The sequence below is a fragment of the Zingiber officinale genome, chromosome 11B (genome assembly GCF_018446385.1).
Source record: "Zingiber officinale cultivar Zhangliang chromosome 11B, Zo_v1.1, whole genome shotgun sequence".
NCBI lineage: Eukaryota > Viridiplantae > Streptophyta > Magnoliopsida > Zingiberales > Zingiberaceae > Zingiber > Zingiber officinale.
Window position 1 is genome coordinate 11,422,828 of NC_056007.1, and position 72,089 is coordinate 11,494,916.

At 41.1% G+C, this 72,089-nt stretch overlaps 4 protein-coding genes across 9 annotated transcripts; 2 read left to right on the forward strand and 2 right to left on the reverse strand.

Moving 5' to 3' along the window:
• Positions 1-4,083: 4,083 nt before the first annotated feature.
• On the forward strand, positions 4,084-7,707 carry LOC122034177 (putative pentatricopeptide repeat-containing protein At5g43820). 6 transcript variants are annotated; one of them, XR_006126639.1, is made up of 4 exons: positions 4,084-6,126; positions 6,365-6,415; positions 6,585-6,748; positions 7,497-7,615. XR_006126639.1 is itself a non-coding variant. In XM_042593299.1 (2 exons), exon 1 carries the CDS (start codon positions 4,432-4,434, stop codon positions 6,094-6,096), a length of 1,665 nt encoding a protein of 554 aa, XP_042449233.1. In that variant the 5' UTR covers positions 4,084-4,431; the 3' UTR covers positions 6,097-6,126; positions 7,569-7,707. The 6 variants fall into 6 exon arrangements, 3 of the variants coding, with proteins under 3 accessions (XP_042449233.1, XP_042449232.1, XP_042449234.1); XR_006126637.1 differs by having other exon boundaries at positions 7,459-7,574; XR_006126638.1 differs by lacking the exon at positions 6,365-6,415 and having other exon boundaries at positions 7,459-7,574.
• LOC122034178 (probable WRKY transcription factor 26) lies at positions 7,686-9,536 on the reverse strand. Its single transcript, XM_042593301.1, has 5 exons — positions 9,209-9,536; positions 8,989-9,123; positions 8,496-8,914; positions 8,259-8,420; positions 7,686-8,173 (listed from the first exon to the last, which is right to left on the reverse strand). Exons 1-5 carry the CDS (start codon positions 9,500-9,502, stop codon positions 7,864-7,866), a joined length of 1,320 nt encoding a protein of 439 aa, XP_042449235.1. The 5' UTR covers positions 9,503-9,536; the 3' UTR covers positions 7,686-7,863.
• Positions 9,537-21,597: 12,061 nt separating this feature from the next.
• Positions 21,598-22,936, reverse strand: LOC122033773. The gene is made up of 2 exons (XM_042592935.1): positions 21,986-22,936; positions 21,598-21,786 (listed from the first exon to the last, which is right to left on the reverse strand). Exons 1-2 carry the CDS (start codon positions 22,934-22,936, stop codon positions 21,598-21,600), a joined length of 1,140 nt encoding a protein of 379 aa, XP_042448869.1.
• Positions 22,937-35,199: 12,263 nt separating this feature from the next.
• LOC122034695 (sex determination protein tasselseed-2-like) lies at positions 35,200-36,346 on the forward strand. The gene is made up of 2 exons (XM_042594027.1): positions 35,200-35,299; positions 35,364-36,346. The coding sequence occupies exons 1-2, from the start codon at positions 35,211-35,213 to the stop codon at positions 36,190-36,192; spliced, it is 918 nt and encodes a 305-aa protein (XP_042449961.1). The 5' UTR covers positions 35,200-35,210; the 3' UTR covers positions 36,193-36,346.
• The last annotated feature ends 35,743 nt before the right edge of the window (positions 36,347-72,089 follow it).

The window sequence follows — 72,089 nt, forward strand, 5'->3', positions numbered from 1 at the left end:
ACCATATTCCATAGACACACGACTCCAAGGAAATTTTCTAGAAAAGAAAACTTAGAAAAGATAATTTATTTACTATACCTTTTTCTTATGAGAAAGGGCGGGAAAGTAGTAGGCTGCATGACTTGTCTGTTTGGACCTTCATATTAGCCATAGAAGTACGACTGCAGATCTGTTGAGCACGAAAGTAGACCATGCAACTTCATATTGAGGCGAGAGGAAGAGATACTGACCGATTCAAAGAAAACCAAGCCGATCCGAGATTGAAAAAGAAAAGTGCCAAATTCGGATTGCTTAGGATAATAGAAATAGTGGAAGATCTTGGGCCTAAGGGGGATGTTATGCACTCGGAACAGGACTACTACGCCACACAACAAACGGAAAGAGTTGGGGACCAGTTGGGCGAGCGGGATGCGGAAGTACTCGCAAACTTCAATAAAGAACGGATGGATAGGAAAGCGCAGGCCGACAACAAATTGGTCTCGGAAAAAACACACTGTGCCGGCCTGCAGTGTATGAGGCCGGTCTGACGGTCCGGCCAAAATGATTTCATGGTCGGACGGGATGTCAAAAGCATTGATCAAGCTCGCTGCGTCATCCTCGTCAAACCTGGTCTCCATGGTGGTGTACCAGAGACCAGGGGTGGGATCAACCGACTGAGGAGAGCTTGCCATGATCGAGAAAGAAAAAAAATGGTGTCTGAGGAAAAGGTCACCGGGGAAATTGAGGAACAGGGTCGCCGCGGAACACCGAAAAATGCGAGAGAACAAAAAGGAAAGAAGGAAGCTTACGAGAAAAGGGAAGTTGAAGATCACCGGAGCACTCAACACAGGATCTCCGGAGCACTTGACGCAGAATCGTCGGAGCACACGAGCAAGCAGCAGCAACAATAAGATAGAGGTCGGCGTATCCGACTTATAAAGGGCGAGCTCGGCTAAGCGGAGCCGTCTAATCTAGGTCGCGGAGACCAACGCGCGCATCCGACCATTGATTTTGAACGACCGCCTGTCACGTCACCGCAGACCCTTCGATTGCAGGGCAAAGGCAGCGGCAATACGTGGCATCCACCCATTGGGCGCATTTAATGAATGCCATAACCCGCGTGCTTGGCCTTAATGGCAAGGATTTGTACGAATTTTGAGGCGATTTGGATGATGTCAGCTTTGACCATCTGCGGACCAGGATGCGAAACAACAAAAGTAGCAAGTGCCAGCGTGTGTGTCGCCGCTCGGCTTATAGGAGCACGATCCGGGATGTTCGCCACTTTTGAATGAGCCGATCGAAGCATCTTTCAGCGCCCTAGCCGATCGACCGACTAGGCACTAGGCTACTTGTCCAGTTAGTCGGACTTTCAGTCTCCTTCGACTAGACTTGAGGGGGAGGCAGGTGATCCGACGGTAAGATAGGGCCCCCGCCCGACAGAGGGTCTTAGGCCACGTGTGACGTCAAAGTCAACAGTCAAGGTAAAAGTCAACGGTCATCACCTCAGCTCGGCTCGGCTCGGGTCCGAGCTCCCACGCCCGGTGGGTGACTAGCACGGCTTAACAGCAGGGGACGAGGGTTGAGCGGTTTTCGTCTCTGCCGAGCGGGAACCATGGTCATCGAGGTTCTCCCGTTCGCCCGGGCAGCGCTGGGGCCACCGTATGATTGGCTGAGCAGATGTCTCGCTCGACCGACCACGACGTTAGCCGAGTGGTTCTTCCGTCCAGCTTGGTACAAGACAAAAGGAGCAGGTAACTCTATCTTCCTCGAGACAAGCGTCGCTGACAGGCAGCATGGTCAACGGCTGGATCAGACAGAGAATCGTACGACGGAAGTTTCCACTGTCACGTCAAGGATATGCTCGTACTATTGAGGTATGACGTCAGACACGCTTTTCTGACACACTCATTCCAAGTATGCTTTGAGGGTTGTGCATGCCTTGGCGAGCGTGCGCGCACCCCTGAGAAGCCCTATATAAGGGTCTCCAGACTCCAACGGAGGTATGCATTATTCATCACTGTAGCTACAGTTCTTGTCACTCTCTTTCGATTTCTTGCCGCCAGGAGCTGACTTGAGCGTCGGAGGGCCGTCGCCGGGAACCCCTTCCCGGCTCGGTTTTGTGCTTGTAGGTTCTCGCCGGAGGTCTACGTCACTCAAAGGGCCACACGGAGTCAACGAGAGCGCCACATCCCCAGCGACCATCGACTTAGCACTCGGACAAGATCAATATTGACAGCCAAAGTGAGATAGTACATGTGGAGTTGTTAAAATATATCAACAAAGCGGGGGGATTTTGAAGATCATTGGCTATAATTGGATGTACAAAAATGATGAGAAATACGATTTGGGTAAGAACTAAGTACTTACTTTATTTTTGTTATTTTTATTGCTTGTTTGTTATTTCTTGATTTTGCTTATTGTTATTATTTGATTTGTTTTTATTTGGTTTGATGGTGACATCTTTTTGGATATGGTGCACCTAAATTACAAAAAATGGTTAAAAGAAACCTTTCTTTAACTACAAGTTCTTTCGATTGTGAGAGAAATTGGAGTACTTTTGAGGGGGTGAGTACTTAATTAGTAATTGCTTACTAAATTATTGTTTATTGACTTAATAATTAATATATTTATTTAATATAGATCCATACAAATAAAAGAAATAGATTAGATACTGAAAGGTTGAACAATTTAGTTTATGTTCAATTCAATGGCAAGATCATATATAAAAAGAGAAGACAAGCAAAAGGAGTAGATGTCTTACTTGCTAGTGAAACAACTATGACATAAGGATGGATTGTTGATGGTGGAGATGAAGACGTTGAGACAAATATTGAAGATGTCAAAGAACCTCACAAAAAAGTATTTGTATCAGATGAAGAAGAGGAAGATGTCATGGATTTTGAGTTTGAATCTAATACAAAGAAAGTGTTGGAGAAATATGGAGATGAACTAGAAGAAGAATTATGGATATAGGAGATTATATGAGTTATTTTGTGACTTGTGAGAAAATTTTTACTATTTTGTATGCCTTGTCAGTTTTAGACTTTCAGTTTGTAGTTTGTACTTTGATCTTTTAATATTCACATTTTAACAACTATAGATTCGTAGCTGTTATAACTCATATTCGGTTTAGGATTTAGGCGGAAATTATAAGTGAGAGGTAATAATGAAAATAATATAGTAAAGGGTTGTTAGATAATTCGAATAAAATGTGATATCACTCACCCCAAGTAATCAATATTATCATTCCTATCGTAAAATACAAGCAAGTATATTACATAGATATTTTGCCCTAGCATTGTGATTCTTTATATGGAAAGGTTTAATATCCATATTTGTATCTACTAATAGAATTAACTTTAAGATCTAATATAAATATTTATGTAAATATTAATTATGTCAACTTAAGAGAATGGAGGGGTGTTGGATAATTGTAGATAGAAAAAAAATATAATGAGATGTAACCTTCGTGAATCCAAAAACTTAAGGATATCATATCCTCTGTTCTCAAAATCACCTGTCCCCATGTCTCACTCGTCATCCTAGTCTATCGTCGACGACCTCTTGCTATTGCCCTGATCAACACTATAACTCTTGGAGAAGGTGAATCCAGAGGGTCGCCATCGGTAGGATCGGTGTTAGAATCTGGCCGAATATGAGCAGACTTTCTTCAGCCGTCATCTGAATCCCTGCTCAGATCCAACTAGATTCCGGCGCCGATCATACCGATGGTGATCCCCTTGGGTTCACCTTCCCCAAGGGTTATAGTGCTGATCGGGATGATGATCGAAGGCTATCGATGGTGAACTGAGATGACGAGTGGGACACGGGGACAAGGAATTTTAGGGACATAGGATCTATCTAAAAATTAAGGGGCCTTTTTTATTTTTATCCAATGGACAATATTGTAATAAATAGTAAAATTATAAGTATTTTAATATTAAAAAAAGCGGATTTTCCCTGTCCGCTAGCCTGTCGCTCACACTCCACGATCATATCTTCTACCGATCGTCGAACCCTAGAAGAGCTCGCGCTGCTCCCCCGCCAGTCCTACCGCTGCTGAGCATCTCTTCGACGGGCACCTCCTGCCGCCGATAGGTTCCTCCTCATCTTCTTATTCTAGTTTTCCTCTTCTTCTTTTTCTTCTAGTTTCTTTTTATACTGGTTCCTTCTTCTTCTTCTTCTGGTTTCTTCCTTCTTTTTCCAAATACTGATCTGGTTGAATTGCAGTATTTGTGTGGTCAAATTGTTTAATTCCAATAGACGTCCGCATCAATTGTTGTCGTTTTTTTCCTTTCTTTTTTGTTTTTCTATAATATTGAATGCTGTCTCTCCGATTCAATAGTGTAATCAAACGTAGGAATTGAATACAACGTTCGACTCTAGATTCCATTCCATTTTCATTCCTATTCCTATTGAAATTCCATTGGATCATCCATATGACTTTTCCTGATGGTGTTTCCACGAATTCTACGGGCTACTCGCCCTCTTCATAGTAATGGCTACATTCTCCCCCATATCGCTTTCATTACTCGTCGTTTCCTCTTTGTTGATCCTTCCGATGGAACTTGCTCTTCTTCTATGTGCAACTCTACAATCTCCGAGCAATTCGTCCTTAAAGAGCTCTCCGACCTCCTCCCTATTGATCTTGACCCTCCAAAACCCCGCCTTTTTACTGAGAGGCCAATGCAAGAGTGCGCATTGACTAGCCTTCGGGATCAAATTCTCTCTCCTGCTGAGAGGCTTAGGGGAGTCTTTCTTCAGAAGTTACCAGGTAGGTCTGCCCTTGAGTCTGCACTCTCAGCCATCAGCGTCGACCTGACCCACGACATCTACTCTGATGTGCTAAACAAGGGAAACCTAGGCGGAGCAGCTATGGTCTCCTTCTTCAGCTGGGCAATTCAACAGCCAAAGGTGGTACCGTGTACCAAAACTTACAATGTGATGTTGAGGGCCCTTGGCCGGAGGAAGTTCTTTGACTTTGTTGATGAAATTTTGCTACGAATGAAGGATGATGATGTTAAAGTCAATGCTGAAACCTTGGAGATTTTAATGGACAGCTATGTTAGGGCTCGCCGAGTTTTGAAAGCCGTTGAACTTTTCAAAAATTTGGCGGAGATTGGAGCTGAGCGGAATGTTGAATCTCTCAATATATTGTTAAAATGCTTGTTTCGAAGATCTCATTTCAAGGTTGCAAATTCTTTGTTCCACACAACTAAAGGAGAAATCTCTTTTGACTGTACAACATATAATGAGATGATTGGTGGATGGGCAAAGTTTGGTAGGGTTGATAAGGTAGAGAGCTATTGGATGATGATGACAGCAGATGGTTTCAGCCCTAATAGTGTGACATATAAACACATCATTGAGGCATTTGGACGGGCAGGACGGATTGATGAAGCTGTAGATATCTTCAAGAAGATGAAGGAGAAGGATTGTCCCCAAGATACCATTTCTTACAACGCAATGATCTCTAACTTCATAGCACTTGGAGAATTAGACAAAGGCATTGAGTACTATAGAGGCATGATAGAGAAGGAATGCTCACCAAATATTGATACCTACAGTATATTGATTTGTGCACTCCTCAAAGTGAGGAGAGTTGCGGATGCCCTTGAAATTTTTGATGAGATGGTGTGTTGTGGAATTTTGCCTAGCACAGGGATGATCACTTCCATCATTGAGCCTTTATGTAGCTTTGGACCTCCCCATGCTGCTATGGTTATTTATAACAAGTGTAGGAAAGCAGGATGTAAATTGTCTCTGAGAACTTACAAACTTCTTCTTATGAGGCTTTCAAGGTTTGGCAAAGTTGGGATGGTGCTAAAAATCTGGAAGGAGATGCAAGATAATGGTTATGATTCTGATAAAGAAGTTTATGAGTACATTGTTAATGGACTGTGCAACGTTGGGCAGGTCGATAATGCTGTTCTTGTTGTAGAGGAATCTCTGCGGAGAGGGTTTTGTCTTCCAAGGACCATCTATAGCAAACTAAACGGCAAGTTGTTGCAGATGAATAAAGTCGAGAGAGCATACCGCCTCTTTCTGAAAGTGAAAGTGGCACGTAAAAATGCTAATTCACGAAGCTATTGGCGTGCTAATGGTTGGCATTTTTGACTGTGAATGCTGGCCCAGCTGTTTTACTATGTAAGTTAGTTTTCACACTTGATAACAACCTTGATGAGAGAACAGTAGCTTCTGTAGGTAATCTTTAAACATGTTCATTGTTGTTCATTTATCCCCAAACCCTATTGCTTTGGTAATATGATAAGTTTTTGGTGGGAATGACCTGACCTGACCTTATAAAATCTCCTGCATTCTTTCAATTGATCTGCTAACTAATTGCAATATAAATAAAGTCGTCTTCCCTGTCTTTGGTGTGCAGGGGAGCCATATTTTATGTGAGAAGTCTGATGTTAGTGAAATGCTTTATTGGGTATGATGGCTATCTTTAATTCCCTTTTCCCTTTTCCCTTTTCCCTTTTCCCTTTTCCCGTCTCACTTGCAAGCATTTGCTAATTGGTGTTTCTTTCAATAGTTTATAATGCCTTGAAATGGAGTCTATATTCATAGGTTGATGTAAATTTTTTTTTTGCCGGGTGTAGCCAAGTTGGTACTCGGGTGGCAAAGTTGCTTCATTTGACAATGATCGATTTCTGCTGGGTTCATTCCCTTGAGGATTAAATGTCCTTTCACCTAGGAGGTCACTTAGTACTATGATTTATCTCCATTCATCTTGCTATAGGGCTGGCGATGAGGGACGCTTGAGGTGAGCGAAATCACAGTTTGCTTCATTAGTTGATGTAATTTTACTCGATGCTTGGTTAAGAAGTGATTAACACAACTATAGTTATCACCTGAGTAAAAATCAAAAGGGTGTTTCATTTTATTGGAGTCCTCAAAGGAGTATTCTTTTTTTTTATTAAAAGGGCATCCCATGTAGCGTCAATATATTTTATTTTTCAAATCTGCCCTTGTTTTTGGCGATGTTGTAGCAGCTATGGGTTCATAGCTGCTACAATATGAACACTTTAACTCTAATTAACATACATAAAACTGTTATAGTTCCTAAATGTTACAATATGAGCCCTTCATTTATGATTAACACAAGTCAATATTATGTTATAGTAGCACTTTGACTCTATCAACACTAATAACATTGGTCAAAATTATATTTAGCAACTATGAGATCATAATTGTTATAATTGTATAGTTATAGTAGCTACGAATTCATAGCTGCTATAATTGTGTCACATAGCTACTATAATTATGCAGTAGTTATCAATCGGTGGCTACTATAATAGCGCTAAAAATAAGGACTGTTTCAGAAAATAAAATAGATAAAGGTGGAATGGGGTGTTCTTTTGATAATAAATGAAAAAGAAGGGTTCCTTTGACAATTTCAATAAAAACAAGGATGCCCTTTTTACCCTTATTAGTTTCTCAATTGAAGATAATTAAGGTCTGAAGGTGATGCAGGCCACCTAAACCACTGCTGTCTTCCAATCTATTTATAGCTACGCAAGCTGAGTCAATACAACCATCCAAAGAAGCAAGCCCTTAAATGACCTCCCTCATGGTGTTGACAGCATGCAGAAGCTTCTCATGGAGTCAACAAAGCGGACAAGTTGACTGACCAAATCGTAGACAAGTGGAGCAGAATCCTACATCCTTCAATCTTTGACTTCTGCAAGATTCTGATCATATGCATTTAGATTTCATACAGAGCTGGTATTCTCTGTTGTTAATGACTCACAAGTGATCTTTGTTTAGTTCTTGCTAATAACATACTGCTATTGCTTACAGAACAAATGCAAACACCAGTCAGCTAATCTCGACACAACAATGGAGATGTCAAGAGCTTATTATGACTACTTGGATTCTCTAATGCTGTAACATTTGTAGCGTCGGGACTCCGTAGTCGACTGAATTCTGCAACATTCGATCATAGGGATTGCTAATTGAACGGAGATTAGAGCGAGCAGCCATCACTGGGTAAGGTTGCAGCAAGTTGGATTTAGCTTCATGAGGTTGAGGTCTGCTAATTGCTTGCCCGGTGCTGCTTCCTCTGCCCGTAGGCACTTCGTGGTTGTGCTTTCCTTCGTAGGTTGTGATCACCGATCTCGGGTCGCTGGATGCCCTCTCCACATGCTTCCTAACCGGGCAACCCGTCGTCGTGCATTTGTAGTAGCTCCTGTCGATAGATATATTAGAATCTAATTGACTAACCACCTATCTACATGATGGACCACAACAAAGACTTTGAAGTTCTTTCTCACCTTGGGTTTGGATTTCCTTTCACCACCTTCTGCCCATATTTTCTCCACCTATATCCGTCGACAAGGATATCAACATCACTCGGAGTTTGCACAACAACTCTGGGCTCCCTGATTGTCTTACTTCCGGTGGTCGATAATTCTTCACCATCACCTTCCTTCTTGCTGCACAAATTTAGTTCTTTACATGTCAAACTTCTTTGATTTAGTTCTTTCTAACAAAGCCATGACTAAGCTCACCTGCGCTTTGCTTCCAATTCATCTTCATCGAATTCCTCTGCGTCGGTGTTGCTCCTGTGCGCGGTATCGGCGTCGTCATCCCCAAATGAGACCGATGAATTGTCCGGCGTGAGAGCTGAATCAGTAGGCAGTGTGCCTGCTTCAGAGGGCAGAGCAGCATGAGTTGTCGCCTGAGAGGAAGCTGAGTTCCTCCTAGCGGACTGAGGCTTTGGGTGGTTGTGGCTGCCCTTGTACACAATCTCAGTGATCTGCCCGTCCACGGCCCTCTCCACCTTCTTCTTCATGGGGCAACTAGGATGAGTGCACTTGTAGTAGCTCCGCGGGTTCTCGCTCCCTCTCACTTGCTTCTGCCCGTACTTCCTCCAGTTGAATCCATCATCATCCGATCTCTTCTCTCTCGGAGCCTGAGAATTCCCTTGCTGCGATCGGTTCAAAAGGATCAGATCGAGAAAAGAAAAATTGAAGTTATAGATCAAGAGAACATGAAGAATACCTCTGTGGAGTTTGGCAGTTGTAGTTGACTTTGGAAGGAGAAGTCGGAGAAGGCTGTGTTCTCCTCTTTAGCTCCGGGGAAGCCCCAGCTGAGATGTTGTGCAGGTAAAGATCCAGTGGTGGGAGAAGGCAAGATCTATCGATCGATACAGATTCCGTGAATTAGTTTCGATAACTCAAATAGATTCGATCGAGCAATTGAGCTTGGTCGGTTGACTTACTGAGGAAGAGGAGAGGAGGACAGGGGAGTCCAGGAGCTCTGTGAGGCTGAGGCTGGCGGGGAAGGAGAAGAAGGAAGGGGAGAGGGGAGGAGGAGAGAGGGGGAGGGAGGGAGGTGGCGCAGACTTGAACTTGGCCACACCACCTGCTGGCTCCTGGCTCAACCCAAGCCGCAGAGGCTCCTGATCATCACTTCCGGTGAGCAGCTCGGTGAAGGAGGTGGCGAAGGGCGAGGAGAAGGCCAAGGCCGGCGGCCGCGACGACGCACCGGAGCTGCTGCGGATGGATGAAGCCATGGAGATGGGGAAGAGGAGAGTGCGTTGTGGTTCTTATGGAGGTGGAGGACGTAGTTAATTGTAAGTGTTGATGTGCGATACGGATGGTTGCTTCGCGGAAGGGGATGAAGGCGTTGACTTGGATAGCCGTCAAAGATGGTGGGTTGACTAGTAAACCGGCCTGTGCTTACAAGTTGCGTTATGTAAAAAATTAAAAAGGGTGCTCTTTTATGCAACAGTAAAGAAACATTTTTTTTTAATTTATCATTAAAGTAGCATTCTCATTAAGGGTGTACACGAATTAAATCTGACTGAATATACACAAAAATTTAAAGCTTGAATTCGACTTGAAATAGATATATTTGAGTTTGAGTTCGATTCAAAATTTGAAAAATTTTAAATTTTTGTTTGAGCTCGGTTCGAATTAGGGATCGAGTTTGAGTTCGTCTCGAAAGATTTCAATGTATTCACGAACTATTCGATTTATTGTTCGAAAATAGTTACTCGAGAAGTTCGAAATGTATTTATTTAATATATATTTAATTTATATTAATAAAATATTAAGTCTCGTAAGCGGCTCATGAACTATCGAATAATATAATTTGAGCTTTGAGTTTGGTTGAAAAAAGTTGAAATATATTCGATTTCGGTTCCAATTCGATAAATTTAAATACGAATTAAATATTTTTCAAGCCAATTCAATTCATTTGCACCCCTAATTCTCATCTCATTCAGGTGATGAACATCCAATGTAACTTTCTTTTACGTCTCCAAATAGAAGAACGAGAATAGGAGGTATGAACTAACTTATCCATCAAAACTTTTAAATAAGGGAGTTGTAACAAATGAATCGAAGGCAAGCAAATTTAGTCAATATCTTTGTTTCCAAGTAAAGTGACTAATTCGTCACATATCTTTTTTTTTAAATAAAAATTTTAATTTTTTTATTTAGAAAAATATCTCAATTATCTAAGAGATTTGTATCATTTGTGTTAGATGTTTGTTAGGAAATATAGCAAGATATGCACTGTTAAGATTTGGTAGTTGCATTATGTCCACTAGATATTAAAATCGGTCCAACCAATCCCATCACTCGGATGAGTGGGACCTACAAAGCTGGCCCTTAACCATTCAGATTCTCTTATTTTAATAATAATAATAATAATAATAATATTATTATTATTATTATTATTATTAGGGCTGTGAAACAAACATATGGCAGCTTACGCGCAAGTTGGTTGTTGCTCTGCCACTTAATAAGTTGTACTCAAAGTATTGCAAAATAGTTATTAGAATTCATGGTAATGGCTACAACACATTGAATGTAATATATCAGTTTTTTTTCTTCTAAGTTTTGAGTATTAAGCATAAAAAAAAAATTTAAAGGTGCTTATGAAATGTATGACATATTAAAACACTATATATATATATATATATATATATATATATATCATGGGTGAGTAAAATATAAAGTTTATATAAATATATTATTGATATACCATATATTTTATGTCGCACACCTCGTAAGAATTTTTTTTTATACTTAATACTCTAATCCAGCATTTAAATCTTAAAATTAAATCTGATTTGCATAACCGAGAGCTTAAAAAGAATAAACAAAAAATAATAAAAAAATTGAGTTGCACTGGTGCGCTCGACGTTGAAACCTAGCGTAACAATATATATAGATAGAAGATATCCTGGACGACATCCGTGGGTGACAAACAATCAACGAAATACTATGTTTTTCTTTTTTTATTTATTTATTTTTTTAAGCTCCCGATTATGTCAATAAATTTTACTTTTAGGATTTATGTACGGTTTGAGTTATAAAATTAAGTAAAAAAAAAAAATTTTGAAAAAAAAATTAAGTGCTCAGGTATTGTACAAGGTAAAATATGTATATATCAAAAATATATATGTAGTAATTGTTTTAAGTTTAGTATTTAGGATTTAGAAGGTATTATTTAAGATTTAGAAAGTGAAAACACAAGATGCACAGTTTATGTTGGACATGGGTAGCATATCATTCCTCTAAACTTTAGCAGCAAGGTCATATCTAGTTGGGCCAAAACAAGCATTAAAACCAAGACGCAAATAGGTGTTTATTTGGTTAGGATAAAAATAAAAATTAAAGAAAGTTTTTGTTGAGATTTTTTTTTTGTGAAAAAAATAGGTTATTCACCGCCGTTATTTAATTATTATAAAATAATGAAAAAAACGAATTTACAAATTATTCACAGACAATTTTTTGAATAATTTTTATCCATTCTATTTTCTCTCACATTTTTTTTTTTTTTTTTTTTTTTTTTGTCATTTTTCTCACTCTCATGACTGTGGGGCTTAGAGCTATCAATCGATTTAGGTGCAACCTATCGAATTGCCAGCTCTGTTGAACAATTTAAATGAGTTAGTTAAAATTTTATTAAGTTATTTAAAGATGAACCTAAATGTATGGATTGTGGATCTAGACGGATTGACCCATGACGGGATCAGTTAACATATGAACCCACCTATCACAGGTCGAGCCATCTAACAATACTAGCAGAGCCCTACTCAACCACATTATGCGGCCCTGCAGCAACCCTACATGGCCATCTCTTTTCTTCCTTTTTCTATTTTCTTTCCCTAAAGATTTTTTAAATTTCTTCCCTTCCTCAGTCCACACTTCAAAATAATACAATGAAGATATGTTTAGGTCAATCAAAAAGGTCAACTGAGTCAATCGTGTTGGTCTAGCTTGTCACATTGGTATGATTGAGTCAAATGGGTTAAAGGGTCAAGACTGACTAGATAGATTTTTTAGCCTACTTGCATTAGTTAGGTAGAGCCAACTAGATACTAATGTATTATAAGGAATAATTATATGTATCTATTATATTCCTTTACATATTATATATTTTTATAGATACAACCTTGTAATAAAAAGTAAATTATGAAAATTTCACAAGTTGTTTATACCTATCAATAATTTAAACCAGTTATGCAAGCTGGTTGACCTAGACAACTAGTGTCATGTCCCGATAGGGCTCTAAATGAATCAAGCATTCATGAATAAGTTTATTGTTCGACTTGGTAAGAACTTGTTTATGTTTGTTCAATATACATAAGATTACTTAAACAAACAAGCTTGAACAGCTCGTTAAGCTAAACAAACAAGCTTGAACACATATGTTCAGCTCGTTAACGTTCATGAACAATATTCGTGAACAACGTTCATAAAAAATGTTCACGAACCATATTTATTAATAAAACACTTTTCAATATGCTAAATAAATAATAAAATAAAATAAATTTAAATTATCAAGCTCAATAACTAATCAAACAACTAAAAGTTTCAAACAATCAAACAAACTTGAATTGAGAGCTTGATAACATCTAAACGAACCAAGCTCGAACCAAGCTTGAATTGAGAGCTTGATAATATCTAAACGAACTAAGCTCAAGCCAAGCTTCTATTGGTCCCTTTGGAGGCCGGCAAGAGGGGAGAGGTGAATTACCCTAAAAAAAAAATAAACCAACCTTTCTCAGATTTTCAACTAATAATAAAACTTGTAATCAAAACAAAAAGAGACTAATTAAATGAATTAAGACACAGAGGATTTACTTGGTTTGCAATCAGAGGATTCCTAATCTAAGAAAAATATGGTGCACTATCTGATAATCTCCTTTGGGCGGAGTAGCCTCTTACATCGTTGACAGCACAAAAGAAAAAGCAGAAATGAAAGAACTGGATTACAAGTTGTTGTTCTAAACTGTGGAAATCAGTGCTCTATTTATAACACTGTTCGGGGCGCCGCGAAGGGTTCCGGGCCCCCTGGGGGGGGATAAACTTTATCCCCTAACATTCAAATCGAGTTAAAACTCGATCTGGTCAAAAAGTCGGGTCCGGGCGCACGGAAGCATCCCGGGTGCCCGGAAGCATCCCAGGCGCCCGGAATGGTTCCGGGCGCTAGGACCAGGAAAGTCAATAGGGTTGACTTTTCTCGGTCCAAGACCTCTGCTCCGGTTCAACTCGTCTCGGTCTAGGTTTTTCACTCCGCCTCCGCTAGCTTGGGTGATCTCGGCCATACAGAATAGGGCTCACCCGAACCCAAGTTCCGGCCTTCTCCTCGAGCAGCTTTTCCCCCCAGTTTGACGTCCCTCGAACGTCGTGTACGTTCTTCTCGTCCACCGGTGTACTCTTCCGCGGTCACCTCGTCCCTCGGACGCACCGAGCCCGTCGGCTCTCTCCCTGTGTTGTCCTTATCGCTAGCCGCGTCTTCCGCTCGACTTCCTATGTTCCTAAGCTCCTGCACACTTAGACACAAGGGTTAAAACAAATAGGACCTAACTTAACTTGTTTGATCACATCAAAACACCCTGGGGTTCCAACAATCTCCCCCTTTTTGATGTGAGTAACCCAAGTTAAGCTAGGGTAAAACAAACATAAAGTAAAAACAATTAAGTTTGCAAATAAGTGCAAATATGATTTTTCAATGAAGTTATACCTCCCCCTAGACTTAACATTCTTCTCCCCCTTTGATCACATAAAAAATTAGGGTGCCTTAACAAGTCTAAGGTTAACTTTAAAAAAAAATTAAAAAAAATAATTTTCAAAGTTAAAAATAAATTTTGTGCAACGGAATGAGTAACTTTAAAAAAAATTCTAAGTTAAATTTCTAAGTTAGAAACATATTTTTAACAGAAGAAATTTTCACAAGTGTTGAAAAAAATTCTAAGGCAAAATTTCTAAGGGAAAAACATTTTAATAGAAACTATTGAATTTTTTTAAATGAAATTATTAAGCATTTGGAAGAGTTTCTAAAAATTTAAAAAATACCTTTAAATTAACAATAAAATTTGTTGTGCAACTTAAAAGTATTTTAAAATTTTTTTTTTTTATTAATTTAATGATTTTTTAGTTAGTCAATTAAACTCTTATTTCGATACTTGACTTCCAGACAGTGGCGAGACACTAGACCTTCTTGGTTATTGCCTTATTTGAGCAACAACCACTTCTTAGATAAAGCCGCATAAAGAAATTAAATGTTTAATTTTCTTGCTGAAAATGCTAAGTCTAATTTTAATTTTTAAACTAAACAAGTTTTTGGAACCCAATAGAGGTTCCTTCCTACAGAGTTAATTAAGTATTTTCTAGGCACATAGACTTTTGATATTTTTCTGATTTGATTTTGGTGAAACCTATAGTACCAGTTTAATCCTCTATAATTTTTAAAAGCAGAAATATTTGAGCAGATAGGTTTTTTTAAATTTTCTATTTCTTCTTTTAATTTATCATTTTCAAATTTTATTTTATCAAAGCCTTCTATTAGACAAGATTTTGTCAAAATTCTTTTTATTTATAAAATTTCATTTTTTTAATTTGGTATTTTTATTTTCTAATTTGTACATGGATTTTGCCATAGCCTTAATACCAAAATAAAGTTGATCAGGAGATAAGAGGCATACCTCACTTACCATATCGGACTTGAAGCCTGACTCTCCCCCTGTTTCACTGCATTCGTCTGAAGTCGCTCACCCTTCATTGATGTTGGGTTCCGATATACTTTGCCCTTCATAGCTTGCCATCAGTGCTAGTCCGACATATTCTTGTACTTCGGATTCAGATGATGAAGTGTCGTCCCAAGTGGCTTTTAGAATCTTGTGCTTCTTGGGTATCTTGACTTTGTCCTTCTTTAATTCTGAGCAATCTTCTTTTAAGTGTCCTTCCTTTTGACACTGGTAGCAATGGACCCTTCTTCTATTTCTTGGATTTTTCTTATTATGCATTTATTTAAATTTATTAGATCGAAAGAATTTTTTTAAATTCCTTACCATATATGCTTCTTGGTCTTCTTCTGAGTCTGACTCGGGTTCATCCTTCTTGGTTCCGTTCAGCGCCATAATCTGGCTTGAGTCTTTTGTTGTCCCTACACATCTGGTTTCATGTAATTCAAGAGTAGAAAATAATTCCTCTAAGGTACTTACATCAAGATCCTTTGAAATATAGTAGGCGTTGATGACTGAGGTCCATTCTGGAGTTCTGGGAAACGCGTTGAGTGCGTAGCGTATGATGTCTCGGTTGGTTATTGTTTCACCGAGGTTCTCGAGTCCAGTAATTAATTCCTTTATCTTCGTGTGTAGATCAGCTACCTTCTCACCTTTTTCCAGACGGATGTTTGTCAGTTTGTTCCGAATGATGTCTCTTCTGGCGAGCTTGGCTTCGGATGTGCCTTTGTGGAGTTCTAGGAACTTCTCCCAGAGTTCTTTGGCCGACTAGCAGCTTCCGATGCGGTTGACTTCTTGAGGCGACAACACGCTCAGCAAGTGATACTCCGCTCGGTTGTTCGCTACGGAATCATTCTGCTCCTTTTTCGTCCAAAGTCTTTCTTCTTTTTCTTCTCCATTCTAATTCGTAGGAGCTACAAAATCGTATTTTATTATTAAATGAATTTCGAAATTGATTTTCAGAAATACCTCCATATGACGCTTCCAGTGTGCGAAGTCCTCCACGAATTTTGGTGGAATGATGCTTGGTCTGACCATCTTGTTGCTTTGATCGGCGGTTAGTTCTCCTGAAGCGTCCTTGCTCTGATACCACTTGTTAGTCCCTTTAGAGGCCGACAAGAGTGGAAGGGTGAATTGCCCTAAAAAAAAATAAACCAACCTTTTTCGGATTTTCAACTAATAATAAAACTTGTAATCAAAACAAAAAGAGACTAATTAAATGAAATCAGACACAGAGGATTTATTTGGTTTGTAATTAGAGGATTGCTAATTCAAGAAAAATATGGTGCACTATCTGATGATCTCCTTTGGGCGGAGTAGCCTCTTACAGCGTTGACAGCACAAAAAAAAAGTAGAAATGAAAGAACTGGATTACAAGTTGTTGTTCTAAACTGTGGAAATCAGTGCTCTATTTATAGCACTGTTCGGGGCACCCCGAAGGGTTCCGGGCCCCCTGGGGGGATAAACTTTATCCCCTAACATTCAAATCGAGTCAAAACTCGATCTGGTCAAAAAGTCAGGTCCGGGCGCCCGGAAGCATCCCAGGCGCCCGGAAGCATCCTGAGCGCCCGGAATGGTTTCGGGCGCCAGGACCAGGAAAGTCAACAGGGTTGACTTTTTTCAGTCCAAGACCTCTGCTCCAGTTCAGCTCGTCTCAGTCTAGGTCTTTCACTCCGGCTTCACTAGCTTGGGTGATCTCAACCATACGGAATAGGGCTCACCCAAACCCAAGTTTCGGCCTTCTCCTCGAGCAGCTTTCCTCCCCGGTTTCTCGTCCCTCGAACATCGTGTACGTTCTTCTCATCCACCGGTGTACTCTTCCGCGGTCACCTCGTCCCTCGGACGCACCGAGCTAGTCGGCTCTCTCCCTGTGTCGTCCTTATCGCTAGCCGCGTCTTCCGCTCGGCTTCCTGTGTTCCTAAACTCCTGCACACTTAGACACAAGGGTTAAAACAAACAGGACCTAACTTAACTTGTTTGATCACATCAAAACACCTTGGGGTTCCAACAATCTCCCACTTTTTGATGTGAGTAACCCAAGTTAAGCTAGGGTAAAACAAACATAAAGTAAAAACAATTAAGTTTGCAAATAAGTGCAAATATGATTTTTCAATAAAGTTATACCTCCCCCTAGACTTAACATTCTTCTCCCCCTTTGATCACATAAAAAACAAGGGTGCCTTAACAAGTCTAAGGTTAACTTTAAAAAAAAATTTAAAAAAAATAATTTTCAAAGTTAAAAATAAATTTTGTGCAACGGAATAAGCAATTTTAAAAAAATTCTAAGTTAAATTTCTAAGTTAGAAACATATTTTTAACAGAAGAAATTTTCACAAGTGTTGAAAGAAAATTCTAAGGCAAAATTTCTAAGGGAAAAATATTTTAATAGAAACTATTGATTTTTTTTTTTAAAATGAAATTATTAAGCATTTGGAAGAGTTTCTAAAAATTAAAAAAAATACCTTTAAAATAACAATAAAATTTGTTGTGCAACTTAAAAGTATTTTAAAATATTTTTTTTTTATTAATTTAATGATTTTTTAGTTAGTCAATTAAACTCTTATTTCGATACTTGACTTCCAGACAGTGGCGAGACACTAGACCTTCTTGGTTATTGCCTTATTGGAGTAACAACCACTTCTTAGATAAAGCCGCATAAAGAAATTAAATGTTTAATTTTCTTGCTGAAAATACTAAGTCTAATTTTAATTTTTAAACTAAACAAGTTTTTGGAACCCAATAGAGGTTCCTTCCTACAGAGTTAATCAAGTATTTTTTAGGCACATAGGCTTTTGATATTTTTCTGATTTGATTTTGGTGAAACCTATAATACCAATTTAATCCTCTATAATTTTTAAAAGCAGAAATATTTGAGCAGATAGGCTTTTTTAAATTTTCTATTTCTTCTTTTAATTTATCATTTTCAAATTTTATTTTATCAAAGTCTTCTATTAGACAAGATTTTGTCAAATTTCTTTTTATTTATAAAATTTCATTTTTTAATTTGGTATTTTTATTTTCTAATTTGTACATGGATTTTGCCATAGCCTTAATACCAAAATAAAGTTGATCAGGAGGTAAGAGGCATACCTCACTTACCATATCAAACTTGAAGCTTGACTCTCCCCCTGTTTCACTGCATTCGTCTGAAGTCGCTCCCCCTTCATTAATGTTGGGTTTCGATGTACTTTGCCCTTCATAGCTTGCCATCAGTGCTAGTTCGACATATTCTTGTACTTCGGATTCAGATGATGAAGTGTCGTCCCAAGTGGCTTTTAGAATCTTGTGCTTCTTAGGTATTTTGACTTTGTCCTTCTTTAATTCTGAGCAATCTTCTTTTAAGTGTCCTTCCTTTTGACACTGGTAGCAATGGACCTTTCTTCTATTTCTTGGATTTTTTTTTATTATGCATTTCTTTAAATTTATTAGATCGAAAGAATTTTTTTAAATTCCTTACCATATATGCTTCTTGGTCTTCTTCTGAGTCTGACTTGGGTTCATCCTTCTTGGTTGCGTTCAGCGCCATAATCTGGCTTGAGTCTTTTGTTGTCCCTGCACATCTCGTTTCATGTAATTCAAGAGTAGAAAATAATTCCTCTAAGGTACTTACATCAAGATTCTTTGAAATATAGTAGGCATCGATGACTGAGGTCCATTCTGGAGTTCTGGGAAACGCGTTGAGTGCGTAGCGTATGGTGTCCCGGTTGGTTACCGTTTCACCGAGGTTCTCGAGACCAGTAATTAATTCCTTTATCTTCGTGTGTAGATCAGCTACCTTCTCACCTTTTTCTAGACGGATGTTTTTCAGTTTGTTCCGAATGATGTCTCTTCTGGTGAGCTTGGCTTCGGATTTGCCTTCGTGGAGTTCTAGGAACTTCTCCCAGAGTTCTTTAGCCGACGAGTAGCTTCCGATGCGGTTGACTTCTTGAGGCGGCAGCACGCTCAGCAAGTGATACTCCGCTCGGTTGTTCGCTACGGAATCATTCTGCTCCTTTTTCGTCCAAAGTCTTTCTTCTTTTTCTTCTCCATTCTGATTCGTAGGAGCTACAAAATCATATTTTATTATTAAATTAATTTCAAAATCAATTTTCAGAAATACCTCCATACGACGCTTCCAGTGTGCGAAGTCCTCCATGAATTTTGGTGGAATGATGCTTGGTCCAACCATCTTGTTGCTTCGATCGGCGGTTAGTCCTCCTGAAGCGTCCTTGCTCTGATACCACTTGTTAGTCCCTTTGGAGGCTGGTAAGAGTGGAAGGGTGAATTGCCCTAAAAAAAAATAAACCAACATTTCTCAGATTTTCAACTAATAATAAAACTTGTATTAATAAAAAAAAAGAGACTAATTAAATGAAATCCGACACAGAGGATTTACTTGGTTTGTAATTAGAGGATTGCTAATCCAAGGAAAATATGACGCACTATCTGATGATCTCCTTTGGGCAGAGTAGCCTCTTACAGCGTTGACAGCACAAAAGAAAAAGTATAAATGAAAGAACTGGATTACAAGTTGTTGTTTTAAACTGTGGAAATCAGTGCTCTATTTATAGCACTGTTCGGGGCGCACTTAAGGGTTCCGGGCGTCTCGAAGGGTTCCGGGTGCCTGGGGGGGAGGGGGAGGATAAACTTTATCCCCTAACGTTCAGATCGAGTCAAAACTCGGTCTGTTCAAAAAGTCAGGTCCGGGCGCCCGAAAGCATCCAGGGCGCCCCGGACTGGTCTGGGCGTCCGGAATGGTTCCGGGCACCCGGACCAGGAAAGTCAACAGGGTTGACTTTTCTTGGTCTGGGACCTCTGCTTCGGTTCACCTCATCTCGGTCTAGGTCTTTCGCTCCGGTTCCGCTAGCTTGGATGATCTCGGCCATCCGGAATAGGGCTCACCTGAACCCAAGTTCCGGCCTTCTCCTCGAGCAGCCTTCCTCCCCGATTTCTCGTCCCTCGAATGTCGCATACGTTCTTCTCATCCACCGGTGTACTCTTCCGCGGTCACCTCTTCCCTCAGACGCACCGAGTTCGTCGGCTCACTTCCCGTGTCGTCTTTCTCGCTAGCCGCATCTTCTACTCGACTTCCTGTATTCCTAAGCTCCTGCACACTTAGACACAAGGGTTAAAACAAATAGAACCTAACTTAACTGGTTTGATCATAGCAAAACACCTTGGGGTTCCAATAGCTTCAAACAAGCTCAAGCTCATAAAAAATAAACCAAGTCAAGCTTGAACACTCATTTCAAAAGCTTGGTTCATTTTAAGCTCGACTCAGCTCGGCTTGGTTACCTTATCAAACAAGCTTAAACACCCCAAGCTCAGCTTGGTTACCTTATCAAACAAACCATTACCTCGGGGTGTCATGGCTTGGGGTTAACGTCTCTGTCATGCGCTTTCAACTATGTACCTACATTTACCTCCCTCCATATCCATATGGTATTTCATATGGTCATGTCGGCTCTAGGGAGGCCGCTGATGTGGCGGTTCGACATTTTTTTTAGTGAAATACACATTGATCTCAATGAAATACCAAAATTTAAAACAAGTAACAACTAGCAAGTGATACCAAAATGAACATCAAGTAGCCTAAGCTAAATAACAAATAACATCAAAGTTTTCAAAGTTCCAACTTCAAAGAAAAAAAAACATGGAAACAAACTAGTAGTCTACCAACTACAAAGTACACACTACAAAGATAACATCAGTTTGTACTACAAATCCTTAGGAAAATTTCTCTCCTTCTCCATATTCTTCTATGACATGCTCTTCGTCTGATTCAAAATCAAACTCATACACACTCACTTCCTCCTCACTCTCGGATTGAAAGTCATCCTCATCAAGTTCTCTAAGTCTACTACTTCTTCTAGGCCTAAGCGCTTCATCTGCTCCCATAGCATCACTAACAACTTTCCAAGTCATGCCCATGTCGTGTTCAACTTCATCATCAGCCCGATCAACAATCCAATCTTGTGCAGAACTTGCATTACTTGCTAGAAGAACCTCAATAATCCTCTCTTTCTCCACTCATTTCTTGTTCATCATTTTTACATTGAATTGAACAAAGACTAGATTATTTAATCGATGTGTATCTAGTCTATTCCTTTTCTTTGTATGCACCTACAAATACAATTAATATTTATGAGAACATAATGAATTATTAGTCTATTAGTATTAAAATAGTTCAAGACTTTAAGCTACTAACCCCTTCAAATGTATTCCAATTTCTTTCACACTCCAATGAACTAGTAGTTAAAGAGAGGATCTTCATAGTAATTTTCTGCAAGTTAGGAGTCAATGCACCAAAAGTCGACCACCAATTTGCTGCGTAATTATAAAAAAAAATAAGTCAATAACATGAATAATATTAATAACCTCAAACAATAAAAATATTATGAGTATTTATTTAATTTCTTGGATCAAACTTGTCATCATCCAATGAACATGCTTTTACTGCAATGGGTTTCCCAAGATAGACTCATTTTTCTTATACATGGGTAACTCCTCACTCAAAATGATATATTGCATATCAATATCCCCAAAAAAGATAACATCCATATAATCAATGACCCCAATTGTGACAGTTTAATCCAAATAAAGAAGTGGATCCTTATAATGATAAAAAATATTCAACAAATAAGCCATCAAATGCAGTGGACTTCTAGCCTATCTTTCATCTTTGCATCAATAATATGCTGATAGTTTTTTGGAACATTACTTAGAGCATTCTTAATATCTTTCTTAGCTTGCAGAAGCTCACCATACACAAAACCCATAGATGGTTTCTTATTGGCATCAACAATTCGAAGCACCTTCACCAAAGGTGCAAAAACCTTCAACCACAATGACACACTAGTCCAAAAATCCAATACTCAACATTGTTGTGTAAGATGTTTTCCCTTTAACACTCTTGGAAAATTTACATTCTTCCCAATCAGTGCTAGTAAACATTGCCCTTAATTGACTTTTTTTCTCAGATAAACTTTGCAAAGTTAGAAATGCTGAAGCAAATCTAGTCACCCCTGGTCTCACAATATCTCTCTTCTTTGTATATGATCTCATCAATGCCAAGGTCTTATGGTAAGCATAAATAAATATAGTTAATGTCTTGGCTTGATCAATGACTTTCTTGAACCTTGGTATACTTGCAATGCTTTCAAGCATAAGATTTATAGAATGAGTAGCACATGAGGTCCAAAAGATTGTTGGCCTCTTCTCCTTCAACAATTTTGCAGCTCCCATGTTATTTGAGGCATTATCAGTTTGAACAATATTTTTTGGACCAACCTGTTGAATGCATTGCTCTACATACTCATAAATTAGTTGACTTGTATGGGTTTCATCTGAAGATTCTTTAGAGGAAAGAAAAACGGTGTCTAATTTAGAATTGACACACAAGTTCATAACTAACCTCCTTTTTCTGTCACTCCAAGAATCTATCATAATTGAGCACCCATTCAATTTCCTGTCTTCTTCATTTGTCTTCAGTAAGCCTTTGATCCTGTCAACCTCTTTCTTCAAATATGGCTCGCTCATTTCATATCTAGTAGGAGGTTTAAACCCTGGCTCAAATTGGCCAACCACCTCCATCATCACCTTAAAGCTATCTCTATCGACAACATTAAAAGAAACACCAGCTTCATACGCCCATCTACAGACATATTCTTTAACCAGACTTGTTCTTTCTTTGAAAAGAGCATCATTGATGTTTTGTTCCCGCTTGCTCTTTGCTAAGTTCAAAGAAGTCTCAGGGTTAATGACACTTGAAAACTTATCCATAAGACCAAGGGTACGTGATGGTTTCATGGTCCCAAAAGACTCTTGAAATTCATCCACATCAATGTCTTTTCGAATATTCACATTCGATCTTAAAGATTCCTCTTCAATTTTCTTGTTTCTCTTCATCTTTCCCTCATTAATTGCGTTTCTACACTTAGCTTGATCATCTTTTGAAGACTTTGGACATGCAGACACATTTCCCATTATGTGTGCTACATGTTCTTTTATTCTGCAAACTCCTCCAGACATAACTTTCCCACACAAAATACATTTGATTTTGTCCAAGTTCTTCGCATCAATTAACATCCCATACACCCATCCAACATTGTTCGATTTTCATTTTAGTACTTCACAATCTTGAGAAGCACTAATCGAGCCCGAACCCTCGGGAGCAGTTGAAGATGCCATAACTGCATAATAGCAAGCCAATGAAAAAGCTTCTAATGAAAAATTGAAGAATTGAAATATTAACAAAAGCTTCTAATGAAAAATTGTAGCTGGTAAACCTCATTAATTCAATAAGTATTATTGTATTAGCATGTCAAATCTCTTTAATCGACCAAGAAGCATCAAAGAAGAACCAAGAAGCAAGATGGCAGAAGCACCAAGAAGCATCGAAGAACTAAGAAGCATAAAAGAAGAAGCAAGAAGGAAGTAGCACCAAGAAGCATCGAAGAACCAAGAAGCATCAAAGAAGAAGCAAGAAGGAAGAAGCACCAAGAAGCATCAAAGAACCAAGAAACATCGAAGAACCAAGAAGGCAGAATCACCAAGAAGAACCAAGAAGCATCAAAGAAGCAGCAAAGAAGAACCAAGAAGCAAGAAGGCAGAAGCACCAAGAAGCATTGAAGAACCAAGAAGCATTGAAGAACCAAGAAGCATCAAAGAAGAAGTAATAAGACAAGCAAGAAAGATGGAAGAATCAGTCCTCACCAATTATGCAAATTCTTGCTTCTAGTCCTCACCAGTGGTGCAGATTCTTGCTTCTTCGAGTTTGATGAAGAGAAATTCCAGCGAGGCGTAGCAGAAAACGGTGGACGGGTGGACTGGAATGAACGTCGCGATGATACTTTTACGGCGGCAGAGAGAATCGCAGAGAGATTATGGTGGAACTGTGGAAAGAAACATAGTAGTTTTGGGCTTTTGGGCTATAAATAATTATAGAAAAAATGTTTTGGTCCAAAACAAAAAAAAAATTGTTCGGTCTAAACGGCGCCTAGGCCGAATAGATCGCCTATTCGACACATAGGACCGCACATAAATAATACCGCCTAGTTTGGCTGAATAGGAGATTTATGTTGGGACCAAAATGTAGCTAGAGGGGGGGGTGAATAGCTCGTCGCGTGCTTCGTGGTCGGCGTTCCTTGTTTTTTCAAAGATGTGCAGCGGAAATGTACAAGAAACAAAATACAACGCTAACAAATAGATTTTACTTGATATCCACCTCACAAGAGGTGACTAATCCAAGGATCCACACACGCACGCACCCTCCACTATGAATAACACTCCTTTGTGGTAACTACCAAAGGCGGAGAAGCCCTACAAGTTCTCTCTACAAGAAGAAAAGGAAAGGGAACAAAATACAAGCAAAAGCTTACACAATTGCACAGGAAAACCCTAACCCTAGATTGCTTCTTCTTTTGTAGATCCGCCTCTTGACTTGGAAATGCCTCCAAGAACCCTCAAGATCTAGCGTGAGAACTGTGGAGAAGTGACTGGAGGTGTTGTGAGGATCGGAGATGAAAGTCGTAGAAGTTCTGCCGAAGAAGACGCACGCCAACGACCTTTATCTGCGCCAACGATCGGATCCCGATCGATTGGATTGCTCCCAATCGATCGGGGAGGCTTTGGATCGATCGGCTGATCGATCTAGAGCGCCTCTGTGCTCTCAGGAATTGCTTGGATCGATCGGCTGATCGATCCAAGGCTTATCGTGCGAAATCGCACTCCCAAATCGATCCACTGATCGATTCGGGGCTCTGGATCGATCCACTGATCGATTCAGCCCTGTTTTGTGCGATCGGACACTTGCCCCAATCGATCCACTGATCGATTGGGAGGAAGCTTGTCGCGAAGACTCGTCCAATCGATCGGCCGATCGATTGGGCATGAACCAATCGATTGACTGATCGATCCAGCTCATGATTTCTCCCAAAATCAAGTCTAAGGCCTCCTAAACCAGCATCCGGTCAACCATGACCTGTTGGTATATTATGCCTAGTATCTGGTCACCCTTGACCTGCTAGAACTCACTCACCAAGTGTCCGGTCAATCCCTTTGACCCACTTGGACTTTTCTCCTCTTGCCAAGTAACCGGTCAATCCCTTTGACCTACTTGGGCTTTCACCAGATGTCTGGTTAACCTTGACCCATCTGGATTTCCCCGTGCCTGGCTTCACTCACCAGGACTTCCCTTCTGCCTAGCTTCACTCACTAGGTCTTTCAATCTGCCTGGCTTCACTCACCAGGACTTTCACCTAGCTTCACTCACTAGGATTTCCCTTCTGCCTAACTTCACTCACTAGGACTTTCACCTGCCTGGCTTCACTCACCAGGACTTTCCAGTCTGCCTAACTTCCAAGCTAGATCTTTCACCTGGCTTCACTCACCAGGATTTCCTAGTCAAGTATCCGATCAACCTTGACCTACTTGACTCTCCATCACAATCTCCACACATGAACAATTGCACCTGCAATCTCCATGTGTTGTCTACATGTATCGTCAACATGTATTGTCAAACCATCAAAACATAAATACTAAGACTCGAGCTTGACCCAATTCAAGTTCAGTCAAACTAGGTCAACCTTGACCTGGGGAATATTGCACCAATAATTTCCCAACAATCTCCCCCTTTTTGATGTTTGTCAATACATTCTTTAAGTTAGGCTAATCCCATAGCCTCAACCTTCTTCATGCCACTAGGTAATGAAGACATAAGTTAAACCCTACATTCTCCCCCTAAGAGGGCAAACTCCCTCTTAGATAATGAAGACCTAACTTAAAACCCTTCATTCTCCCCCTATTGGCACACATTAAAAAAAAACACTCTTCCCCTGAAGAGTTGCTCATAATTGTTCACAACTTCACTCGTTGTGATCAACCCGATAATGAAAGTCTCATACCTTTCATTTATCCTTAACCCTACATTCTCCCCCAATGTAGACAAATGCCCAACCTTGAGCATTTACAATTTGAATCGAATGCTCAACCGTGAGCATACACAACTTGAATAACTCAAATGAAGGTCTCATACCCTTCATTTGTATCGAATGCTCATCCATGAGCAAACACAACTTGAACCACTTGAACAATGAGGATATCCACTCCCCATTAAACGCTCAACCTTGAGCATGGTCTTAAAAGAAGGTTAACCACCTTCCAAGGTTCATGAAAAATAGTTTTCATGTCTTTAAAGAGTACCTCCCCCTAAAGACATGGTGGTAACTTCTATCATTGCACCAACAATGACTTGGAATCCCTAAACCTTTAGGAAACCCAAATTTATAAGTTTTGAGGTTCAAATATTCAAAATTTGAATCAAACCTCACCCTAAACTTTAATTTAGTCTTCCTCAACCAATCCATTCTTGTTTTCAACATGAAAACACCCTTTTTGTGTATACAAATATATTTTGAGGGTTTAGGAGTGGTTTCCTAGACTAAAATAGGTTCAAAATGCTGAAAATAAGCTTTCCCAGCCAAAATCAGCATCTTCGATCGATTGGAGTTAGGTTCCAATCGATTGAACCTTCTTGAATCGATCCACTGATCGATTCAGAAGGGCTGGATCAATCGGTGGATCGATCCAAACGGCTTCTGTTCGTGAGAAGTCTGCCCTCAATCGATCGCCCGATCGATTGAGACCCTTCAATCGATCGGGTGATCGATTGAAGTCTGATAGTTGCTGAAATTTCATTTCAGTCAACTTCAGAAACCCCTAGAAAATTCTACAAAATTCCATAAATCATGAAAATTTGTGTAGGAATTATTTAGGGCATATATTATCATGGAAAAATAAGTTTCTAAGAAAATACATCATATTTTCAAAGATGGACACAAACTTGAAAACTTGCAAAAACTTTAGTGTTTTCTTCAAGTTTGTGTCTAACTATTCAATGGTGATTACTATCAAAGTATAGCCTTCACCAAGGTTTTCCAAAAGAATTTTAAAATGATTTTCAAAACCAATATCCCACCATATTCCTTGGGCTTAATGCACATGACTTGTACATTAGCTTTCCCAATGATGAGAAAACACATAACTATGTGTTTTGATGAACTTAAAACTCAAAAGAATGCACTATCTCAACATCTTGAGTTTTGTTCATCATCCTAACATCTCACTTGTATCTAATGTGCACTAAAACACATACAAGTCACCTTATGGGTCTTTGTGAGATGTAAAGTTTGGTTTTACCCTAATCTAGGGATCATGCATATCTATCTAGACATTTTTGAATTATAGACATCCACCAAGGATGTTACTTGTTGATAAATGTCATTAGTCCTTAATAAACAAGGAATTAAACTGATGCATGATGATGTTATGGCATACATAAAAAAGAAATCATTTTCAAAAGAAAATTTCCTATAACTATATGATGTATGTATGACATGACATGGTATTTTTGTGTTTTTCATAATAAGGCATGAGTGCAAACACAAATAAATAAATATGATGTCATGGCATTTGATGGGCAAACAAAGCATGACAAGTTAGCATAAATAAAATACCTAGATTACCTACCTAAGTATTCTTAACCCCATAGCTAATTTTAAATCTAACCTAGATTGCCCAAAGTGCTTCAAGACAATGTCAAAGTCTAAATTGCCATTTCTAATTCTCTTGATTAATTTATGTCAATTGAAATTAATCATATTCCTCAAGTGTTAACATATTTCATTTTTCCACAAGAGTAGCACTTTAAATTAAGGCCCGGATTGCCTTTAATCTCTTAAGAACATACCAAACTCCCAACTTGGTAGTTCTTATGATTTTCCTAAATTGTGCCAATTAAGATTAAAATCACTATTTTCAAAATTTGGCACATTTTACTCTTCCAAAGAGTAAACAACAAATCTATTTCATTTTCAAAGGTTAATAATAACCTTGAAAATACTCTTTGAGTGTCAATTTCTTCAAAATTGAGTTAACTACCCTTCTTCTTAGAATTGACACTCTCTAACCCATCTATGGGGTAGAGAAAATGCTCCTAGGAACCTAAAACCTATTGGTGCTCCTTGGATGCTCTAGGTATTCACTAGGGATAACTTCCCTAGATACCTTTCTAGTGACCTTGTTAGGCTTCTTAGAAGCCTTGGTCACCTTTTCTAGGTCAACTCTAGGAATTTCTTCCCTAGTAACCTTCTTTGTGACTTTCTTTGACTTCTTGGAAGTCTTAGTCACATTTGTTGTTGCAAAGATACTTCTAGGGATAACTTCCCTTGTATCTTTGACTTGACCTTTAGACTTAGGGTTTGTTCCATAACTATATGGAACCCTATGGTAAGTAGGCACATCCTTTTTGATCTTGGGTTTGTATCCCAAACCCCTATGACCCTTGGATGAACCTTGTGTTCCTAGCCCTAAGTTATGCTCATTTTACCCTTTTAGGATACTTTCCATCCTTTTTAGGGTATTTTCCATTTTATCAAGTCTTGACCTCAAGACTTGATTTTCCATTATTAAATCCTTAGATTTTGGTTTTTCATAAAGTCCTTGAGCATTTTTGTTTCTAGGCTTACAGTTATGATCCTTTGTGTTCTTGCCTAGATTTTTATTTACCCTCCTAAACCTAGGTTGAGTAGTTTTAGCATGAAAAACTACATGATTTTCCTTAATTTTATCATGCCTCCTATTTTCATGGTAAATAACATTAACATGATACAAATTAGAACTAGCATGCTTTTTACCATAATTTAAAGGGGTAGACTCATTAAAAGTTACCTTTCTTTTTACCTTGGAGGCTCCCCCTTGAATTGAGCTTCCTCCTTGAGCCTTGACCACCTTCTTCCCCTTAGGGCATTGATTTCGGTAATGCCCCTTTTGATTGCAAGAGAAGCACACAATATGCTCCTTGCTCTTCTTTGTATTGGGGATGGTCTCCTTGGGCTTCTCCTTGCCCTTTTGTGTCACTTGGCCCTTCTTCTTGGCCAATTTAGGGCATTTACTTTTGTAATGCCCATGTTCCCTACATTCAAAGCATATGATATGATTTTTATTTTTAATTGAGATATTTTTACCTTCACATGTAGGAATGACACTTGGTCCTCCATGTGATGTGGATGTAGAGGCTTCCTCTTGATCCGAAATTGATTTCCCTCCTATTGATTTGTCTCGACTTGTGGAGGTGGAAGCTTCTTCATCCTCTTCTTCTTTTGACCAGGATGTGGAGGCTTCTTCTTGCTCCGGAGTCAATGATCTACACTCCCCCTCAATCCTAGAGGTGGAGGCTTCATCATCTTGTACATGGAACAAGGAGTATGCTCCCTCCTTGTTCCCTTCATTGCATTCCCTCGAAGATGAAGCTTCTTCTTGGACTTCTTCTTCGGAAGTTGAGCATCTCTCAACTTCGGAGTCCTCCTCTTGATCTTGCTCTACTGAGTTGCCCTCTTTGGATTTTTCTTGACTTGGTACAGTGGAGGGCTCTTTATGAAGCAATATAATGCCAATTTGCTCCATAGCTCTTTGGCATCTTTGAATTTTTCAACTTGAGCCAAAATATTGCTTGGCAATAAATTGACCAAAAGCTTGGTCACTTTATCATTTACCTTACTCCTTTGCACTTGCTCTTGACTACATTTGTTTTTCTTGAGAGGCTTGCCCTTGGAGTTTGTTGGAGCTTCAAATCTTTCCATTAGAGCAAACCATTGCTCTATCTCCATCATCAAGAAGTTTTCGATTCTTGATCTCCAAGAATCGAAGCTTGTCATTGTGAATGGTGGAGGCACCCTTGTGTCAAATCCAAGTCCATCTTGGAATTGCATCTTGAAGTTGAGCTTCTTGAAATCTTTGACTTTGATGAATTTGCTCCAACTTCTTCACCCTCTAGCTTGTTGACCCTTCTGGCGATGATTCCGGTGAAGAGCGACCTCGCTCTGATACCACTTGTTGGGACCAAAATGTAGCTAGAGGGGGGGGGGGGGGGGGGAATAGCTCGTCGCGTGCTTCGTGGTCGACGTTCCTTGTTTCTTCAAAGATGTGCAGCGGAAATGTATAAGAAATAAAATACAACGCTAACAAATAGATTTTACTTGGTATCCACCTCACAAGAGGTGACTAATCCAAGGATCCACACACGCACACACCCTCCACTATGAATAACACTCCTTTGTGTTAACTACCAAAGGCGGAGAAGCCCTACAAGTTCTCTCTACAAGAAGAAAAGGAAAGGGAACAAAATACAAGCAAAAGCTTACACGATTGCACAGGAAAACCTAACCCTAGATTTCTTCTTCTTTTGTAGATCCGCCTCTTGACTTGGAAATACCTCCAAGAACCCTCAAGATCTGGCATGAGAACTGTGGAGAAGTGACTGGAGTCGCTGTGAGGATCGGAGATGAAAGTCGTAGAAGTTCTGCCGAAGAAGACGCACGCCAACGACCTTTATCTGCGCCAACGGTCGGATCCCGATCGATTGGATTGCTCCCAATCGATCGGGGAGGCTTTGGATCGATCGGCTGATCAATCCAGAGTGCCTCTGTGCTCTAGGAATTGCTTGGATCGATCGGCTGATCGATCCAAGGCTTATCGTGTAAAATCGCACTCCCCAATCGATCCATTGATCGATTGGGGGCTTTGGATCGATCCATTGATCGATCCAGCCCTGTTTTGTGCGATCGCACACTCGCCCCAATCGATCCACTGATCGATTGGGAGGAAGCTTGTGGCGAAGACTCGTCCAATCGATCGGTCGATCGATTGGGCATGAACCAATCGATCGGCTGATCGATCCAGCTAATGATTTCTCCCAAATTCAAGTCTAAGGCCTCCTAAACCAGCATCCGGTCAACCATGACCTGTTGGTATATTATGCCTAGTATCTGGTCACCCTTGACCTGCTAGAACTCGCTCACCAAGTGTCCGGTCAATTCCTTTGACCCACTTGGACTTTTCTCCTCTTGCCAAGTAACCGGTCAATCCCTTTGACCTACTTGGGCTTTCACCAGATGTCTGGTCAACCTTGACCCATCTGGATTTCCCCATGCCTGACTTCACTCGCCAGGGCTTCCCTTCTGCCTAGCTTCACTCACTAGGTCTTTTAATCTGCCTGGCTTCACTTACCAGGACTTTCACCTAGCTTCACTCACTAGGATTTCCCTGCTGCCTAGCTTCACTCACCAGAATTTTCACCTGCCTGGCTTCACTCACCAGGACTTTCCAGTCTGCCTAACCTCCAAGCTAGATCTTTCACCTGGCTTCACTCACCAGGATTTCCTAGTCAAGTATCCGATCAACCTTGACCTACTTGACTCTCCATCACAATCTCCACACATGAACAATTGCACCTGCAATCTCCATGTGTTGTCTACATGTATCGTCAACATGTATTGTCAACATGTATTGTCAAACCATCAAAACATAAATACTAAGACTCGAGCTTGACCCAATTCAAGCTCAGTCAAACTAGGTCAACTTTGACCTGGGGAATATTGCACCAACAATCTTCCAACAATTTTCAGTTCGGATAAGGGCCGCCTAGCGCCTATACGATCGTCTATGTCGAAATATGCAACACTGCATCTCTCTTATAACAGTGACAAATGAATCATGAATACAAGATCACAAGGCAACGCAAGAAATAATCAACAACTCACACGGCTGGAGCATACACAACTACGCAATTATATACTCAGCTCATACAACTGGAACAAAAAGAACATAACCACGCAGTTATATAAGCAACCCATATGGTTGAAATAGAGAATACAGTGAAAGATAATAAAACTACACTGCCTACACAACTAGTATAAACACAAAATATGTAAGATAAAACACTGACTGTATGTTGACATGAGTTACACCACAATACAAACCCAAAATGAATAAATGGGGCTATAAGGCTAAAATCCAAAAGCAAGTCGAATCACTACACACCAAGTCCGAAAAACAAAGAATAGCACAATGCGAAATAATGAGAAAACGGATCTCGGATGTGACGTAGGGCTGGCAGCTAGGATCCTCCAAGCAACTCCTCCAACATCTACCTGTTACTTGGCAAAAGAAAAACCAGTACAAGGGGTGATGAGTGCGAATCATTCAACGGGTAATAAGAATATGATAGTGCATGGATAAAAGTGTAAGGCGAGCAAAGATATACTGTCTCAGTAGAGAAATAAGAGCATAATCATATATGACATGATAAACATGCATACCCGTTCCAGTCTAACACAAATAGTATAATGATCAGTAACTCACTAGGAATCAGCAACAAACATGCTCATAACACTTTATATATATATATATATATATATATATATATATAGTATAACCATGTATGATAAACTATAATAGATGATCAAATATGAGAGCATCGCTCCATCACAAGAATGCGTCATATGTGGGAGCAACACTCCCCCACAAGCAATCCGTCGTATGTGGGAACAACGCTCCACCATAAGCAATCAGCAATATGTGAGAGCAACACTCCACCACAAACAATACAATATATCTGGAAGCAACGCTCTACCACAAGCAATACTATATATGTGGGAGCAACACTCCACCACAAGCAATACAAATGACTAAGACATCTAGCTATCTAGCTAGGGACTGTGCGAGAACACTCTACCACAGATAACCCGTGGGCAGTCCGAAATGTCAAGGTCCTTGTCTGCACGAGAATACTCTACCACAGATAACTTGTGGGCAGATAGGATGTAGCTATCTAGCTACGGGCTGTGCGAGAACACTCTACCACAGATAACTCGTGGGTAGCCCAGGATATAACAATCACTGTCAACTAGCTCTGGCTACGAGGGAACAATGATCGTCAAACTAGCTCATACCACATGCGAGCAATGATCATCAAACTAGATCATACCACAAAAAAGTAATGGTCGTCAGCATGCATATAGTGCAATGATGAACATGATGTAAATAATCATAATACCGATATAATGGTCATCAATGCAACAACTCCCTCAACATAAATATAACATAATCAACATGATCCTCTAATAGTACACACCAGACACATGTGCACACATCACACAGGTTTAATCGACAAGATACGTCCAATAGTACACACCTGACACGTGTGTACACATAGCATAGGTATAATCAACAAGATATCTCTAATAATACACCATACACGTGTACACACACCACCACACAAGTTTAATTGACAAGATATCTCCAATAGTGCACACCTGATACGTGTGTACACACAATATAGGTATAATCAACAAGATACCTCCAATAATACACCAGACACATGTACACACACCACCACACGAGTTTAATCGATAAGATACCTCCAATAGTATACACCTAACACATGTGTACCACAACATAAGTATAATTAACAAAATACCTCCAATAATACACCAGATACGTGTACACACACCACCACACAAGTTTAATCGACAAGATACCTCCAATAGTACACGCCTGACATGTGTGTACACACCTGAGAAGGGCAAAGCATAAATGGCTCTCACACGGCCGATGCAGTCACTGTCTTGGCCTCACGCGGAGGAAGATGACCAGCGATTGGTCGAGAAGGGGTAGCAAATAAGGATCAGACACAGGGAGGCAGATCACGATCGGGATGGGGGAAAAGAAGAAGAGGGCAGCGAGCTCGAGAGGAGAAGTAAAAATCGGAAAATTAAAACCTAGGATTAAGCCATCAAAACCTAAATTTTTATTTCAATCAACTCCCAACTCAATAGATATTCTAAATATATTTTCTCTAAGTCTAATAAATTCATCCCCTAAACCTGTCATATGGACTCTAATTAAATCCCAAAATTTTTCTATAAATTCTTAAAAAGATAATAATATTTATTATTTAATTATCGATCTTACAATTAGAGTTTATTAAATTGAGCAAATGTAAAGATCTTGTCGATGCAAATGGCTCAGACGTTTAAGTCAATTGAGTCAGATCAATCACCCTAGGATAGGGGTGAATATCAGTTCATAATCGAACTACAAGTCCAAACCAATTAAACCACTGCACTGCATATCCAAATCAATTAAATCGAACGTTATTATAAAAATAAATTAAAATGATATAAAATTAAATTAAATTGATAAAAAGAACAATAAATTCAATCATAATCAAAAAAATTTTATTAATAAATTTAATCGATTTATAAATTTACAATAAAAAACAAATTGATTAAATAAAAAATCTATATTTTTGGGAAAAAAACACATGAATTTTCAAATTAACTGAATTTCCAAATTCAATTGATTATTTGATTTAATTAACTTTCCTCACCCCTACGAGCTCTATAGATCCATTTGATAACAAAATTTGATAAACCTAGTTAGCCCTAGAGTGATCGGTCTGACCTAATAAATTTTTCCTATCGGTTATCAAGATAAATTAGAAAATGCTCGCGGTGGATCGTCAAGAAACCCAACATCTTTTGGTTGTGAGCCTCAATTAAAAGAAAAATTCATATAAATTCGTCATAACTGGGGATCGATTCGCAAGTACTTAGGTAATAACCTGGATGCCCTGCCGTTGTACCATAGTTCTAGTAGAATATTTATAAAAAATTTTCCTCCAAATAGAGCACACAACCAAAGGATAATGAGCTTCTGGACTGTCCGTCACGAGTGCTTCCCGATTTACCCTGATGGCTAATGGAAAATTTTCGTTGGACCAGATCGGTCACCCTAGAATTATTTAATGAGACTAACTGGATTTATTATTTTTTTTATAGATCTACTTGATGCACACGGGGCTAAGGTGCAATAGAAAATCATCAAAGTTGTCATTCAAATATCTATGATTCAATCTCCAGTTATAATATATTTATAAAAAAAAATTCCAAATGAGGTGCGCAATCACGAAATGCTAAACTTTTTTATCATCTGTCACGAACATTTCCTGATTTATCTTGACGACCGGTAGAAAATATTCATTAAATTGGACCAATCATCCCAGATTCAATATTACTTGATTTATCTTTGTTTTCCCTATCGATCCACTTGATCCAAGTGGGTTTGAGTGGATTAGGTGTGGCAAAGCTAAGCCGGCGGCTAGTGAGCTCGATAAGCCCGACAAGTCAAATGGGCTCTTCTAACTTCGATGGTTCGATCGAGTTGGATGAGTTGGACGGGTGGAGGAGCAGCTACTAGCTAGTGCCTAAATGATTCAATTGAGCCGACAGATCTAACACTGTTCAATCTTCTATCATTCCCGCTGAGAGGTGACCAAGATTTTGATTCTCTTTTCTTCCAAATTCCATCTATAAAACACATCTCTCTGTTTCACTTTCTTCCCCGATCGAGATTGCTCGTAATGCCTGCGGCGGAAGTGATGCCGGAGAAATCTCTCGAAGGGAAGCGTGTTGATGTTTGGGAAACGGCCGCTCCTCCTCTGCCAAAAAGGTGATCTGTCTGTTCATTTGCTGCTTAAAGATCTGCAAATCTTTTATGCTCTGTTTGTTTTTAGGCTCGAAGGCAAGGTGGCGATCGTCACGGGCGGCGCCCGCGGCATCGGCGAGGCTACGGTGCAGGTTTTCGCCCGGCACGGCGCGAAGGTGGTGGTGGCCGACGTTGAGGACGTCGACGGGGAGTCTCTGGCGGCGCGGCTCGGCCCTTCGGTGAACTTCGTCCACTGCGACGTGCGCGAGGAGGCGGACATCGAGCGACTGATGGACCGCACTGTGGCCCGCCACGGCCGCCTCGACGTGTTCTGCAGCAACGCCGGCGTGCTCGGCCGGCAGACCCCGCGCAGCGACCTCAGCATCGCGGCGCTGGATGCGGAGGAGTTCGACGAGGTGATGCGCGTCAACGTGCGCGGGGCGGCGCTGGGGATGAAGCACGCGGCGCGCGCCATGGTGCCGCGCCGCGCCGGGTGCATAATCTCGGTCGCGAGCGTGGCCGGGGTGATGGGCGGCATGGGCCCGCACGCCTACGCCGCCTCCAAGCACGCCGTCGTGGGGCTCACCACGAACGCTGCCTGCGAGCTGGGAAAGCACGGGATCCGGGTCAACTGCGTCTCCCCCTTCGGGGTGGCCACGCGGATGCTGGTCAACGCCTGGCGCGAGGTCGAGGACAAGCACGTCGATCCGGCGGACGCGCCGCCGACAGCGGAGGAGGTGGAGAAGACCGAAGAAATGGTGAGGGGGCTGGCGAACCTGAAAGGCGTGACGTTGATGGCCAGGGACGTGGCCGAGGCGATCCTCTACCTGGCCAGCGACGAGTCCAGGTACGTGAGCGGCCACAACCTCGTCGTCGACGGCGGCGTCACCACCTCAAGAAACCTCATCGGACTGTAACACGCTCAAGAACGCCGTCTGCTCTGCTGTACTTGATTGTTTCTTCTTCCTCCTCGACACTGATATCAGATCGTTGTTCAAGCATCCTTCATTGTCTGTAATTGATTCATTGTGGAATCAACAATCTCTCTTCTATGCGTTCCCGTGTTCTAATTGATCATAAACTAAATAAAAAGCATAGCTCGTTAATGTTCATTGATCCAGCTGAAATTGAAGAGATGGCGTACTGATGACGGCGATGGCGTGGTTGTTGACCGGTAGCACATTATTTACTCCCGGGAGCGGATTCTTTTGGATCTTGTGCGTATTGAAACGAGTAAACAAAACATCATTGTCTAATGGCGAAAGTCCTTCGATACACAAATCAATTTAAATTCTAAATGGGTGAATGAAGAACGCCAGAACAGTAGAGAATATACGTGCAAAAGTAAGCTTGAGATATGGACAAAATGTATTGATCATGTCCGAAAACGGAAAGGTGGCTAGCTGAGGATGTAGCTACTGTGTTGACTTGATGTAAGCCGCACCTTGCTCTGTAAAACAAGCAATGTCGGTGTCGAGTCAGGGAAGAGGTCCCCGGTGTTAGTTCTTCGACACTCAAGTCAATCATTGGAATTGTAGAAGAATGTGGAGCAATAATATGACAAACGCAAATAGTGAATAATACGTACCTCTACCGGTGCATGGAACCCTCTGTACATAAAGCCCTGGTGGACGACGTACACGTTTCTCGAGACGTGAGCGCGTTCTCCAATGTGTCCTATGAAAGGACCTGTCAGGAAAGTGTCTCTGACACCATAACAAGACGTACATATCCCTGACAAGACAGCAAAAGCTTCCGCTGTACGATCCACCTGTTGATCATGCTTTGTGTCAGCTGCACTATCTCTCAAAAGGATATTGAGAGATACGACGATGATCCCACTACTCGACCGAGCAAGGTAGCTGCTCGGCTGGGGACTCCTCCACTCGATCGGCCTCGACTGTTCTTTTTTAAGACAATTGGGTATAATAGACTGTCGTCTCCCGATCGGACAAGTGCTCCGGTCTCCTGGCATTCTGTCTCTCCGTACTGAATATCTAGCAATCTTACTATACTGTTCCGAGCTAGACGGGCGATCAGCTCGGCCAAGCCTATTTTCGATCGGACATTGTCTGCCCCGACATGCCCTTCTAGTCGACCTCCGCTCGACCACCGTAGGCGAGTCCTTTGACACCCTAACATTGACCACCTTGACTTTAACCTCCATTTTGGCAGTTGACCCATACCGGGCAGGCCCCCCTTATCATCGCATCACATACCTTGCTAACAGAAAGGACTACACTTTATATACCACCTCTCATAACTTCCGTAATTATGAGATGATGAAGAATGTTAGAGGTTGTCAAGTAATAAAAAGGGTACAACCTATGCAATAATTGTCTGAAAAATCTTTCCTTATCCACATGTATATCTCTTTTGTCATTTATTGTTTATGTCATTGATGAGGTAATTAAAGAAATATGGTGGCAAAAGGTGAATACGCTCGCCCCCAGCGCCCCCGCCAACCCGTCCCAGGGCCAACACGGAGGAGGTAAATCATGGGCGGCTACTAGCTTTTGAAATAGTGACTAGCACATAAGGGAGACATTTACCTCGACTTTGCCGAGATTCGAACCCCAGACCTCATGGTGGCAACACCTCATGCGCTAACCACTAGACCCATCCAAGGGGACTGGTAATTAAAGAAATATGCTGTCATATGTGGTCGGCTAATGAGAGACGTGATGATTCAAGAAGAAGGTTCCAGAAAAATATTTTCTGACATATAGTTATTATTCTGACAGGTTGTTAGGATTCTTTGCTTAAGTTGTTTGCTGAATATATCTTGGCCCGCCTATAAGGTCGTTCGTCTTTTTGCTTATCCTCACATTAAGCTGATTAGTTATGTACTGAATGATGTTAGCAATCCGTTCGAAAAATAATATACTGCATGGATTATGTTGTCCATTTGGAAAGTTATATGAAGCTAAGTGCCCTAGGCTCAGTCAACCTTTGCCCGAACGAGCGTATAATGGGCCACTCGGGGAAATGAAGTTGTGTTCTTGAGATGTTCAATCAGTACTTCAAGCCGAAGTACCTTAGGCTTGGTCGACCTTTTGTTCGGCCAGGTATATAATAATTTGTAGGTAAAGCAAACCCGGAATTCCGACCGGATCTATAAAGAAAGGTACATTTCATTTGTGCATATGAGAAACAAGTATGGACCTATATAAACTCATCCGGTTCTATTACCAAATGGATACATAGGGATGATCAGTAATAGGGTCGACTAGGCGTGTGTAGAGATAGGCTCGTACGAAGTAGAGAGTTTGACCTCTCTCTCCATCGGACCTATGGTCAATTGATTGCGGTAAAAAAAACTCAGTTGACTATTGAATGACCAGACTTGGCAACTTCCTAATTCAAGAGTAAAGAATTAAACCCCTATATCCAACCAACTTAAATGTCGGTTGACCCTATTCCAAATGACTTGCAATCCGGTCGGATTGGCACTACGAGCCTTAACGCTGGCGAATATCAAAGCCAGGTGGGGAATGTTCCCTTCCATTGAATTTGACCGCCACATCATCTTCTAGGTCCACTCGTCACCTCCCATATCATTCATGAATAGAGTTGAACACATACGATAGTCCCTACGGATTGGCACAGTTAGTATTTGCTCCAATAGATCTTAAGATCAATTTATAGCAGATGCAAAATACATCACTGGGTGTATGACCTCCTCTATGCAAAAAAGGTCGTTGAGCTAGGATAAAATATCCCTCATGATTTATCTGCTTGTATCTTGTCGTGAGATTGATATTAGACCGCTTAGGATGAGCGATATCACATTTTACTCTAATGAATAGAGTTGATAAATAATATTAATTAATAATTTGTGAATAAAATTTATGAATCATATTTTTCAATAAATTCCTATCAACTATAAATAAATTAAAAAATTTTCAAAATGAATAAATAAATTTATATTATCAGGCTCAATATCCAATCAAACAAGTTTTAAAATGTAAAAACTTTAAATAATCAAACAAGTTTGAATTTATAACTCAATAACACCTAAACAAATCAAGCTCAACCTCGTAAAAATAAAAATAAAATCAAGCTTGAACAACCACTTTAATAGCTTGGTTTATTTTAAGTTCAACTTAGTTTGACTCAATTATCTTATCAAATAAGTTCAAACACCATAAAATTTAGCTCAACTTAGCTCGCTTACCGCCCTAAGCTCGTCCAATCTTGATCTGCACGTTCAACTTTGCCCACAACATGCTTAATGCAGTCACACTTTGACAGTGTTTATCAGAAGCATGTCTGAATCTGTAGTACTGAAAATTATGAGTTAGATCTTTCATGGATATACAAAAAATCATCTTTTATCTCAGATAAGGAGAGAGAGAAAAAAATCTAATGTGCATTAGGTCTCTATGTCTCTAAAACCATAATTCTATTTATACAATGGTATATATTTTATAGAATTCCACACAAAACAGACCCAACCTCTACCAAGTTCAACTGGTGCCCATGTTCTCCAGCTCTCTCAAGTCAGTTTACTGAATGTCTATTTAAAGCTGCTGAAAATCTTTCTTTATTCTTAGATGGTGAGGTTTCAATATTATCCTACATTAAACTATATCTTCAAAAATCTTCCAGCTAGCCCCAGTTGGGTGTTAACTAATTAATATATCTTTCTGCATTAATCAATTAATCCAGTACTAAGTGGGCGTGAGTTGCGAAGAGCATTGGCTGATGAGTTTCAACTCAGAGAAGAAAAAACAGAAACAAGGACAAGGCAAGTGAGACAACTTGTGCAACTGTCTCTGCCTCGATCTTGGATGAGGGTGATAGTCAACTGAACAAGTTGACTTTCTATTGATTTCCGAACACAATTTGTCAAGATTTGACAGCTTGATTGAGTGAGCAGAATCTAGTGGTTGAGGCATTTAATTTGTACCTTTGAACTGATAGGAAATTCAGGAGAAGGGTAAGCTGATTGACAGAATTAAAGGTCTGGAAAATGTCCAACTAAGATACTTAATTTTCACTAGCATATAGCCACCTAAGCATTTGAACTTTACTCTCATTGGTTGGTTAGGGAATGTCAATACAAGAATAGATATCTGAGGGTCATGTCTAAAGAGAGACAATGTGTGTTAGAGTGACATTGCACTGAAGAGTATATAAAATCCTTTTTTTTTAAAGAACAAAGAAGTTGATAGCGATGTTTTACATAGATACAAGTAGAATGGTTGAGATGACGAGCACTAAGATTGACTGTTACAGGTTGTTTCTTGCCCAGTCACCCTGATCTAGTGCTTTCCTCACGAGTCACTTTTGGTAGTATGCAGAAAAAACTTGGGATCGGTTCACCTCCTTATGCCTAAAGAAATAGAAAGTCGTCAAGTACTCTTTATGATCATGAGATAATTCTAAAACTTAAAGAAAAGTTTTACAAAATGACGTTTAAACTTGCTATGTTATATAGATTTGAATGTTGAATCATAAAGCAAGCACACAAATAAAAGATTAAATTCGTAAAGATAAGGATGTTAAGATGGATGTGTAGACATATGATTATTAACAAGATCAGAAATGAGAATATTAGAGAGAAAGTCGAAATTGCACCTATTGAAGGAACACTCACGCATTTAAGATAATACGAATATGTACTTAGGCAACTAATAAGCATCCTAGTTATGCAATGTGCATGAGACCATAATAAATATACATATTAATTGAAGAAGAGAAATATCAAATAAAATAGGATAATTTTTATTTAAATATAAATGAAGATATAGTTGGGGATCGAGTCCAATGACGGTGGAGGATCCATATAGTCGACCCTACTTAATACTACTGTTACTGTTGTTGTTGTAGTGACATTCCACTAAGGAGAAAAGTCTTCTATGCAACATGGATTTTATCTTAGGCCTTCTATTAAGTCCGAAGAGGCATGTCTAAATTTGGGTGATAATTGGTGAATTGACTAATGTAGGCCACTCCTTATTTGTCATAAGGAAACCTCACTAGACAAAAAGATAGAACTAGTTGTAGAGAGCTCGTAAGATTGCATAATAGTATCATTTTTGTATCAGATAGATGGACAATTCAACATACCTCCTAGATGTCCAGCGATCTATTTCAATGTTATGTGTAGATTTTCGTAGGAGTTAGGAGGATCACTTCCACTTGGTCGAGTTTGTCTACAATAATAGCAACCACTTATTCATTTAGATGGCACACAATGAGGCCTTTTACCGCGTAAGTGTTGCTCCCCTAATCTTTGAGGAAAAAAAAGATTGATACCGAGAAAACATGATTATTATGTCGATAACATGTTGAGATTTCATTAAAAAAAGTTGTATGACTTGGACAACTTGTTGGATTGTTGTTCCAAACAAATTCATCCTCCCCTTTATTGAATTCTTCATGATCTTATAAATTTCCACATGTAGCTTGCATCACTTGTTGGTGGTTCACAACTTTTATGTTTCTTCACCCTTATGGATGAGACAGTCAATAACATAGAACTGATGTCTAAATGGATAATAATATATCAAAACATGGAAATTATGATAACTGAATAGTAATAAATGTTATGAAATTAAAAATCTTCAAGACATGATAAAAGGTTGAGCCATAAAGTTTGGATAACTAAATGTGGTGCCTATTTGTATCATTATTAATTTTGTTTTTTTATTATTATTGTATCACTGGTTTGGCAGAGTTATTGTTGATACTTTATATTTATTGATTTGGCATGTTCAATAAATTGACAATGTTAGTTTACTCAACCATAGATAAGGGGAAGGGTGCTCCTTTGGTCATAATAAAAAGTGGACTTGTTAGGGTCACAATGGAAAGCACATGACGACCTATGGTCACGTATAACACACATGAGTGATGAAATGTGCAAACATATGCACCCATGTATGTGTTAGGCATAGTACAACGTTCACGTGGCATATATGGGAAAAGGTTTATGGAGCACACATGGATCACCATGTTCTTTGTTGGTACATTTTATATTTCGTCAAAACACAACATTACGAGTCATATTGAGTCTTGTATGAGCCAACAAGTTAGAAGTTAGACTTCTACCAAGTGGTGCAATCAACTAATATTCAACTAACTAGTGCCTAAAACTCGTGTGATCTAATAGCCTAAGATAAAACAATGGATGGATGCATCCAAGAAACACATCCCAACTAAAGAGTCTAACTAGTTTGCATAAGGGTTAGAAATGAATGAGGCAAAACCATTTTGAATACAATAAGCAAAAACTCTTAGATGAAGCTCCAACCATTAGATTTACCCACTTAAGTAGGCAAATCTTTTTCAATAGTACAAGTTGTAGAAGAGTGGACGATCATATTGCATTTAGAGGAAATTAAATTAACTAAATCTTGGTCGCACACCATTGATGAGGATGAATTAAGCCGGATGAAATTATGCGTTTTAGAATTTGTCATTTGCTATTATAAAAATTGTCAATCTATTGTCTGGTTCCACTTTAGCAGCATTACTTAAGAAGCATTCTTTGTTCTAGAGTTCCAAGAAATTTGGAGATTTAGAGTAACTCAATATCAGACAAGGGTGCCACTTGTTGAGCAGGTAGGTAAATGCACATCTAGCATCCATAGATCACAATATCTAAGGATTAGGTTTTAAATGTCACTGGATCTAAATAGACTCTTGTGAGTCTTCAGGACTGGAATGAATCAAAGTCACACCTACTTAGGATTCATAATTTAGATGATACATGGAACCTTCATTGAAGTGTTTCTCAAGTCAGTAAGAGTTCAGAATTTCCCCTTTTTTTCTTAAACTGAACTGCTAAAGAAACCATTAAAGAAAAGTAGGGAGCAAGAGTATGAGGAGATGAAGTTTCATGACTATTGACTAGTAACTATAACAATTCCCGTAAGTGGTGACTGGTGTAAGATTGATGTATTATGACAATTCAATGAATTTTTGTTTCATAAGAGCATCCACATTGATGTTAATATATGAGTGTTATAACATATAAATGGTGTTACAAACCAAAATGCATGAGTGTTATAACACCCACACATTAAGAGCATTCAATTCCTTGAACATTGTTAATGAGTGAATTTTATATAAAAACATTTAAAAATTCAGAAAATAAATTTTGAATAAAAGAATAAAAATGAATAAATGGATAGTGGGACCAACAAATAATCAATATTAATGTTAAAATGAATGTGACTGTGTTAATAAAAGAGTGGTGTTAATATAATAGATACGTGATATGTTATTTGAAGATGTGACATATATTAACGTTCAAACCAATACGGACGTCCTAAGTGATTATGAGAGTTGCCTAGACCTTACATGTAGCCTATATATATTAACTCTATTCCATGAAAATTTACCAAGACTTAATATTAAAGATTGTTGACTAGTGGAACTTACAACTTACGGTCCAAGGTTCACCTGAAAGGGTGAAAGGCGAGAGGATTTGGAATGACTTTATCAAAGGTTTGGGAGAGTAATAGCTATGGTAAATTGTATTGGATGAAATATGTCGATTGATCCAACTAGTTTGCATTTACAATAGATGAAGTGTTGGTATGGTAATATGGATCACGACTTACTTGTCATCTCATTCTTTCTAGTTCATTAGATGTACTTCTTTTAGTATCATCGTCATTCTCTTTAAGGCGATTTCACTTTGTTCATATGCTTTATTGGCAATTATTTTCCAAGATACAATAACCTTTGATTCAAATTAAGAGCATTCTAAATTTCAAATCTTAGCAAACTTTCAGAGTCTTGAAACTCTTAGATGGATAAGAGAAGGAGAAGAACTTAAAATGACAAATCATAACTTGAGAATTAAGTGATTTAAATGATCGAAGAGAAGATTTATTGTTGAAGGTGAAGGAAGACCTCAACACACAAAAATATATAATTTTTAGCTATTCAGTCATTAGTCTAAACCAAATAATTATAATCACATTATAGCCTGTTCTTTGTCATGTTTATTTTGGCAATGAGCAAAATTTAAGAACTTATAAGTGCTTACAATTTGAAGCATTCCTCACTTTACACTTATAAGAAATTTTTCATTGTATCCTTAGAGGGAGAATTTACAGGTATTTATACAAGTACTAGTGATTAGAAGAACAAAAATAAACCATTGACATTGAGAAATAAAAAGGTAACAATTTTTTTTTGGAAAACAAAAATACTAGTGCATTTCTTTGGAAAACAAATTCAAAAAGATGATGAAGACACACCTGAGTGGAAGAATCTTGCACCTCTGATCCTTGGATTATACAGTTGTTTCTTCTTTGAACTCTTGGACATTACTGATATGATAATAAAAATAGCCTGAAAAGGTTGATCTCCAAGGAATCTTTGCATCTAATTAAGTGGGGGTAATGTGGCAGCCAAACAGTAGTCGACTTGTGATCCTTCTTCAATGCAGCAACTGTTGCTTCCGGTCCTAATGGCGATCTGTTGCATTTGCAAGGGACAAAACAAGCGCCATCGCATAGCAAGCTCATCGAGTGTGGTGGGCTGGTTGGCGGCGATCCGAGCGCCACCACTGTGAACTGGTCACCAGTATGCTTGGGCCACGCAACAGATCGCGACATCGATCTGCTCGCCGTCTCCGGACTTATTAGCCGATTTTACCCTATCTAGCGCTCAAAGTTTGAAAATACCTAAAATAGTCATCTAACCTTTTCTTTTTTAACTTAAAAACGTATTTATTTTTTTTAATATCTTTTTCCTTTTAAAATCATCTCATTGTGGGGCGGTGTATTGCGCGTCTAGTAAAATTACAATTGTGACTGACCATTCTTTCATGAAGATTGCAACTTACAATGGCCATGGTACACTCCATAGGACGGACAAATAGTCATTACATGAAATGTTGCCATTGAAAGGTCAGGAGGTTATTATTCAAAGGTAAAGTATATATGATTTATCTATTTACAAGTGACTATGAAACCAATTTTATAGGGTGTCCAGGATCAACGTATAACCTTTTACTATCACAATCAGAAGCGGAGTCATCCTTGGGCTAGGGTGTGTTGGAGCAATCCCAATGGTCCGTGAGACCATGTGTTTTGGTATTTAGCAAAGGGTTTAAGTTAGGATTACCCTTGTTATTTGATATGTGTACTTGAGTTGTGCCGGACTGCAGGATACACATGTGACTCAGGTTGACGGCTTCGGGCCCGGTGAAGGATGGAGCATCCGAGGGACTGTGGACAAGGCAACAAGGACAAGGGCCGAGGGAAGCGACTTCGAGGCATACGCGAAGGATGACATTGGGGACGAGCCGCGAGCTTGGATGCATCCGAGGGACGAGAGCCAAATGAAGTAGGCTTGAACGCAAGAGGTCAACGCTGCAAAGAAGAGTCAAGTGAGTCGTGAGGATACGAGCGCATGAGAGATTGCACTCAGGAAAAAATCCTGGTGGGCACTGTAGCAGTCAACGAGCACTGTAGCAGTTATTGTAGCAGTCGACTGATGCACTGTAGCAGTCGACTAGTGCACTGTAGCGTCGGCTGGTAGAAAGTCGTTGGGCTGGCACCAGTCGACTGGTGCAAGGACTAGTCGACTGGTAACGGGCAAATCAGCTTACTGATTTGCTCTAAGTTCTATAAGAAGGAGCTTGGGATGGCCGGACAAGGTGACGAAATTTGACTTGGTTAAAGCCTAATTAGTAGTCACCAAAGTGCTCAAGGATCTCTTGTATCCAAGTGTTCTTGTTTGAAGTTGTGGTGAGGTTTCTCCACCCACAAGGAGCGGTTTGAGCTAGCCGGAGTTTCCGGGGACTAATCCACCAACGGATTGAGGGATCATCCACCTTACGGACAATCGTGGAGTAGGAGCATCATCTCCGAACCACGTTACATCGATGTGCATTGGTTTGCTTGTTCTTTTCTTTGTCTTTAGCTTTTGTATTCGTAATTTGTATTGTATTATTCCGCTTGCGTACTAACGAATACGTAGGAAGCGAGTAATTGGGAGCGCTGTCTATCCAACCCCCTTCAAGCCGGCCACCGATCCTCCTATAGGGTGGACTCCAACCCCACATATTTTTAAAAATTTACTAGTAAAATTTTATTTCAGGCTCATCCTTATTTTATTTTAGTCCATATAATCTATAGTAATTTTATTCCAGTCCTTAATTTTTTCCTATTAAATTACCAAAATTTTTAATTAAACCTAATTTTTTCCTTATTTGCTACTTCACCTCCATACATGTACTGCTCTATATATCGTACAAGCAGCCAATGCCACTGCCTTCCTTGTCTCTCTTAACATGCGTCTAGCAACGACTTAACTAGCACAATCGTGGCAAATCTTCTCCTTATTAGCGCGCTATATCTGTGGGATATTGCCGTAGTCGTAGTCGTGCCCTTGTTGTCACTACTTTCCTCCCTGACTATCACGACATCACATTCATTACTATCTCCGTTGATAGTTTTGTCATCGTTGCTCTCCCTGCCACGAGCGATGCCGGCTCCGTCTTGTCATCATGACTCGACCGCAACTATTTTCGCCAGAACACCAACGCCAACGATCAACCCCAGGTAATTTTAAATCCTGATTACGCCCCTGATCACAATGACCATGACAGTTGTGTGATTGTGAAATCGCAGCATGCAGGGCAATCAGAACTTGATTGCAAATTCACAATTGTTGACCTAATAGTTTCGATTTCGTTGATTGTTGATCCGTCATTGTTACGGATAAACATGACCAAATTACCACATAGACAACCACATAGCGATTAGATGATTATACCAAATGTTATCGTGAAATCACAACCATAACTATCATAATTTCACTGTCATAGTGTGACTAAGCATGATCCAATAATGGCCAAATCATTGCAACGGTCAACGACCACTTTGAGAACCACTTGATCTCGTCGAAACCATCTCAAAATGGATTCATAGAGTTTTTTTAACGAATGATATTTCATAAAAAAAATAAGTGTGATTTTAGTATAAAAGTTAGGTATCTAAGTGTTCAAACTTCATTTAACAAATTCTGAATATGTCTTTCTCTGATTTATATATTTAAAATTTATTTTTTAAAATATTCATTTTATTTTAAATTTAAATTCTGATCTATATCCCACATCTGCAAGGGCGTTTAGGTATTTATCAAAAATTAGTAGGTACTATGATAAATTGGCCAGCTGCTTAAAGAGCCGGCCAGTAAGTGGATAAGGTTGGTGGGTCCCGTCGAAATGGGCCACTGAAGTTGGAGTTGGGATCAAACAAAGCGATGCGATGGCGACGCGACGTTGCGGCAACCTTTGTGGTTCTCGCTCGCTCCACGTCATCGTGATTTGACCGCATTCTTTTCTTTTTTAACAACAAAAGTCAACAACGGAGCACCGCCACGTGTTGGTTCGACGATATGATATTGGTTTCTTTCCATCTGTCCGTGCAGGCACTGTTACTGGGAGTGCAGATCCGTAATTATGATCTTTCTTAATTTCGCATTGGATCAATGTCAAAATCACATAAAATCAGCATAAAATTAACTACGATCTATATTTTTACCTAAATTATAATTTTAAGTCGACAGACAGTTGGAGGCTGTCGGCAATAGACGAGCTACTTCTGCTTTGTACCATACGGTTCATTGACGGTCTCTGATAACTTTACTCGATTCAAAATTATAATATAGGTAGAATTTAGAAAAAAGAACAATTAATTTTAGTCAAATTTCAACAATGATATAAAGTGTAAATTATAGAAGGGACATGAAAAAAATCAACCATTGAGGATTAAACCTGTCCAAGAGTCGAGATTACAGATGCTGGGATATAACGCTCCTGTTGACTGTGCATAGACCTCCGATGAGACTAGTCTGCCAGCACAAAAGAGTCAATGCTGAGCCGGGGAGTAGTTCCCCTGCGATGATCCTCCGACGCTCAAGTAAGATCTTCGGTGAAAACAATAAGCAAGCAAAGAAACGAAAGTGACAGCGTAACTATAGCTACAGTAGAATGAACATACCTCCGTCGAAGTTTGGGGTCCATTATATAGGGCTCCTAGGGGTGCGCGTGCATGCTCCTAGAGGTGTGCACGCATCTCAAAGCTTCCCCTGATAGGACGTGCCAGAAAAGTATATTTGACATCATACCTCGACAACCCGAGCATATCCTGACAAGACAGTGGAAACTTCTATGGTACGATTTTCTGCCTGATCATGCCGCCAACCATGATGTCTGTAATCTGCGGCACGAGTCTCGAGGAGGATATCAGTCGATCCTGTCTTTGTCTGTTAGTGGGCCGAGCAGGTGGGCCGCTCGGCCAGCTTTTGTCTGCTAGTGGGTCGTTCGACTATTTCCACTGCTTGGGCTGAGCGGGGTGGCTGCTCGGCTACTTCCATTGTCTAGGTTCGCTGGGTCTGGCTTGCGCTTCGCTGGCCACGATCTGATTCGTGATCGATCCGACTGTCCACCCGGCACATGCCCAGTCACTTGGCACTCGACTTGCCGGTCGGCGCTTGCTTTGGTGATAGTCTTTGAGCGTCGGAAGCTTGACCTGGGACCGAGCTGTGATAACGTCGGACTGGTCATTCCTTAGTCTGATCGGCTGATGGGGTCGCCCAGTAGGACGCTAGCCTGGGGGTGTTGACCGTCTTGACTTTGACCTTCCACGTGACGCTGGCCTCCTACAAGGTGGGGGCCCTACCTTACCACCGGATCAAGGATCAAATAATCTGTACTCTTGTTCCTACATAGTCAATTATTAAATTTAGATGTAAGATATATGTTTTTTTAACATTAATTATCAACTTTTAAAAAATATATTAAAATTTAAGGTTTAATATTTATATATATTTTTTAAAATTAATAATTTATATTAAAAAATATATAAAATTTCAATTCTAAATCTAAATGTTAAATTTTAAATTTTAAAAAATTAATAATGGACGGTTAAAAAGTAGAAAAATGATATGTTCAAGAAAAAAAATCTCAAAAAAATATTTAAGGATAGATATATAAATTTATGGGATCCATAAAAAGTCAAATGATAAATGATGAGTTATGAATTTATATATTTATTTTTAAATTTTAGAGTTTTTTTTTTTTTAACCTGTTCTAAAAAGTAACGGTCTGTTTGGGAGGAGGTGAGGGAAGGAGAAGGAAGGGGAAATAAGGGGAAGGGAAACTTTGAACCTTGTTTGGGAAGGAGTGAGGAAAGGGAAGGAAAGGTAAGGAAGGGTAAGCTTTAACCTCCGTTACCCATGGAAAGAGAGATTTTCTTACACCCCGAATTGGGGTGTAAGGAAGGGGAAGGGAAAATAAAAAAAAATTATTCCAATTTTATCCCTGTTCTTAATAGTTTAATAAATGTTCCAATTTCTAATTTTTCTATATCGTCGGAGTCCAATTTCCCCGCCTTCTTCACAGCTCGCTTGCTGCCAGATCATTAGAGGGGATCTGACACGTCTTCTAACTGAATTGAAAGGAGAAACCATTTTTATCCTCAAAATTTAAGAGGATATTTACTATTTTTAAATTTTTCCATCAAAAATTAATAAATTTTTAAAAAATAAGAATTCTCGTCGTTATCTTCCAAATTTTTTTATTTAAGGTTTTTAAAATCATTATTTTCATTATTTCTCATTTAATTATTTGATTATCGATAATTCATTATTTTATTATGAATAATATAAAAAGATTAATTTTTTATTAAAAAATAACTAATTTAAATGATAATATAAAAAAATTAATTTTATTATTAAAAATATCTAATTTATATTTATAAAAAAATATTAATATTATGAAAAATGTCTAATTTAAAAAATGAGGATATTTTTGTAATTTTATCTATTTAACCTTCATTTCCCTTCCTTTCCTCCCAAACAAAGTAATACATGTTACGTTAATGAACCTTCCCTTCCTCTCAAACAAGGAGAAGTTAAATACTTTACTTCCCATCACTTCCCCTTCCTTCCCCTCCCTTCCCCTTTCGTTAATGAACCTTTCCTCATTCCATCCAAATAGAAGATAAGAGGGACAGTATCGGTAAGGACAGGATTGGACGACCATGATATTGGTGTTGAGTTGCAACTTGAAACCTTTTAACCGACTCCAATTAATGGGATACAGTGGATGCCACGTTTGCCACCACTCCCATAAATGAACAAATTAAAAAAAATAATAATAATAAAACTAATATAAAAAACACAATTTTTTTCTCGCTTTATATGGTATATAAATAATGGACAGTTCTAAATGAATTAAATTTAACCGGTTAAAATTAACTTTTATCCTAATTTTTAAATCAATATTAAGGATTTCTAAATACTTTAATAATTTATAAGTCAATTATATCATTTTTCATATATTTTATATTTAGTTTTTTAAAAATTATTTCTCTAAATTATTAATTAATTGTATTTTTAAGATGACAAATATTCATTAAATCCTTTAAATTTATTTTTTAACTGGCCAAATTCTCACTATTTCCATAAATTCGTATTGTAACATGAAATAATAGTTATAGCTGCTATTTTGTCTCTTATAGCATGTACGTAATCAAAAAAGTAAATATTAAATTTAATAGGAATGTTATTGAATAAATTAAATTTATATTGTAACATGATAGTAATGTTCGTCCTAGTACTTCTATTAATTTATCTCAAGATTAATATGAAGAAGTTAAATTACGAGTAGTTATTAGTTTTTAGAATAATAACTAGTATATAAAGAAAATATTTATCTAGATTTTATCGAAATTTGAATCTCAAATCTCATGATGACAACCCCTTATGTGTTAATCATTAGATTATTCTGAAAAAAAATATATTGTAACATATATTATATATGAGGTAACTATTGCACTATAAATATTGAGGCCAATTCATGATTTAAATTTATAATCGACTCGACGGCCAACCCAAAAAAAAATAAAATCAAAGAAGTCTTATTTTAGTTTTTTTTGTCCTTAAATAGTTTGTTTGATGTTGCTTGAGTTTTCTCATTCTCTCTAATTTCATGGAGGTGGATAAGAATGAAACATAAATAAATAAATTACTTCAGAATATATTTAAATTCACCAAAATTATCCGTTGTATCAGACGACCAGTGCGTCATCTCTTCGGTCGACACGTTGCCGGGCGTGTTAGACCAACGGTCACGATGGATTCTCCCGTTGCGTGGTCGGCCCCGCCCCCTACACCTGTCCGCCGCTCCTTACCTTTTCCTTTCCCAATTTTATCCTTCTTCCAATTCTACCTGTAAAGGTACCACGAGGATCTACCCTCCACTTACATTACAGAAGCAACTTGAAATGACTGGTTTTTTAAATCATGCCGAAACCTTTGACTTTGTCTTTATATGTTCTTATTTTAATGAAAGCTCACATCAAGCTGTAAGAAATCTAGAAGATTGTAGGTTATCTTCCTTTAACAAAAACATATTCTCTCTGTTAAATTTTTTATGTTTATTGTGATCAAAATACGGTGTTTAAAAGGTTTCCCACCATTTTTCACCTTAAAAGAATTACTCGCTCTGATTCCAATATCCATTCCTTGGTCTGGTTTCATCTAGGCAATCAAGGCATGAAAAGATAGAACTAAAAGCAAGAAACTCTCTGAGTTCGATGACATAACTCATTTGGTAAGAATTTGCAAGGCCCTGTGTTATGAGTAAATTTTGTTGGTCAGATTTTGGTTAGCTAAAATTCTTTATTTTTTAATCACAATGCATACATGTATATGCATGTAATTAATATATACTGTATACATATAATATTACTAAAATGTCTTTATACATGCATACATATATGAATTCTAGTTGGTCAGATTTTGACCATTTAACATTACCCCTGTGTTAAAATGATAAGAGAATAATGAATAAAATAAGCCGAGAAGAATTTACATTTCTTTGCTTGAGCAAATGATTGACTGCTGGTAGTGTAACATGACACATAATGGCATGATGCTCCTACCAATATACTGATTTTTGTTGAATGATAAAAGGCATTAAGTTTGAGCGATAAAAAGTATGAAGATCGAACATTCAGGAACATATGACTAAAAACATTGAAGAAAATTATAACGGGTGCTTGGGATTGGGTTGAATTAGTTAGTATGGGGCAGAGTTACTACCATAGGGTTGTTGGGACTGGTCGAGCTAGAGGGGGGTGAATAACTCGTTTCGATTTCATAATCTTTTTTGTTTGCACAGCGGAAACTTTGAAGCAACGCTAGCTCCTTGAATTTACTTAGTATCCACCTCCTTGATTAGGTGACTAGTCCAAGGTCACCCTTCCACTATGGAACCTCTCCTCGGAACTACGCCGAATGTGGAGAAATCTTACAAGATTTACAATTCTCTCTCTCTTTCTCTCTCTCTCTCTCTCTCTCTCAAAGAAATAACTGACAACATGGAAGAAAAGAAGCCTGGTCAGTCGATAGGCAGATCGATTGGTTACTCCTAATTGATCAACTAATCGATCCAGGAGCACGTGCTTTCACGTAAAAGCCTGGTCAATCGATTGACTAATCAATCGGTTACCCCTAATCGATCAGTTGATCGATCCAGGAGCACACTGTTCTTTAGCGTAAAAGCCTTATCAATCGATTGACTGATATTGGTTACCCCCAATCAATCAAATGATCGATCCAGGAGCGCTTTGTTCTCGCGAAGATGCTTCTCAATCGATTAACCAATCGATTGTTGATTGATACACATTTCAGCTCACAATTCAATTTACACCTAAACCCAAATCATTTCAAGTACCTCATGCCAGATGAACCTCTTGTTCCCTAGAGCTTCCTCATCTCCGGGTCTTCATGCCAAGAATCTGGTCCTCGACCTCCTTAGACTTCTCTTACCTTGCATCAGGTCTTCCAACCTGTAGGGACTTCATTTGCTAAGACTTCTCCTTGGACTTCTCTTGCCTTGTGTTTGGTCTTCCACCTTGCAAGGTTTTCTCTTGCCAAGAATCTGGTCCTTGATCTCCTTGGACTTCTCTTACCTTGCATCCGGTCTTCCGACCTGCAAGGGCTTCTCCTGCAAACTCGCAACTCATATTAGATCCAACGTATTAACCTAAACTTAAATAATTGTCAACACATTGAAACTTTCAGGGCATGATTGACACCAACAATCTTCCCCTTTTTTATGTTTGACAATCTATTTAAGTTTAGGCTAATTTCCAACATATCATAATAAAAATAAAACGATAAACAGTAATATCAAAATTAGCAAATCATCAAGTGAGCATGAACTTCATCTCAAATAAGCATAAACTTAAACTTATATCTCCCTCTTTGTCAAATATCAAAAAATATTTACAAGAGCTCCCCCTCAATATGTGGATTAATCAATCATGATATACAACAAAGTAGGGGTACTCCCCCTGAGCCAAAGAATGATAGGGTACACCCCTACGTATTATGCAAACAAACACTATGATAACAAAACTAAATACACCGCCGTCACAAACATAAATCCATAAAAGTGATATATCATATATATCACACAAAATAGTATCTGAAGTGCACATCATAAAATACAAGTCAAACAAACATATTAATACAAGAAGTGAGAACTACATGTCATAACGAGACATAAAAATCAACCGTGTGGCCCTCAACAATAGCAATACTCATGAGAACATCTATAACAGGTGGGACATCACTCACTGGTGGGGGAGGCTGAGAAGAGTGGTCCGACCTCCAGGATCTCGCTAGATCAGTCAGAGAGTCAATTCTCTACATATCAATTTGTCAGCGCCCAATGATGGCAACCTCGGCGCGCACCTCAGTAATATCCATGTGTAGCTCCTTAAAGTGAGTGTCCATGGTCTCCTCGAGTGTAAGTAGCTGAAACTGAGCAACTCCAATGTGACCGAGAGAAACAGCTGCCTTAACACCCTCCTCTGGATCAGCTGCCAAGGGAGTTAGCACATGTGCTGCCCACCGAGGTCGATCCCTCGACCCCTCACCAAGTGCACGTCGGTCGATCCATCGTACACCATCTGAATCAGCCTCTATCACGATTTTTGTGAAGGACCACACAGATATTCTGGAATACACAGCGGTTATAGGCTCCAGCTTCATCCGGGAGACATCAATGTGCATGGACTCCAGCCAGTCTGTAATGATGTGGCTAAAAGGCATATGGACTGTTTGATGCACTGGTTGAATGAAATGAATGATGCAATGAAAGATGTTCAAAGTAAGATTGACATCAAGGGAATGTCGCATGACGTACAATAAGAACATGTGAGAGGGTCTGACGATAGCTAGAGCACAGGAGGCAATAGGTAAAAGATAATTAATGACTACATTGAATAATGCATTGTCTCTAACTGATAATTCAAGTGAGGAGAATGTATTAAGATATGCATTTGGACCATCCGGATGAGGATGGCCAAAGAGACTCCGATGCATAGAGTAGATGGTGATATGCTCAAACGGTGGAGGCAAAAGATAGGTAATGTGGGGTAAAATATAAACTCATTTGTCGATGACGACACCCCAAAAAGGTTTGAAGAATCTCACAAGAAAGTGCAAAGTTCGTTTGGCTACACGAGTTCGGTAAACAACCCCATCAGATATATGCATGTCATTGTAGAACTCAGATACAAGCCCTTTGTTTACACTCCTCTCACAATAGACAATGAATTTAAGTTTATAATGTTCGATTATGGAATAAACATCAAAACAGGAATCATGATAAAATTACTTATCAATGGACCTAGGAGTGATAAGCTTGAAGGTATTTCTGTTAAACGTTTGTTGAAGAGCAGCATTGGGGAAATGTTGGTCAGTGGGGGGTAGGGGTCGGGGTAGAAGTAGAGATGACCTCTCACCGGACTCACTTACCTTCTGCTTTTTTTTAAACATGATTAATGTAATGCAATGAATGCAGTGCATGAATGATATGCCATGCCGAAACACAAACATGGGTAGCAGGATTAGAAACCTAAAATACTACTAGGAGAATAAAATCGGGAAGAAAAGTAGAGTTAAGGTTTAGGATTTACTTAGAGTTTGGATTCTTCAGAACGTAGGAAGGGGTGGTCGTCGAGCTAATCTTCGGTTGTGTGATGACGAGATGAGGGAAGCAGTAATCCCTGAGCGCCTTCTCCGTGAGGAGGAGAGCACGAAAGTGGGAAAAGAAAAGTAAGGGCCTTTGTCACTGGAGAAAGACGGAGAGAATCGCTGAATCTCTCGAAACCTAGGGCACGAGACGCTCGAAGACGTTTGGAAAATGGGAATTGATTTTAGGTCACAGCACGGAATTTAAAATTGTGTGATATGGTGCATGTTTTGTGGGGTCGGTATGATGATGTGATTGTGAGTCAATGCCCCAAGAGGGTCAGAATTCAAGCTGACCTGGAGGTCAGGAAGGTCAGAAGTCAAGCCTCCGTGGCTGGTCAACAGTCAAGTTGATGTGGAAAGCAGGGATGTCAAAAGTCAATCTTACGTGGCCAGGGTCAAAATATCAGCCGACATAATGGTCAAGGAAGGGGATTATAAGCCAGACAAGGACCAACCCTGACAGCGGTCAAGGACCGGGCCCATGGGCCAGATATAATGGGGGACAACCTACAAGCCGAGGATTATGTGTATATGCAGGTTGGGAAACAGACCAAGCGTGCAGGTCGGGACATCCAAGCCAAGGATCATAGGTATACATGTAGGTCTGGACACAGACCTGGCTCGCAGGTCGAGACATCCAAGCCAAAGATCATAGATATATACGCAGATCGGGAAGCAGACCAGGCTCGCAGGTCAGGACATCCAAGCCAAAGATCATAGGTATATACGCAGGTCAGGAAGCAGATCAGGCTCGCAGGTCGGGGCATCCAAGCCAAAGATCATAGGTATATACGTAGGTCGGGAAGCAGACCAGGCTCGCAGGTTGGGACATCCAAGCCAAAGATCATAAGTATATACGCAGGTCAGGAAGCAGACCAGGTTCGCAGGTCGGGGCATCCAAGCCAAAGATCATAGGTATATACGTAAGTTGGGAAGCAGACCAGGCTCGCAGGTCGGGACATCCAAGCCAAAGATCATAGGTATATACGCCGGTCGGGAAACAGATCAGGCGTGCAGGTCGAGACATCCAAGCCAAGGATCATAGGTATACATGTAGGTTTGGACACAGACCTGACTCGCAGGTCGGGACATCCAAGCCAAGGATCATAAGTGTACATGTAGGCCTGGACACAAATATGGAGCGGAGGTCGGGACATCCGAGCCAATGATCATAGGTATAAATGTAGGTCAGAAAATAGACCTGGCGTGCAGGTCAGAACATACAAGTCATGGATATCAAGTATACGGTAAACAGTAGATCTGAGCACATATCTAGCGTGTAGGTCGGGACATACGAGCCAAGGATATCAAGTATGCATAAGAGGTCGAGGTACAGGTCTGGGAATACATACTCGTAGTTCAGACACTACAGGACAAACAAGCCAGGGAATCGTAACCACTTGTCAGAGAATGTCAGAGAATAATCAGTGACAGGGAATATGCTAACAGCCAGGATTCCATACACCTTTGGTTTTGTTGCCAGCCTATTAAGAAGAGACGCGTGTCAACCACCACAAGACAAAGCCTGACAGCCGACATTCCCTGACACCCGTCAGACCAGAAACTTCCGTTGCAATATAAACCCGCTGGTCTCGCAATCCTCGGACCATACGAACTTCACGCCTTTCCGGGTAAGACGTGTCAGTGGCATAGCAATACGCGAGAAACCCTCGACAAAGCGTCGGTAATATCCGGCCAATCCCAGAAAACTGCGGATCTCCTGAACTGACTTCGGCTGCTCCCAACCGGTGACAGCCTCGATCTTCTGAGGATCAACTGAAATACCTCTGCTAGAAATCACGTGTCCCAGAAAACCGACTGAGGATAGCCAGAATGCACACTTGCTGAACTTCGCGTACAGCTGATGTCGTCGAAGAATCTCCAAGACTGTGCGAAGATGCTGTGCATGCTCCTCCTCGGAACGAGAGTAGACCAATATGTCATCAATGAAAACGATAACAAACTGATCCAGATACTCCAGAAAGATGCGGTTCATCAAATCCATAAACACCGCTGGAGCATTGGTAAGCCCAAATGGCATTACCAAAAACTCATAATGACCGTATCTGGTACGGAAAGCTGTCTTCTGAATATCTGAGTCTCTGACCCTCAGCTGATGATATCCGGATCGCAGATCAATCTTAGAATACACTGAAGTACCTCTGAGCTGATCAAACAAATCCTCAATCCGTGGTAATGGATATTTATTTCTGACGGTCACTGAATTCAGCTGCCTGTAGTCAATACATAACCTCATGGTGCCGTCTTTCTTCTTGACAAATAGAACTGGAGAACCCCATGGTGAAACACTAGGGCGAATAAATCCCCTGTCTAAAAGCTCCTGGAGTTGAACCTTCAGCTCGTTCAACTCTTTTGGTGCCATACGATACGGAGCTTTCGATGTCGGCGCGGTTGCCGGAATCAGCTCAATAGCGAACTCCACTAGCCTTCTGGGAGGTAAACCTGGCAGCTCCTCAGGAAATACATCCGGGTACTCACGGACCACAGGAACGTCGGAGAGCTGCGAATTACTGCTGTCTTCAGTACTAATCAGAGATAATAAGAAACCGTGACAACAGTGAGACAGCAGCTTCTGAGCCTGAATCGCCGAAATAATCGAGATGTCGTCGTCTCTAATGCCAGTGAAGCTCCACGAGGGTTGGTTCGGAGGCTGGAAGGTGACCACCCTCATCTGGCAATCAGCGGTAGCATGATAAACTGACAGCCAATCCATGCCAAGTATGACATCAAACTCGACCATCTCCAATACTAGAAGATCTACCGTAAGTATCATGTTGCCAAAGTCTAACGGGCAACCTCTGATCTCCTGGGTGACGTCTAAAGTATCACCGGACGGTAGAGAGACAGTCAATCGCCGCAACCTAACAGTAGGTAATCTACCAATCTCCCGCATAAAGGTACGGGATATAAAAGAATGCGAACTACCAGTATCAATCAAAATATCAGCAGTAAATGCATAAATAGAAATCGTACCGCGGAAAACGGATCCGTCGGCCCGATGAGCATCCTCTATGGTAATCGCATGAACACGACCAGTCTCTGGCGGAGGAGGAGGTGGTAACACTGCCAGCGGCTGCTGCGGCTGGGCAGAAGCCTGCCACTGAGGCGCTGCTGGACTATGTGCCAGATAAGACTGAGAGGATGGTGACTGATACTGTGCAGCTGGCTGGGACTGAGTCTGATACTGCCCCTGGGCAAAACTCTGGGGTGCTACAGAAGCACTGGAGTACTCCTGTCCAAGCATGCCAAATGCTGCTGCGGAGGGAGCTGCTCCCTGCTGACGCTGTGAGGGGGTGAATCTCCGCCCTCCTCGTCGAGACACTGACTGACTAGACTGTCCCCTCTGCTCTGACCCTCCGGAAGCCGTGTGCTGAGCCTTCAGCTGACAATCTCGGCTCTGGTGCCCAGGCAGTTTGCAATAAAAGCAAACTGACTGTTCCAGAGTGCAAGCTGAAGTGATGTGATCTCTGGAACCACATCGGAAACACTGTATATCATTTGGTGGGTGTTTCCGATCCTGCCGAGAGGCCGGAAGCGTCACGAGGAAGGCATCACGACCGAGGCCTCAGAAACCCGGAAGAACTCGACCGATCGTCTGCGACTACTCGATGTTGTCCATCGCTGTATCTGCCGGACTGCTACGATGTCGACCGTATGCTTTCTTTTCTGTCCGGATATCTTTGTCTGAGCTAACTCTATCATCAAAGCTCGATTCAATGCATCGAGTAAGATGTAATCCCTAATCGGCAAGTGTACATGCAGATAACCATCCAATCCTCAGTATAAAGCGCATCATGCGAGTTACGTCCTCCGCAACTAACTCGGACAAAAGCGAGCCAACCGGAGGAATTGATATACTCGGTCACCGAGCGATTATTCTGCCTCGGACTCATAAAATCCTATCGTGAGCCATCCGATAGGACGTGGAAAGAAACGGCTCTCAAAAGCCTCTCACGAACTGGTCCATGTGACGTTCGCTCTGATAATAGAAACATGTAACCCACGGTATTAGCTTCATCCGTAAATGATAGGCGGCCATCTGCTTTCTCCCACTCGGAGCAAGCCATATAGAAAAAGTCGCTCCATAGTCTCTATCCATGACAGAGCCATACTCGGATCGAGATCTCCGCGGAAAAGAGTGAAGCGAGTCTTCATCGACTCGGCCAATGCTGGAATCCTAGCTCGTGCAGCAACAAGGAGCTGGCGGAAACACTGGAGCTGATACTACGGGTGGTACCGCGGAATAAACCGGAGGAGGAACTCCCGATGCTACTGTATATACCGGAGCATAGGCCGTCGGTGGTACTGCCTGGGGGACAAAAGTGGTGGCAGTTGGAGGTACGGTAGAAAAAGGTACCGGATATGGTGCAGCTGCTGCTACTGTAGGCACTGGGGGTACAGGTGTCACTGGTGTCGGGTACACTGTAGGTCCATGTGACGGTGGTATTGAATACGCTGTAGGCTGCGCTGGAGCAGATGTCGAGTACACCAATGGTACCCCTGATGGTACGGTAAACAGGGTAGGCGTGGATACCGTCGGTGTGGCCAAAGTAGGTATCTCTACAGGAGCTATCGGAATTTGAGAGCTCGATGCTCCAGCTGCATCCTGAGTCTGTCCCTGACTGACAGGCTCACTAACAGTGGGCATCTCTGGTATATCCAGAGATCCTGTGGTCCTCGCACGTGGTCGTCCAGCACCACGTCTCGCAGCAATACGAGTAGATCGTCTCATATCTGTTAAATTAAATTACAGATATCAATACCAATATAACAACCATAAAATAACAACATACCTATTTGCTGTCTGAAGATGTTCCGTCGCTGTCCAGTCCCCAATTTGACCTCAAAATTCCGAACGAGAATATCGCCGGAAATCCAATAAATCCGAAACGGAAATCCGAAACATAACCATATCGAAATTCGAAAATGCCCAGTTTGACTGGCAAACCTGGCTAACCCAAATATCCTGAATACCACCAACCGGTATCCGATAAATCTCCAGAATACTGAAAGCAGGTATCATAACCCGCTCTGATACCAAATAAATTGGTATCAGATAAATCCAGAAAATCCAAAATACGAAACAAAATATCGTAAAACTTGGCTCTGATACCACTAAATTGTCACGCCCCAGAGGAGTCCCTGTCCGAGAAAATTTCGGCAGCATCTCCCCTGTACGGTGGACAATCTGAAACTTTTCTACATCTCACAAATACCACAGCCACAGGCGGCTGGAATAATAACAACAAAATAAAACATCACCACGCAGTTATATATAATCTATTCAGCCTCTGGCTGTCACAACCACGCAGTTAAGATAATTAAACAGTAAAAATAATACTCTGACTCGAAATCCACCCTACTCCACTACACTCGTAAATCTCAAATCCGACGAACTCACCTCTTCTGCCCTCCAGGCAGGCATGTAGTAGAATAAAAATCCAAATTCAAATTCATCGCAATAATAAAATCCATACAATATCCATAAGCAGAATAATACAAAACATAACTAAAACAAAGTCTGATAGCGAAAAGCTAAAATAAAACAACAACTCAAAAACCAGCAGAGGAGTAGCACTACGTGCTGTGGGGACCAGCGACTGGAACTCCCTCCTGACAGCATCAACCTAAAAATAACAACAATGGAGGCGGGGTGAGTCCAACACTCAGCAGGTACAGTTGATATGCAAAGTAAAGAAATAACACCTAGCACTAATCATGCGTACAGTCTCCTGATAAAGATAAAGGTAAATGCAAACCGAAGAAGTCAGGAGAGAATCTGTACTAACCAGGACACAGTCCGAAATGTATAGAAGACCTGTATGCATGTCAAACAAGGTATCCAAGCAATGTGCAGCATATAAGTGTAACAAACACAAACACAAACAATAAATGCATCATGCATATGATGCCAATGTCATGGTCACCCCAGACGCCAGTCAGCCGACTCACAACAAAAGTGGGACCAAGTGGGTAGGGTGACCGTGCACTCGGAACACTACTCGATGGTGATCGAGTGGACGGATCTTTGTCGAGTACATCGTACTCTACCCCAAATCATAAATGGGGGCGCTCAATGCTCGGTACGGGAGGGATCTCTAACGTGCTACACGCTGCGTCACACTACCCATGAGCGGACCAACGGAGCACCGGAAGAGCCAAACTGACGTGCTACCACGTTGTGTCCCGCTACCCATGAGCGTCACAACGGAGCACCGAACAGTGATGAAACTAGCAAAGTGCTCGACAATAAAGGAGCAATCAATCACTCAGCATGCAATCATGCGAATGGTGCATGTCACTAAACATGGTAATATACTAAACCAATCTCTGGACATATCATAATGTGCACCAAAGCGAATGAATCATATCAAGGTATCTGATCATATAAGGTATCAAACATAGGTCCTGACATGGTAAAATATGGTTATATCACTACCCATGAGCATGTGGAATCAGGTACATATCCATACAAGATGTAAACAAACAATCAATCAATAGGTAGCATGTATTGGGCAGTGATTAACCGAAACAAGTAAGAAACACAATTAATGCATCTTGTTAATTTAATTACTAAGCATATCAAAGACAATAAGTCAAAAGTACCCGCCTCCGAAAATAGAAAGGTCCAATCTGACTCCGAGATACTCGTCTCGCGTCAAGGTCCTGTGTAACAAAAATACATTTACTTTTATTTAGCTAGAATACAAACAAACAACTAAGTAAATCCTAAATAGAAATTTAGGGATAAACCCTAAACCATTTCCCTCGACCTTTCTAACAGTTAATTAGGGTTAATTACCTTAACCCCAAACAACCTTTTTGATAAAAATCCAAAAACCTAAATCCATATAACCTAATTATTCTACACAACCTAATGATGAATAAATTATCAATAGGTATCAAGATCATACCTAAACATGGATTAATCCAATATATTCCTAATCCAATACATGAATCTAACTCATCAACATGTAACAATTACTCTACTTCTTACCTTGATTCAAAGCCACTGGTTTATACTGAAATCCAAGAGTTGCTGGAATTCTTCACTGTTCGGATTTGATGAAATCAAGATCGACAGCAAATCAAGCAACAAATTCTAATCAACCACAGAAGTTTACCTCCAAGATTTGACTAGGGCATAGCTCTGAGTCGTCTTCGACACTGTCGAGCAAAACTCACACAGGACTCGGTAGTGTTGCTCCTGTCCAAACTAACCTGTGCAGAGGTAGCAGTGGACCAAGGCTAGGGCATGAAAGCAAGCAAATCTCCAGCGATGGTCAGCTCTGTTTACTCCTGTCCGAACCCAATCCTGAGCAAAGATACACCGGCGAGACGGTCGGCGTCGGCGCTATGCCGAGATGCGACAGAGAGGAAGAAAGGCACAGATAGCCGGCGCTAGGGTTCTTGTGGCCGGCGCTGCCTCGGAAGGAAGAGGGAAGATCGACGATTGACAAAAGAAGGCGGCAGTGGCGACTAGGGCACGACTCGGCGTCGGTAGGCAGAGATCAGGCTCGGAAAAGAGGAGATAGTAGCATCGTGGCACAGAGGAGGTCGGCGGCTTGATCGGCACTGCTCGGGCTTTGGCCGGTGGTAAGAAGAAAGGAGATGGGTCGGCGGCGTCGCGAGCTCAAAGGGGAGGAGGAGTCGGCGCCAATTCAGAGTCAAGGAAGAAGAGGAAGCTTCGGCAGTGGCGAGAAGAAGCAAGAATAAGAAGTGGCCGAGGGGTTTTGTGCACTCGGGGAGGAGGAACCGCTCGTGCGGCCGGTTAGGGCAAGGGGGAGAAGGCGCGCAAGAGCTGCGGCAGGGGAAAAGAAATGAGGAAACGGCGAAAATGCAGGAAAAAGGAAATAAATAAATAAAGGAAAAGAATTAAGAAAAATTCAACTTTTCCTCATTTAATTGGGGTAGCCAAAACAGGCTTTTCCGGACCCCGTTTATATCCCCGTTAACTCATCCGTACGAGCTCCGAAAAATTCCCGAAATTTTTTCATAAATTCTGAAAAATTCCCTTATTAATATTCGCCTATTTTTCGGTATTTTACATTCTCCCCCACTAATAAAAATTTGGTCCCCAAATTTCGTTATCTACCATCAGCAAGTACTAACAACAGATATAGAAAGTATAAATGCTGAACGGTAAACTGAATAACATACCTCACGTGAAAAGATGGGGATATCGAGCTCGGATAGTATCCTCGAGCTCCCAAGCAGCCTCCTCGTCCGAATGATGCTGCCATCCGACTTTAACCAGTCGGATAGTCTTGTTCCGCAACTGACGCTCTTTCCGGTCGAGTATCCGTACCGGAACCTCCTCATATGTAATGTCAGGCTGAACTGGAACTGGAATATCTGCCAGCACATGTGTCGGATCAGGCACGTATCTCCTCAGCATCGATACGTGAAATACATCGTGAACGCCTGACAGGGACGGTGGTAGTGCCAATCGGTAAGCTACCGCTCCGATCCTCTCCAAGATCTCGAAAGGACCAATGTACCGTGGAGCTAGCTTACCTCTGAGACCAAATCTCTTCACCCCTTTCGTGGGTGAAACTCGTAGAAATACATGGTCGCCAATAGAGAACTCTAGTGGTCTGCGTCTCCGATCAGCATAACTCTTCTGACGATCCTGCGCCTCTGACATCCTCCGTCTGATAGTACGGACCAACTCTGCATCCTGCTGAACCCTATGAGGTCCCAACAACTGAGCCTCTCCAACCTCATCCCAAAGGACGGGTGTCCGACAAGGTCTACCATACAACGCCTCAAACGGTGCCATCTGGATAGCCGAATGGAAGCTGTTGTTGTAGGCAAACTCTACCAGATGGTCCTCCCAACCGCCTCCAAATCCATAACACATGACCTCGGCAGGTCCTCTAAAGTCTGAATGATCCGCCTCGATGCCCATCCATGCGTGGATGGAAAAGTCTTGAAGCAGATGTGCCCAAGGCCCTGCAGACTCGCCCCGAGACGTAAACCGTGGATCTCTATCCGAAATGATACTCAACGGGACACCATGTAGTCTGATGATCTCCCGACAATAAAGATCTGTCAATCGACCCAGGGGATCAGTCCTCCGAATCGCTAAGAAATGCGCAGATTTGGTTAATCGATCAACGATTACCCAAATCGCGTCATGACCTCGTCGTGTCCTTGGCAACCCTACCACAAAGTCCATGGTAATGTGATCCCACTTCCACTCAGGAACAGGAATCTGCTGAAGTAATCCTGCAGGTCTTTGGTGTTCAGCCTTCACCTGCTGACAGACAAGACATCTAGCTACGAAATCCGCGATGTCTTTCTTCATGCCGTTCCACCAGTAGGAACGCCTCAAGTCTCGATACATACGGGTCCCACCTGGATGGATCGCAAATCGAGAACGGTGTGCCTCCTGTAATAGCTCCTGTAAGACCGGATGAGACTGAGGTACGCATAATCTGCCTCGGAAGTATATGATACCCTCCTCGTCTCGTGTAAACTCGGTTTGCTGCCCGGAAGCTATCTGACTGCTAATAAACTGCAAATGCTGATCACTAGCCTGTGCCTCTCGGATCCTCGTCCTGATCGACGACTGAGCAACCATGGTAACAAGAATACTCTGGTTCCTGCTCCTCAAGATCTAACTCAGAAACTCGAATCAAGTCCGGATCAAGTCCGTGCAAGAAGTCCCTCTGCACTTCTGCCGAGTGCATCGGCAACCACATTAGCTTTCCCGGTGGTAGCTAATGGTACAATCGTAGTCCTTCAGGAACTCCATCCATCTCCTCTCTCAAGATTAAGCTCCTTCCGGTGAAAATATATTTGAGACTCTTATGATCATGAGAATCTCAAATGTGATACCGTATAAATGATGTCGCCATAGCTTCAGAGCAAAGATGATGGCAGCTAACTCCAAGTCATGAACTGGGTAGTTCTTCTCATGCTCCTTCAGCTGACGAGAAGCATAAGAGACTACTCTGCCGTGCTGCATCAGAACAGCGCCCAAACCCTGTAGAGACGCGTCGGTGTAAAGTACAAATCCATCCTCTCCAGAAGGTAAAACCAAAACTGGAGCCGACACTAATCTCTGCTTCAGCTCCTGAAAGCTGGTCTCGCAATCCTCGGACCATACGAACTTCACGCCTTTCCGGGTAAGACGTGTCAGTGGCATAGCAATACGCGAGAAACCCTCGACAAAGCGAAACCTGCGGATCTCCTGAACTGACTTCGGCTGCTCCCAACCGGTGACAGCCTCGATCTTCTGAGGATCAACTGAAATACCTCTGCTAGAAACCACGTGTCCCAGAAAACCGACTGAGGATAGCCAGAATGCACACTTGCTGAACTTCGCGTACAGCTGATGTCGTCGAAGAATCTCCAAGACTGTGCGAAGATGCTGTGCATGCTCCTCCTCGGAATGAGAGTGGACCAATATGTCATCAATGAAAACGATAACAAACTGATCCAGATACTCCAAAAAGATGCGGTTCATCAAATCCATAAACACCGCTGGAGCATTGGTAAGCCCAAATGGCATTACCAAAAACTCATAATGACCGTATCTGGTACGGAAAGCTGTCTTCTGGATATCAGAATCTCTGACTCTCAACTGATGATATCCGGATCGCAGATCAATCTTAGAATACACTGATGTACCTCTGAGCTGATCAAACAAATCCTCAATCCGTGGTAATGGATATTTATTTCTGACGGTCACTGAATTCAGCTGCCTGTAGTCAATACATAACCTCATGGTGCCGTCTTTCTTCTTGACAAATAGAACTGGAGAACCCCATGGTGAAACACTAGGGCGAATAAATCCCCTGTCTAAAAGCTCCTGGAGTTGAACCTTCAGCTCGTTCAACTCTTTTGGTGCCATACGATACGGAGCTTTCGATGTCGGCGCGGTTCCCGGAATCAGCTCAATAGCGAACTCCACTGGCCTTCTGGGAGGCAAACCTGGCAGCTCATCTGGAAATACATCTGGGTACTCCCGGACTACAGGAACATCGGAGAGGTGCGAACTACTACTGTCCTCAGTACTGATCAACGACAACAGAAAACCATGACAGTCGTGAGACAGCAGCTTCTGCGCCTGAATCGCCGAAATAATCGAGATACTGTCGTCTCTGATGCCAGTGAAACTCCACGAGGGTTGGTTCGGAGGCTGGAAGGTGACCACCCTCGTCTGGCAATCAACGGTAGCATGATAAACTGACAGCCAATCCATGCCAAGTATGACATCAAACTCGATCATCTCCAATACTAGAAGATCTACCGTAAGTATCATGTTGCCAAAGTCTAACGGGCAACCTCTGATCTCCTGGGTGACGTCTAAAGTATCACCGGACGGTAGAGAGACAGTCAATCGCCGCAACCTAACAGTAGGTAATCTACCAATCTCCCGCATAAAGGTACGGGATATAAAAGAATGCGAACTACCAGTATCAATCAAAATATCAGCAGTAAATGCATAAATAGAAATCGTACCACGGAAAACGGATCCGTCGGCCCGATGAGCATCCTCTCTGGTAATCGCATGAACACGACCAGTCTCTGGCGGAGGAGGAGGTGGTAACACTGCCAGCGGCTGGGCAGAAGCTTGCCACTGAGGCGCTGCTGGACTATGTGCCAGATAAGACTGAGAGGATGGTGACTGATACTGTGCAGCTGGCTGGAACTGAGTCTGGTACTGCCCCTGAGTCGGATAATAAGGTCCTGGAATAGAACTCTGGGGTGCTATGGAAGCACTGGAGTACTCCTGTCCAAGCATGCCAAATGCTGCTGCGGAGGGAGCTGCTCCCTGCTGACGCTGTGAGGGTGTGAATCTCCGCCCTCCTCGTCGAGACACTGACTGACTAGACTGTCCCCTCTGCTCTGACCCTCCGGAAGCCGTGTGCTGAGCCTTCAGCTGACAATCTCGGCTCTGGTGCCCAGGCAGTTTGCAATAAAAGCAAACTGACTGTTCCAGAGTGCAGGCTGAAGTGATGTGGTCTCTGGAACCACATCGGAAACACTGTATATCGCTGGTGGACTGTTTCCGATCCTGCCGAGGAGACCGGAAACGTCCTGAGGAAGACTGTCCTGACTTCTGAGGCCTACGAAAACCCCAGAAGAACTCTCGACTACTCTGAGGCTGTCCTGTCGCCTGTGTCTGCTGGACCTGCCCTGATGTCTGACCCGTATGCTTTCTTTTCCTGTCCGGATATGCTGTCTGCCGAGCTAACTCTATCATCAAAGCTCGATTCAATGCATCAGAGTAAGATGTAATCCCTAATCCAGCAAGCTGTACATGCAGATAACCATCCAATCCCTGTATAAACTGCATCATGCGAGTTCTGTCCTCCGCAACTAACTCTGGACAAAACTGAGCCAACCGGAGGAATTCAGTATTATACTCGGTCACTGAGCGATTATTCTGCCTCAGACTCATAAAATCCTGTCGGCGAGCCATCTGATAGGACAGTGGAAAGAAACGGCTCTCAAAAGCCTCTCTGAACCTGGTCCATGTGACGTTGCGCTCACCAATAATAGAACGCTGAGTAACCCACCAGGTATTAGCTTCATCCCGTAAATGATAGGCAGCCAGCTCTGCTTTCTCCCACTCGGAGCAAGCCATATAGAAAAAAGTCTGCTCCATAGTCTCTATCCATGACAGAGCCATACTCGGATCGAGATCTCCGCGGAAAAGAGTGAAACGAGTCTTCATCGACTCGGCCAGTGCTGGAATCCTAGCTCGTGCAGCGACGATATCAGTGATCTGTGTCGGGACGGCTGTAGGAGCTGGCGGAAACACTGGAGCTGATACTACGGGTGGTACCGCGGAATAAACCGGAGGAGGAACTCCCGATGCTGCTGTATATACCGGAGCATAGGCCGTCGGTGGTACTGCCTGGGGGACAAAAGTGGTGGCAGCTGGAGGTACGGTAGAAAAAGGTACCGGATATGGTGCAGCTGCTGCTACTGTAGGCACTGGGGGTACAGGTGTCACTGGTGTCGGGTACACTGTAGGTCCATGTGGCGGTGGTACTGAATACGCTGTAGGCTGCGCTGGAGCAGATGTCGGGTACACCAATGGTACCCCTGATGGTACGGTAAACAGGGTAGGCGTGGATACCGTCGGTGTGGCCAAAGTAGGTATCTCTACAGGAGCTATCGGAATTTGAGAGCTCGATGCTCCCGCTGCATCCTGAGTCTGTCCCTGACTGACAGGCTCACTAACAGTGAGCATCTCTGGTATATCCAGAGATCCCGTGGTCCTCGCACGTGGTCGTCCAGCACCACGTCTCGCAGCAATACGAGTAGATCGTCTCATATCTGTTAAATTAAATTACAGATATCAATACCAATATAACAACCATAAAATAACAACATACCTATTTGCTGTCTGGAGATGTTCTGTCGCTGTCCAGTCCCCAATTTGACCTCAAAATTCCGAACGAGAATATCGCCGGAAATCCAATAAATCCGAAACATAACCATATCGAAATCCGAAAATGCCCAGTTTGACTGGCAAACCTGGCTAACCCAAATATCCTGAATACCACCAACCGGTATCCGATAAATCTCCAGAACACCGAAAGCAGGTATCATAACCCGCTCTGATACCAAATAAATTGGTATCAGATAAATCCAGAAAATCCAAAATACGAAACAAAATATCGTAAAACCTGGCTCTGATTCCACTAAATTATCACGCCCCAGAGGAGTCCCTGTCCGAGAAAATTTCGGCAACATCTCCCCTGTACGGTTGACAATCTGAAACTTTTCTACATCTCACAAATACCTCAGCCACAGGCGGCTGGAATAATAACAACAAAATAAAACATCACCACGCAGTTATATATAATCTATTCAGCCTCTGCTGTCACAACCACGCAGTTAAGATAATTAAACAGTAAAAATAATACTCTGACTCGAAATCCACCCTACTCCACTACACTCGTAAATCTCAAATCCGACGAACTCACCTCTTCTGCCCTCCAGGCAGGCATGTAGTAGAATAAAAATCCAAATCCAAATCCATCGCAATAATAAAATCCATACAATATCCATAAGCAGAATAATCCAAAACATAACTAAAACAAAGTCTGACAGCGAAAAGCTAAAATAAAACAACAACTCAAAAACCAGCAGAGGAGTAGCACTACGTGCTGTGGGGACCAGCGACTGGAACTCCCTCCTGACAGCATCAACCTGAAAATAACAACAATGGAGGCGGGGTGAGTCGAACACTCAGCAGGTACAGTTGATATGCAAAGTAAAGAAAATAACACCTAGCACTAATCATGCGTACAATCTCCTGATAAAGATAAAGGTAAATGCAAACCGAAGAAGTCAGGAGAGAATCTGTACTAACCAGGACCCGGTATAAGGACAAACAGTCCGAAATGTATAGAAGACCTGTATGCATGTCAAACAAGGTATCCAAGCAATGTGCAGCATATAAGTGCAACAAACACAAACACAAACAATAAATGCATCATGCATATGATGCCAATGTCATGGTCACCCCTGACGCCAGTCAGCCGACTCACAACAAAAGTGGGACCAAGTGGGTAGGGACAAGTGCACTCGGCAACACTACTCACGATGAGTGATCGAGTGGACGGATGTCGGAGTACATACGCATTCCTACCCCAAATCATAAATGGGGAGCGCAATGCTCTCAACTCCGGGTACTGTGACGGGAGGGATCTCTAACGTGCTACACGTCACACTTCCATGAGCGGACCAACGGAGCACCTAAGAGCAAACGTGCTACCACGCTGTGTCCCGCTACCCATGAACGTCACAACGGAGCACCGAACGAAAACTGGCAAAGTGCTCGACAATAAAGGAGCAATCAATCACTCAGCATGCAATCATGCGAATGGTGCATGTCACTAAACATGGTAATATACTAAACCAATCTCTGGACATATCATAATGTGCACCAAAGCGAATGAATCATATCAAGGTATCTGATCATATAAGGTATCAAACCTAGGTCCTGACATAGTAAAATATGGTTATATCACTACCCATGAGCATGTGGAATCAGGTACATATCCATACAAGATGTAAACAAACAATCAATCAATAGGTAGCATGTATTGGGCAGTGATTAACCGAAACAAGTAAGAAACACAATTAATGCATCTTGTTAATTTAATTACTAAGCATATCAAAGACAATAAGTCAAAAGTACCCGCCTCCGAAAATAGAAAGGTCCAATCTGACTCCGAGATACTCGTCTCGCGTCAAGGTCCTGTGTAACAAAAATACATTTACTTTTATTTAGCTAGAATACAAACAAACAACTAAGTAAATCCTAAATAAAAATTTAGGGATAAACCCTAAACCATTTCCCTCGACCTTTCTAACAGTTAATTAGGGTTAATTACCTTAACCCCAAACAACCTTTTTGATAAAAATCCAAAAACCTAAATCCATATAACCTAATTATTCTACACAACCTAATGATGAATAAATTATCAATATGTATCAAGATCATACCTAAACATGGATTAATCCAATATATTCCTAATCCAATACATGAATCTAACTCATCAACATGTAACAATTACTCTACTTCTTACCTTGATTCAAAGCCACTGGTTTATACTGAAATCCAAGAGTTGCTGGAATTCTTCACTGTTCGGATTTGATGAAATCAAGATCGACAGCAAATCAAGCAACAAATTCTAATCAACCACAGAAGTTTACCTCCAAGATCTGACTAGGGCATAGCTCTGAGTCGTCTTCGACACTGTCGAGCAAAACTCACACAGGACTCGGCAGTGTTGCTCCTGTCCAAACTAACCTGTGCAGAGGTAGCAGTGGACCAAGGCTAGGGCATGAAAGCAAGCAAATCTCCAGTGATGGTCAGCTCTGTTTACTCCTGTCCGAACCCAATCCTGAGCAAAGATACACCGGCGAGACGGTCGGCGTCGGCGCTATGCCGAGATGCGACAGAGAGGAAGAAAGGCACAGATAGCCGGCGCTAGGGTTCTTGTGGCCGGCGCTGCCTCGGAAGGAAGAGGGAAGATCGACGATTGACAAAAGAAGGCGGCAGTGGCGACTAGGGCACGACTCGGCGTCGGTAGGCAGAGATCAGGCTCGGAAAAGAGGAGACAGTAGCATCGCGGCACAGAGGAGGTCGGCGGCTTGATCGGCACTGCTCGGGCTTTGGCCGGTGGTAAGAAGAAAGGAGATGGGTCGGCGGCGTCGCGAGCCCAAAGGGGAGGAGGAGTCGGCGCCAATTCAGAGTCAAGGAAGAAGAGGAAGCTTCGGCAGTGGCGAGAAGAAGCAAGAATAAGAAGTGGCCGAGGGGTTTTGTGCACTCGGGGAGGAGGAACCGCTCGTGCGGCCGGTTAGGGCAAGGGGGAGAAGGCGCGCAAGAGCTGCGGCAGGGGAAAAGAAATGAGGAAACGGCGAAAATGCAGGAAAAAGGAAATAAATAAATAAAGGAAAAGAATTAAGAAAAATTCAACTTTTCCTCATTTAATTGGGGTAGCCAAAACAGGCTTTTCCGGACCCCGTTTATATCCCCGTCAACTCATCCGTAAGAGCTCCGAAAAATTCCCGAATTTTTTTTATAAATTCCGAAAAATTCCCTTATTAATATTCGCCTATTTTCTGGTATTTTACAGATGGTAAGAAGTGGGATGAATTTTTTAAACAACGACTTCTTGATTTATCCTAATGACTAGTGAAAAATTTTTATGGATCAAGTTGAGATTATCAAAATATATATAATATAAAAAAATGACTTAAATATAGTTGTAACATATATGGA

Coding starts and splice junctions, on each gene's coding strand:
- LOC122034178 (XM_042593301.1), bottom strand. CDS start 9,502: ATGGCTTCATCCATCCGCAGCAGCTCCGGTGCGTCGTCGCGGCCGCCG. Junction 8,915..8,988: donor AACTGCCAAACTCCACAGAG/GTATTCTTCATG, acceptor AACCGATCGCAG/CAAGGGAATTCTCAGGCTCC. Junction 8,174..8,258: donor AAAGGAAATCCAAACCCAAG/GTGAGAAAGAAC, acceptor ATCTATCGACAG/GAGCTACTACAAATGCACGA.
- LOC122033773 (XM_042592935.1), bottom strand. CDS start 22,936: ATGGGAAATGTGTCTGCATGTCCAAAGTCTTCAAAAGATGATCAAGCT. Junction 21,787..21,985: donor ATACAAAGAAGAGAGATATT/GTGAGACCAGGG, acceptor TTGTGGTTGAAG/GTTTTTGCACCTTTGGTGAA.
- LOC122034177 (XM_042593299.1), top strand. CDS start 4,432: ATGGTGTTTCCACGAATTCTACGGGCTACTCGCCCTCTTCATAGTAAT.
- LOC122034695 (XM_042594027.1), top strand. CDS start 35,211: ATGCCTGCGGCGGAAGTGATGCCGGAGAAATCTCTCGAAGGGAAGCGT. Junction 35,300..35,363: donor GCTCCTCCTCTGCCAAAAAG/GTGATCTGTCTG, acceptor GTTTGTTTTTAG/GCTCGAAGGCAAGGTGGCGA.